The 70178-nt window shown below is 45.9% G+C and overlaps 4 protein-coding genes across 4 annotated transcripts; all 4 read right to left on the reverse strand.

Moving 5' to 3' along the window:
- Window positions 1-10411: 10411 nt before the first annotated feature.
- On the reverse strand, window positions 10412-15772 carry HOXC10 (homeobox C10). Its single transcript, XM_003772328.3, has 2 exons — window positions 14927-15772; window positions 10412-11063 (listed from the first exon to the last, which is right to left on the reverse strand). The coding sequence occupies exons 1-2, from the start codon at window positions 15675-15677 to the stop codon at window positions 10786-10788; spliced, it is 1029 nt and encodes a 342-aa protein (XP_003772376.2). The 5' UTR covers window positions 15678-15772; the 3' UTR covers window positions 10412-10785.
- Window positions 15773-26569: 10797 nt separating this feature from the next.
- Window positions 26570-29798, reverse strand: HOXC11 (homeobox C11). Its single transcript, XM_003772313.2, has 2 exons — window positions 28998-29798; window positions 26570-27613 (listed from the first exon to the last, which is right to left on the reverse strand). The coding sequence occupies exons 1-2, from the start codon at window positions 29668-29670 to the stop codon at window positions 27381-27383; spliced, it is 906 nt and encodes a 301-aa protein (XP_003772361.1). The 5' UTR covers window positions 29671-29798; the 3' UTR covers window positions 26570-27380.
- An 18395-nt stretch (window positions 29799-48193) lies between these two features.
- On the reverse strand, window positions 48194-51398 carry HOXC12 (homeobox C12). Its single transcript, XM_031937743.1, has 2 exons — window positions 50804-51398; window positions 48194-49981 (listed from the first exon to the last, which is right to left on the reverse strand). Exons 1-2 carry the CDS (start codon window positions 51396-51398, stop codon window positions 49743-49745), a joined length of 834 nt encoding a protein of 277 aa, XP_031793603.1. The 3' UTR covers window positions 48194-49742.
- A 10465-nt stretch (window positions 51399-61863) lies between these two features.
- HOXC13 (homeobox C13) lies at window positions 61864-68722 on the reverse strand. Its single transcript, XM_031937744.1, has 2 exons — window positions 67859-68722; window positions 61864-62735 (listed from the first exon to the last, which is right to left on the reverse strand). Exons 1-2 carry the CDS (start codon window positions 68640-68642, stop codon window positions 62479-62481), a joined length of 1041 nt encoding a protein of 346 aa, XP_031793604.1. The 5' UTR covers window positions 68643-68722; the 3' UTR covers window positions 61864-62478.
- Between the last annotated feature and the right edge of the window lie 1456 nt (window positions 68723-70178).

The raw sequence follows: 70178 nt of genomic DNA on the forward strand, positions 1-70178 counted from the left end.
GGTATAAACAGAAGTCCAGGAGAGGGGGTAATATGGTTGCGTGGGAAAGGTAGGCAACTTTATTTACATCCAATGGAGAAGTTGATTTTCCCCAATCCCCTTTCTTTTGTGATTTGAACTAGATGCTCATATCCACTGCCTCATGACCCTTCTGCATGCTACTTCTGTGTGTCTGTTGGTGTGTCTGTCTTTCTGTCAGCTTGTCTGTCGAGAAAAATAGGTAAGGGAACATCTAGACAAGCATAGAAAATTCGATGTGTGGGGAACCAGGGATGGAGGAAAGGGGAAGGGAGAAAAATCTAGGGTTGGAGCAATACCCTCAAGAGCAAATCGAGTCTGGCACAGAGAAAATTATATAGAACGACTTAGGAGAGAAAGGAGGGTAACATTTCAGGGTCATGGTGGAGGAGACCCAGGATCTATTGGAGGGGGGAGGGGAGGGGAGCAAAAGAGATTGAGTTTGATGAGTCTTTGAACAGAAATGGGGGAAGTGAAATTCTCAAATAAGAGTAACATCTTAGCCTGTCTCTCCTCTGTCTCCCCCAGGATAGGACCAAACAGGGGAGGGGGGGTGGTTTTCTTTTTCTTTCTTTCTTTCTTTCTTTTTCTTTCTTTTTTTTTTCTTTTTTTTTTTTTTTTTTGATGACCCTTCTGTGTTGGGAATGAAAGGGGGAAATGTGTCCTGGAGAGGAAAAGAGAAGGGGAAAAAGGAAGGGAGGAGAAGATGAGAGAGAGACAGAGAGGCAGAGACAGAGACATATAGAGAGACAGAGAGAGAGGAGGAAAAGGAGGGGGGAAGAAAGGAAAGAGGAGTGAGAAGGGGGAAGAGAGAGTGTTGAAGGAACAAGAAAGTTAGTGGGGACAAAGAAGGAGAAAGAAGACCTTAGAAGGAACCCCAGGTCTGTAGGCCCACTCTCTGCTACTCTTCCCCTTTCCTACAACTTCCCCCCAGTTCCAAGGAGTTCTCAATTTCGGTGGAACGGGGCTTGATTTTCGACGCATGGGGGGTTAGAATGAGCTCTCACACTGGCTATGCAGCCGAGTCCCTCAATCCGAGCCGCGATCTCTCGGCTCTCCTTCCCTTTCCCTTCTAGTGGGGTGAATAGAAATGAAACTCGGTAGGAGAGTGACGGTGGGGGGAGTGGAGAATCAGAAAAACCTCAGTAAGAAATATAAATATCTCTTTGGCCTTGATGGAGTGTGGTGTTTAGCTGTCAATCAAAAATATCCACCGGCTAGTTCAAGGAAAAGACCAGATCCTAGCCCCTTAGGCTGCGGCTTCCTCAAAATTCCATGCTATCCAACAACTTCGCCCTGGCGATTGTCCTCAGCCTCGGTGGGGAGCAGGTCGACAGCCCTTGCTCTGTCCCGAAAGTGGTGACAGCAATGGGATATGAAAATGTCCTTTACAATGAGAGAACTAGGAAGCAGCCACAGAGAGGGGGGCGTCTTGGGGACAGACTCGGAGACATAGGCGGGAATAAGAAGAGAGGAAACGAAAAGAGGGAAGGAAGAGAGAGGAGAAGAAAGAGAAGAAGAATGAGGAAGAAGGAAAAGAGGAAGGAGGGTAAGATAATGAGAGAGAATAAGAAAGAAAAGAAGAGAAATAGGAAAGAGTGGAGCCTGAGAAGAAAAAGGGAGGAGGAAAGAAGGATGGGCTAGGATAGCGGAAGAGCTGCTCCGAGGAGAAATGCCATTGTGCAGACAGGCATGTCCAGCCCCGCAGCCGGCAGGGACCTGGCTTGTTGGCCGCCCGGCCCAGCCCGGCCCCCTCCCCGGATGCAGGGCGTACAATTCCATCCGGATGGAAGGACACAAAGGAGGGAACGGCGGATAGGGGGCTTCCTCTCTGCTCAGGCCGAGGGGTGCCCTGCTCTAGTCTGAGCAGCTACTGCAAACCAAATTGAGGAATGGGGAGCAAGTGATTCAAATACATCCTTCCTGGAAACCTGGGGAGTCCAGCTAGGGTCCAAGCCACTTTCTATTCGTGAAATATATGGAGAAAAGGAGAAAATTCACCACCACCTCCCCCAAATCCCATTCCTCCCCACTCCTGCATCCTAGTCAGTCTCAAGTCGAGTCTACCTCAGCCCTCAGTCTCAGACTTACTGATACCCTTCCAATCAGGATTTTTCGCAAGGAAAAAGAATATCCTGAAGCTTTTTTCTTTATTGGGAAGGGGGTTATGGTGAAAGGGGGGGGGAAGAGTCTCCCTGAAATATAAAGTGTTTCTTTAAATTGTTGTCTCCTTCCTTCTTGCTACCCCCATCCCTTTTCAACTTCATACAGCTGTCTTCCGATCTCTGACTTTGCTAATTATTCCATGACAGTCCAATTCCCTTGACTTCTCTTCTGGCCTCCGGATTTCTTCAGACGCTAAATCCCCCATGAAACTGAGAGGGGATTTTCGCCTCCTTCTTTGGGGGCTTTAACTTGGGTACTTCCTCCTCTGCTTCTAATCCAAGTGTAGAAGGCAGATTCCCACTACCACCAAAACCTCAATTTTTAAATGGCATATTTAGTTCCTTAAACTCGCTGCTGAAATATCCCTTTGAGGACTGGAAGGAGAGTAGGGTGCAAATCCATTGAGTCCAAATTTTGTCTCACAGACCCTTCCACTGTGATGCCTCTTTCTTCAAGCAACTTCCCATTGATTTTGCTGCCTGCCCCTAACCTCTGAGGTCCCGTGTTTTGGGGTGGAGTAGAAGGCCTGAGAGATGGGACAGATTCTTTTGAAACAAGCTAGCCTTCAGGGACCCGAGAAGCTCAGAGTAAGAAGGGGAGAGGGTTACTTAAAAAGACTAGACCATTTTTCCTGGCTTATGCTTAGTTATTCGAATTTCCTGCCTGATTCTGCACCCCCACCCTTCCTTTCAATTTCTCGCTGAGTGAGATCTGGAGAGGACAGACAATCCGAGGCCACGGAGAATCCCCATGTAAGGAGGGGAAAACATTCACCAGTTTGTTTTATTTTTAGTTTTCGTTCGCTGGCCTTCCCTCTTCTGCCTAGGGGTCTCTCTCCCCCAATAATTCCTCTCTTGGCATATGATGCACACCCCCAGATCGCTGGAGGTCTTGGAGAAGGAGGAGACTTGATTATTCCTTACCACTCCCCCACCCAAACCGGCCTGGGCAGCTGCGACCTAGCGCTGGGGTACCGACAGAAAGGCAAGAGAGTTGTCGCCCGCCCCCCGAGTCCTGTTCTCCGCCCCCCCTCACTCCCCACTTCTTCCCTCATGCTTTGAATTTACTCCAGTTCAATCCACACCGTCAAGTTCGGATTAAAACTAAAATAGACTTTTCTCTATCGTCAGTCCCGTCGCCCCTCCCTGCCCGATTCCTCTCCCTAGCGGCGGGCGCCTTCAGCCCGTCTCCCTCATTCCACCCGGAGCTCCCCTCCCACCCACTACCCAGTCCTGACTCTCCCTTCCTGTCCTCGGTCCATCTGCTTTCATTCTCTTCTGTTCCAGATGTAGGCTCGTTTAATGTACTCGGGTACATTCTTTCCCCCTACCTTTCTCCCAATCCCTTTCATGCTCTCCCTCCACTTTCTCCCCTTATTCCTCATTTCACCCTCTTTGTTTCGAGAGGAAAGGCTCGTTCTAAAGCCTGGTTTGAAAGAAGAAACTGAGTCTGGAGCAGCAGGTCTGACTAGGGAGGGAACCCAGGCGTCCTGGCTGCATGCAAGACATTGGTTTTTCCGATTCAGGTCAGTATCTATGATCTATCAATACAAGAATTCAGATCTCCAAAGAGAAAACGGAGCAAAATGCACACCAGTACTATCAAACATCCATAAACACAACAACAACAACAACAACAATACATACACACACACACACACACACACACACACACACCCCAAAGCAGAGCAAGCTGACGAGTTGCCTTCCGATTAACAGACATTTCCCAGCCGGCCCAGGAGCCTAGGATTCTAAGGAACTTGTTCCAAGGTCCCCACGTAGGGCCTATTTTCCATGGAACGAAGCTAAGCGTGGGCTGGGGGTGGGGTGGGGGACCAGAAACAGAGGAAAATAACTGGGGAGCTGGCACCAGGGCCGGAGGTATCCGGCCGCCCCCTCCTAGTCTACAACCCTTCCATCGAGTTGTGTTACCTGCCTCTTTGTGTCGTGTTTGTGTTGCAAAGGATTTTGCAGTGACTTTGGATTCTAGACTAGGGAGTCGAGGAGGCGAGAGGAGAGACAATACAACCAACCCGAAGTACAATTAAGGAGCCTGAGCTGCTGTTCTCTCCCCCTCCCTCCCGCCTACACCTACCCCACCCCCTCCCCTGGATGGAAGCCTGCCTGCCAGCCCGAAATCTCCAGGCGACACAGGAGCCCCAAGCTCAACCGAAGACCTCCGATCACCCACGAAGGAAGAAGGGGGGAAAAAACGCCCTCAAACTTCTTATATTTAGGCTCAATCGTGAACAGTGCAAAGGAATAAAAAAAAATTTCATTTTGCATTTAAAAGATTTTACAAAGCGATTTAAAACCGACAGCGATGACTGTGTCGGTGGTGAACCTTGCATCAACAGAGACATTAAGCACCCAGACATACACACACTCATCAGTGTGTGTATAAAATCAAATACAGGTTCAACATTACATGGGGCCTTAAGACGCCGCAGGCACATTTCCCTACCTTTTCTTCTTTTTCTGTGGCCTCCCAAGCCAAGGACCGGGACGCCATGGTTCCCCTTCCATGGGCCCATTTTGCCCCTTGGAAGAGCCTTCTTTACCTGCTGGTCTGTCTCCCTGCGGCGGCCGCAGCTGCCGGGTCGGCTCCTCCAGAGGCGGCTCCCCTCCCCGCCCGCCGCCGGGGAGAGGAGAAGCCCCCAGCAAGCCGCAGCCTCCCTCCCTCCCTCCCTCCCTCCCTCCCGCTCCTCTCTGGGCCCTCCCGCGGGCGACCTGCTCTGGACTCTGTCCAGGTAGCTCCAACGAGGAGGGAGAAAAAAAAAAAACCTGGCCCTTTAAAAAAAGGGAGAAAGAAAACCCTAACTTTTATTTATTTTCCATTCTCTGGCCATTGGTCCATGTCGGTGGAACCTCCTGGAAATTACCCAGTCACCAGAGCACAAGATTTTCAGCCAGCGTTCACAAGAGAGAGAAATCTAGAGGATATGCTATGCTATATATCACATATTAAATAAGCAAAGCACACATATAAATATATATAATATATATATATATACATTAAAATGCAAAAGCACAAATATATCTACGCGTAGCTTTTTATCCCCTGATTTTCCACAGTTCACTAAATCTACCCAAAGTTCTCTTAGACAAACAGGAAGGTAGCCTTTTCTCCCCATCTCATTAAGGGGAGTCTTACCTGAGTTCAAAAGCAAAGCTCTGCTCACCTTCTCCTTCAACCACTTGTGTACCAGTAGTCCTTTGCCTTTCCTCCCCTTCAGCTACTGTTCCACTATCGGCCTCTGCCGTTCTCCCTTCCCTTTGGACAATCCTTCTAAGGACCCTAACCTCTTCCCCACAAAAAAAAAAGCACAAAGACCCCAGACCTAGTTTCTCCTTTACTCCTATTCTCACCCTCACCTCCCCCTCCCTATTACAGCCTGCACTGCCGTTTTCACCTGTTCAAGAGATCGTCTGTCAATCCCAAGAGATAGAGACGAGTCGAGGGTACCAGAGTAGGGGCCCATCAGAAGCCAGAAAGGAAGCGCCAATTTAGAAAGGAAAGGTCGGAGCAAAAGAGAGCCCACTGTGGCTGGCTGTGTGTCTCTATGACCAAGCCTCTCCCTCTCCCTCTCTCCTTGCTTCCTTCCCCCCGCAAGTCTCAAACACACACGCCGAGAGTTCAGCTCTATAAATCCTAGCTCCTCTTTCCCATATCATAATTAAAAAAAACCAGTAGGGGAGGTTTTAACTTTTATTGCGATTTCTGGAGTTGGGCTGAGGAGCATATATTAAGTTTACGCTTATGCGCTCTCGGCGGGGAGGGTCCTTTAAGAAATAAAAATCCATCTTAATATCCGCAGACGAGAGAGATAATTTTTTTCTTCCTCTTCACGCTGTTCTTTCGCAAGACTCCCTTCGAGCGAAGCGAATAAATAATAATCACCATCTTACAGAATACCTCCCGAACCAGGGCCAGAGAGTCACCAACTCAGGAGGCGAAACTTGGCCCTCGCCTGGGCTCTGGAACTTCTCCTGGCGAATTTCTAGGGATCTTGGGGGAGAGATTCCCTTAGATCACCCCCATAGCCATCCCCTCTCTAATCCCAAGAGAAGGACGGGTGAAATGGGGAGCTCCAAGGCCCGAAATCAAGCAAGTCGTTTGAGCATTTCGGTCCATCTGGGAAAATCTCATTCTCCTGCTGTCCGGGATTGGGGCCCTGCTCCAGGAAAAACCCACAGGCTCTGTTCTCTTAAAGAACTAGAAGCTGCCCAACTCCTGTCCAATTCTCAGCCCAACATCACAGCCAAACGAACAAACAGTAGGACTGGCAGAACTAGCAGAGTCAGCACGCAAAACTCTCAGGCTAGGAGAGCCCCTCGATTCCCCCCAGGCTGAGGCGGGCCTCTGTTCACTTTCCAAAATTCCTCCCTGCCCCCACTTCCTTCCTAAGGATCCATCCAAATGCCAGGGGTGATCCCCCAAATTCCAAAAAGGGAAGTGGGATTCCTGGGCAAGAAGAGGACACAGACAGACAGACAGACAGACAAGCTCAGGCTGTGAAAGGAAAGACTTTTATTTTCCTCTCCAGCTTCCATTTGGTTTCTTAGGAGTTTCATAATAGATCCCTTTGTAATTTAGCGATAAAAATAAATGTGTAGGTGCATCACAAGAAATATATGTATGTGTTTTATTAATACATTTACACGCATATACACGAAGAAGACCTATAAGATGTAAACAGCACCACACACACACACACACACACATTCCCCCACCCCCACATACAGATGTGTATATGTAGATCAATATATGAGTATCTGCATTATAAGTGTAAATTGAGGAGAAACCTAGTTTTATATCTTTTCTCTTCCTCACTGGGAAGTTTATATAGCATGTAAAAAATCAGACTAATTAATTGAGCTTCCCTTTCTTGATTTTGTCCCTATCTCTCTGGGAAAAGGGGGTTCATCAGCCTCATTTTCTCTGCCTACTCTACTGCTTGACAGGGAGTCCATCGCTTTGAGGCCTCGGAAGTGACCTAGGGGCTTCAAGCCAAACTGGGGGAGATAGAGGCGAGTGACTTGAGGAAGAGTCTTTGCAAAAGTTTTTATATCTTTCAGTGCCCTTTTCTCCACTACTTTCCATTATCTTGCCAAATAGATATGTTAACAGATGAAGAGGCATTTATTGCCTAGACATTTCTTTTAGGAAAGTGGGTCAGATGGACTCTCAGTTTCAAAGAGACAGAAGACAGCCAATTTCCAGGAAACATTGGCCCTTACTGTCCAGTAGGATTGGAGAAGGTCGCTGTTACTTCTACTTGGACTTGATGGCTTCCTTCGAATGCAGCATCCCTCAAATTAACCCACATTCTTTGATTCAGAGATCAAACAGAAAGGGGGGGGGAGTAGTTTGGCTAGAATCCAGAGCTCTCATCTCCTTTTTCCCCCGAAGTCACCCCCAACTTTCTAAAGGATCCTTCCCTGTATAATTATATCAAAATCCTTTCTTCTCTTCAAACAGATTCTTACCTAGGAACATAGATTGGGGGGAGAGACAGACAGACAGAGAGAGAGAGAGAGAGAGAGAGAGAGAGAGAGAGAGAGAGAGAGAGAGAGAGAGACTATGCAGGAGAAACTCTACTCCTTATTTCCCTATCTTATTCTCCCCCTTTGCCCCCTCCCCCCATCTGAGCTGAACTGGGCACCAGTCTCTACAATTTCATAGAAATTCAGCAAGAGTTTCTTTGTCTTGTTAGATCATATGGGGGACTGGAGACAATAGCTGGGGGGGGGGATTCATCTCCCTAAACAACTAGGATTGGGTAAGCCTGGGAAGGGACTAGTATAAAAGAGGGGTTCCCCAAGACCTCCATCTTCCGTCCTGGGCTTCTCCCCCGTTTATGCCTCGTCCTCCTCAGCTTCCACCAGCTTGAGCCCTGGTGGGTTGTTGGTATCGGGGTGAGCCCCTAGGGAAGGTAGGGGGCGGGAGTGGGGGTGGGGGCCCTCGACGAAAACCGACTGATGTAACTCAGGCAGTTTCTTGTTGCCGAGTTCAAAACTCAATCCCAACAACATGAAACTACCTAAGCCACAGATCAGCTGAGCGAGTAGGGCGGGAGACTCGGCTCTCCGGAGGAGAAGAAGGGAAGGGGGAAAAAAGGAAGAAATTCGCCCCCGGTCCCCCCTTTCCACCCCCCCATAACCTCCCTATCCTTATCCTTTTGTGAAGAAGAAAGACTAGTTTGGGAGTGGGGGGGGGGGGTCTGAGCATCCTGATATAAGACAAAACTCCCGATATAAGAAAATATCCCCGAGAAAATAATGGGGAGAAGATAGCTTCCTTTCTACCCCCAACGGCCCCCAGACACACACACTGCAGTGGAGAGATTGTTCTGTCTGTCTCTAGCTATCCATAAGAAGAGGTGGACAGTTGTCTTCTCTTCATCCACAGAACCCAGTACCTAGAGTTGTCCTGTCTAGCTGTCTGTCTGATTGTCTGATCTTCTGCTTGTCTGCTCTTCCATCTGTCTGTCCGCCTGTCTCCCTTCCCCCCACCCTCTACCTTTGGCTTCTTTTCCCCCTCTATCTTTTTTCCTTCAGGGCACACACACTGATTTGTCCTCATTTTGCTGTTCAATTGCAGGCGCGTGGGCTGGAGACCAAAGCGCCCAGGGCCGCTCCAACCCTCTAGCCACTCGGTTTCCAAACCACAGCGGCCACGGGAGTGAGGACAGAGGGAAAGGGAAAACGTCAGGAAACACCAACTCGACCAAAAGATACCCAAACACTAAATCTTAAACCGTTCTGCCACACTCTCTACTCCTTCAATCCATCCTCAACAGGCGATCAGACCCAGCAAACACCTAGACAGAGAGAATAGCGAGACAGAGGAAACCCCTCATGCCCTCGAGAAACCCGAACAATCTGTTCCCAAAGCTGTCCAGTCCTTGCCTCCTAACCCCCCATTCACTGCTCTTCCGACGAGAGGAGGAAAGGTGGAAACTCAGCTGCTCACCGTATTCCCCCTTCGCTGGGAGAAGCGGATAGAAAAGTCCTCCGATGGCGCCCTTACACAGCTCAATCGAGACACCTTAGCCTCTTCCCTTCCCACCTTGCTCCTTCACCTGGGGAGCTCGGCGATTCCCCCCACTCAGCTTCGAAAAGGAGCGAAAGAAATCTCTTCTCTTACCTTGGTGCCTTCTGCTAGTGGTGTCGAGGTGGAGGAAGGCGAGGGGGGGGGGGACTGGGTTCCTCACCCCCCTCAGGCGGTTAAGTTTATTCCTCTCCTTAGGTGGGTGGGTGCGGGGGGGTGCCTCTCCGGATCCCCCCCCAGGAGCACTGGGGAACGGCTCCCAGTCCCAGCACCCCAGGCAAGCAGATCCGTCTGCCTCTCAAGATTGCAGCTTCGTCTCTGCCTCTCTTTCCCTCCTCCAGTCACCTTTAAATGCATCTTTTACTGCGGCACCACATTATATTTGCAGATCATAAAATCCACCTCTCGCGCGTACCAAGACCGTCCTGACATTACTGTTTTATGACCTTGACTTATTGTGGTCACCTGGATAATATTTAAATCAGCGTTATGGCCTCTCACTTATATTAAACCCGCCAAGAGACGTTCTAGAAAGCCTTTAAAAGATGAGCCTAACACACAAAACACAAACACACACTCACACACACACATACAAGCTCCCTGGGAGGAGGAAAATGGAGCTGAAAATCACTTTTAAAAAATATACCCATTTGAGGAGTAAGATTCTGGAAATTTATTAGGATTTTTTTTCTCCATTAAGGAAGCTACATGCAAAAGATACAACATACAGAATATCTTTAAATAACACGACGATCAGAGCTGGACTTATTCAGTCTTGGGGAGTGGGGGGGGCAGTAATTCTATCTATACCCCTTTGCTTTTCTTCAGAATTATTCCTCTGAAGAGACTCTCTGAAATGTCATTTCTCAGAGTAGGGATGGAGATGGGGGTGTCGGGCTGGGGACTGGGAGGAGGTGGGGGACAAAAGCTTTACAAGTACAAGACATGGAGCAGATTTCTCAGCTTGACTTAGCGCTACACTCATGGGTGGGGTAGGAACTGGAGTGGGGGGAGTCGGAAGCGCTGGGTGGCTACAGCAAACACACAACACTAGTCAAACTTTCCAAAACGTCTATTACCCTAAATGTACAATGCAGAAGAAGGAGCGATACTTATCGTGCTTCTGGGGATACTAATATATATGTATACATATATATATATATATATATATATATATGTATAGATACATATATGAACACACACATATATATATGTATACACATATATATATAAAATTTGGTGGGCTTTTCTCTCTTTAAGCGATCTGAATGGATTTAACCTTAACGCTACATGGATTACAAGGATGCTAAGTGAGTGTATGCACACACATATATAGTCACAGGTATAGATATAGATCTTCTCTTGCTTATATTGAGGCTTCTTCGCTGCACCAACAAGAAGTCCCTCCGAAGGAGAGTCTGAGATCTTTTTTTTTTCTTTTTGCATACACAGTGCATTTATACTCGAAGAAAAAACTCAGCCCGCACAAAGGGGGAGGAGGGGGCGGGGACAGAGAGGGGGGCGGGAGAGGGCGGGGAGCCTGCGCGCTCAGGTGAAATTAAAATTGGAGGTCAGTTCGCGAATTCGATTCTCTCGGTTCATTTTCTTGAGTTTCATTCTGCGATTTTGAAACCAGATTTTGACTTGTCTGTCTGTAAGGTTAATCGTCTTGCTAATCTCCAGGCGGCGCTCTCGGGTCAAATACATATTGAACAGAAACTCTTTCTCCAGTTCCAACGTCTGGTGTTTAGTATAGGGGCACCTCTTCTTCCTTCCGCTCTTTGCTGTCAGCCAATTTCCTGTCGTGTTTTCTGCCTTTATATCCTCTGTTAAAAATAACATTATTGATATAAGTATCCCACTAAGACTCAAAACATCGCAGCTCACTATAGAGTTACATGGACTGCGGTGGGGAGTAGGAACTAAGAGGGGAGAGGAATTGCTCCCTACCCCCCCTCCCCCTCCCAGAGATAAGGTGTCCGTGGCTCTGACTTTAGGATTGAACAGTATCCTTAGGGTTTAGTCCCTTTTCGTGAGAGGGCAGAGGGGAAGGGGACGATTTCGAGTTTCCGGTGGGTTAATTCGTTCTCATTTTTAGGGCACCAAATCAACTAGAAGAACCCAAGAGAACTAGATTCTTCTAAATGTTCTCTTCTAAGACTGATTATGGGTCACCCCTAGCTGTGTAACTTTCCCTTGATCCTATTTCACTTGGGGAAAATTACTAAAAGAAAAAAAAAAAAGAAAAGAAAGGGGGGAAGAAAAAAAAGTCCTGTCCTGGTTTGAGCTAAGGAGGTCTGGTTTGCTAAAATCCAAGAGACAACTGCAAAGAGTTTTTGGCCTCCAGTGGCCTTTTCAGACTCTAACAAGGGAACTTGCCCGAGTACTTTCGGGTTGGTTACCTCCAGATCACTTTCCTCCACTAATCCTCCATTATCCTCCCTTTCTCCTGTGCGCCCCCCAGCAGCTTCATACAGCACCCTGAATTTCTTCAACAACACTTTCTTAACTCTTCTCCAGCTCCCCCCTCCCCACAAAGGTGTGTTGAAGGAGAAAGAGGGAATGGAGACTATTGAGTCCCACATATTAACACCTCTATGTTAAACAAGAAACATTCGTTTACAAACGTCCTTAACTGAGAGGATCTAAGGTAGAGGAAGAGGAAGATTTGGCTTAAAAGCAAGCTCAAATTTATAGTCCCAGAAACTATATATATGTATATGTGTGTATATGTATACACACATGTGTGTATGTCCATATATACAAACGGCACACACAATACACATATTAAAATGTGTGTACACATATGTGTGTATATGTATAATGTGTAAATATATATTTATGCGATATTAATACTTACAAACATACATTTTTATACATATAAACACAAAAAAATTGGTGTGTATACAACATAGATACATTAAGTTATATTTACATGAGCTATATATACGTGTATACATTAAAAGTTATATATGATATATTATGTATTTTAATTAGATTAAATGATTATATTTACATATGTTATATTTCAAAATATGCTGTGCATATTGTGTATTTAGATTAGATTAAAATGTGTGTGTATGTGGCTTCATGACAGGACAATATATATCTTTTATGAGCTTTATTTGATTCAATGAAGGGAATCTGCAGTTTAGAGAACACTATACCTTAGCCATATACATCTTAACAAAATAGATCATTACCAATCCACTATAACTGAATTTATTGAGCTTCCTCGCCAATCAAATCTCCAAATCCTTCTCCTGCATGTGTGTATAAATACAAAATATACAGGTATATGGATATGTGCATATATGCATATGTATATATGTGCATGTACATACACATGCATACACATCTTGTTCCTTAATATATTGCTTAACAAAAAGGAAGAGAAGGTTTGGGAGATTTGGTTGTGGAAAAGCTTGGCTCTTTAGCTTAGCTACTGGCAAATTCAGAAGTAGTTTTCTGGAGGAAAGGATGTCTATTACTAAGGTATCGGCTTCGATAAGTTACATGTTCTGGGCTCCCTCATTGCACCTAGTAGAGTTCATATCAGCTCTGCCATTGTTTGAAGGAATTGAGGAGAATGACTAGTCATAAGGGGGGGAAATGCAAACTTGGAATATGCAGGGGAAAGAGCCGAATACCAAAAATCATTTATCCCCTGTACTTTGCCACCTCGACCTGTTTCACGAGAAAGAGGGCCACCAAGCCCAACCAATATCCTGGCTATTTTAATTTCGATATTGGAGGGTGTTTGTTTTTGTTTTTGTTTGGGGTGGGGGAGAATGATTAAAACAAGAGAATGGTCTTTTCTGCCCTCTACCACAGTCCAGGTGAAGAAGCTGGAATAGAGGAAATGTCTACAGATGAAAAAAAAAAAAAACCAATTGATTGCAAGGAATATATCCACACAATCATGAGCTAAAAAGGAAAGGGGAGCCTTTAGAGTAGGTAGAGAAGGAGGAGGGGAGAGGGGTATTGCTTTTGATTTTGGTTTTTGTTAACCTTGACTTTGCATTGTGTAGAGTTTCGATGCATCTCCCAACAAAGTACATCTTCCAGTGTGTTCGAGTGCATGTGTGTATCTGTGAACTGTATTTAACAAGCGCGTAAATATTATATCGACTCCCCAAACCTATATATTGCGTGAATAACGCAAACACGCACAAATCCTTCACACTCTCTCCCTTTGGGGATAAGGGATGGACTCTGTAGCCTTGGAGAGTTGGGCTTTGTAAAGGCCAATTCACCAAGGTGATTTTAGAATGTCTTTGCATAGTGGGACGGGAAGGTTGAAAATCTCTTACCATAACCCTCCAAAAAAGCATATGTTTGAGGGAGTGTGTGTGTGTCTCTCTATGTGTATCTGTGTAAAACACATACGGTTCTCCAGACATACATGTATAGCTTTCATTCATATACAAAGCAACATAACCACCATGGCTCCTTGGGCACTCAATATTTCATCAGCCTTTATACCCAAATGAGTACCCCTTATATACATCCTCAAGCTCACTAGCGGCGTGGGGAGCGGGTTTATTCCTCCCTGTTGTCCTATTCCAATGCATTTCTTTCCAACTTTTCTGAGAAATTCATTTCCCCCACTCATCTATCCCCCTCCCCCTTCATTCCAGCTCCATTTCCTCCAAATCATTTCTAGGGAACCAGAGAATGATCATGATCAAAGAGATGCCGATTCCTTCAACACCAGTGAATCTTGAACCCTGCGCTCCAGCGCAAGGAAGCTTCTGGCCCTCCAACCAAAATCACAATCATACCCAGTCAAAGCCACATTCACCTCGGACAAAAAGGAAATCGCTCTCGACAAGCTACACGCCCACATAGCTCTCAAGCCCTCACTTGCAATTTATCCTAGAAGCCAAAATTCAAATAATAATAATAATTAAAAAAAAAAAACAGGAATAAGAAAGAAAAAGAAAACCTCAAACTCCAAACCAAAAGATAACCAATCTCAATTCTCAGTCCCAAATCCTAGCAGTAGCTGAACTGGAGCATCGAGGAAAGAGGGTCTGAGTGCACCTTCAGCCCATAGTAGCCTCTCTTCCCCAGAACCCTCGCAGCCCAGAAAGCCAGTACAAAAACCAGTCAGAAATATGCACAAAATATTCTAACGAAAACAACCTCGGAAACAACTTTCAATCGGGAGGACGCAACCAACTAAATTCTCGTTCTCTTCCCTAAGTGCTCTGCCGGGCCACTCACTGCCTGCAGATCGCCATTTTAAGCTATTTTCAAGCCTCTGACTTTAGGGGAGTGGGGGGAATAAATAAATAAGTAAAAAAAATAAGCTTCCACACCGGCAGCCCCGAAGAAGCGGAAACGAAAACACTGGGTAGCTAACAGTTAGCCCCCAATAGAAAGGAGCACCCCACCCCCAACCATTCTGCGGGCAGACGCCCAACCCTGCGCTTTCCAGCCTAGCCCGTTCCGGTTCCGCAATGTCCTATCCGATATTAATAATAACAAGAAGCCACATAGTCCAGTACAGTCTTATTAATATTAGTGTTGTTATTATTAATTTCGGGATGGGGGGAAGAATCCGCTTCCTGCCACAGAGTTTTTGATCCACTCCTCGTCTCTCCCCCTCCCCCCCACCAAGGTTACGAAGACCAAGTTCCTACTGGTCCCAGCCGGGACCCCTTTCCCTCTAGCCCGGGCTTACCTTTAGCTTCGTTATCAGAATTATCGGTACTTGTGTCGGTAGTCTTACTCAGCTCCTTCTCGCTTTCCGAAGGGCTAGTTTTGGGTCCCACCAGGCTCTTCTCCGTTTTGATTTCGTTGGGGCTCGGGGTCTGGCTGTCCGACTTGGGAGTCTCGGGGAAACTCACTTTCCCCCCAAGCTGAGGCGATTCCAGATGTTCACTCCGGGAATGGAGGCTGGCCCGGGGTTCGAAACTCGCCTCGAACTCGGTCGCTCCAGAGCAGTGGGGCGGTTTCTCCAGGGTGGGGTAGCTCTGGCTGGCTCTATAATAGCTGGGGACAGGGACTTCGTGCTCCCCGAGGCAGGACTCGGGTAAGGGGTTAGGGTAAAGGGCTGTCTCAGGACCATTTTTTGCCCTTTTCTCGGCGCTATACATGCAACACACATTCTCCTCCTTGACACTAGTTGGGTAGGAGCAGGACGACAGCTGTCTGCCAACAGGTTGTTCTATACGGTACGCGGTTTTGGGATCGCACCACGAGTCCAGCTGCGAAAGGTAAGACGGGTAGGTGTTGAGAGAGAGGCTGGGGCTGCCGCCCTCGTCTCTCTTGGACAGAGAGGGCACAATCCCACAGTTCCTCATCACCCCACAGTTGAAGTCACTCCCGGATTGCATGTACATCCCTGGGTTGGACGTATAGGTCTCCGCTCTGCAAGACGCAGCCAGGGGCTCCAAATACGAGTTAGGAGTTACATGGCGAGGGCATGTCATTTTCAGAGAGAGGGGTTTTTAAGGAGCAATACTACAGCCGAGGAGCTGACATCTTTTTTTTTTTTCCCCATCCGGGGGTGGGGGGTGGAGGGGGAGTGCAGGGAGCGACCAGGGAGGGAGGGGGGAGGGCCTCGGAGAAAATATCAGCTCCATAATTATCCAAGCACCCGGTCCTCACCATGTGACCGCTAGACCAATGGGATTTGAAAATGGCCTTGACGATTCAGACGGCCGTGACGTCAGCGGGGTCAAGTTGTAGGCAGAGAGAGAGCGCATCGTGGAGTAACAGCGCCACCTAGCAGTCAACGCTGGGTAAGGACGTCAGAGACCTTCACGTTGAACAAAGGAAGAGACCTGAGTACTGGTGGACCAGAGGGCGGGGGCGGGCGGGGGGGGGGGGGGGGGGGGGGGGGGGGAAGGGGAAGGATATAGGGTTGAAGGGGATGTGGGGTAGAGGGGAGAATGGATTTATTTACCAATAGTTAAAGTGTGTTTGCTGGGAAGAGGGGGAGGGAAGTGAGTGAGGGAGAAAGAGAAAGACAACTGGAAATAAAAACAAAGTCAAATTCAAATTAAAAGGTCAAGATATACTTCAGGTACTTATTTCTTTCCCTTTTTTCCTTTTCTCTTCTCCCCCAACCCCATTCTTTTTTTCAGCGTATGTGTGTATGAGGGACGGTGTCTGAGAAGCTTTGAGCCATGGGGGGACCCAAAAAGGACCTCAAAATAAATTAAACTTTTCTCCTTCCCTCCTCTTCTCTTCTAGATCTCTCCGGGTGGTAATTTGAGATTGGGACAGACTAAGAGTAATGTTTATCAGAGAGAACAGATGAGGTCAGGTTCCAGCTGGGGTTCCCATCCATTTTGGGGGGAAAGGAGAGTTACCGTAACTTGGTGGCTCCACCCGAAAGACTTTCTGATAGGAGATCAGGCACTCCCAGAACAAGAAAGTATTTTCTTCCTCTCCCCACCAATACTGTTTGAACCTCATTATTATTGCCTCTCATTCTTTTTTTTTTTTTTTTTTTTTTTTTTTTTTCCTTTTTACTTCTTTATCCTAGCCGGATGGGTTTGTGAATGTCATTCTCTAGGAGGCTCGCCTTATATCCGGGTTCGTCTCCACTTGCAAGGTGGGGAGGAAAATTCTCTATATGATTCGTGAACTTGCTCTCCCTACCCTTTCCCAAAATTTGGGAAAAAACAGGAAAATAGTACTGTTCCTGAGGAGCCAACGGCCGAGACAGAAACCCAAGGAGACAAGTCTAAGAAACAGAACCTAGTTCGGGATAGTCTAATGTATGAATTGAAACGAAGGCCTAAGGATATTTTTTAGGGGGTTCGATGTAGGGCAGTGTGGATCATTAATACAAAGGAGAGAAACAGGAGCGATTCAAGTTGGAAGTAATTATTTTTCCATTTTCCGCTTGCTTTTCTCCCAAAGCGAACTACATACAATTCTCCCCCTGCTTCTCCCCCCCCCCCCCCCCCCCCCACGCGCCCCAAAAAAACAACCCCCCCCCCCCCCCCCCCCCCCCCCCCCTTAGAAACGGGACTAAAGAATAACTGGTCATTCCGGTAGCCCCACATTTTTTCCCTGACTATCTGATCCTTTTCCTGGGTTCCTGCTTCCCCAACGGTTCACTCTTGGCCCGAACCCGCTGGGCTGGGGCAAAAGAAAGCAGTAGGACTGAACGCCATCCGCTGGTGTTTGAAGGAGCAAGCCGGGCCGGAAAGGCAGCCCGGCCCTGGCTAGCAACAGTAGTGCCCAGATCCTAGGGTCAACTAAGGAAACGTGAAGGGTGGCGAGGGTTGCGAAAATAAATTTAATTTTCAGTCCTCCAGGTCAGAAAGAAACAAGATTCGGAATGCTCTGCGGCAAAAGGCTCCGACCCAGCGGAAAACGAGGAGGGGTGACTGCTATCCCTCCTCCCCGGCCCCCAATTCCAAGAGGTGAAATTGGTTTGGAAATGGTTTGGGCCAAGACTTTTCTACAGGAGTCTCTGGACTTGCTTGGCCGAGAAAATAGCTCTGTGGCCAGCCGAGCCATGTCGCGACGTTTTCCTGGACAAGGTTAAAGGCTTTAGGCAGTAGAAGAGCCTTAGTCGGCTTCAAGCAAAGAACCATTTGTCCCCCCACCCTAAGCCTTCCCCATCCCCTCCCCCCTTCGAAAGCGACCCGACGCTTTACGGCCAGTCTGTTTGTATTATCTGCATAGTCCTTTCCCACCAGTTTGATCGAAACCGTTCGCTTTTACGAGGACCCAACGAAAATTCCCCCGTCATATTTATCAGCGGAGGATAAAAATTTAGTATGGGAACTGATATTTCCTCATTTATAGGGCGATGAAATTAAAGACCAAAGCAATTGAGAATTATATGGCTTTGGGGGGCTCTTCCTCCCCCTCTTTGGCTGAACTTTTATTTTCCTTGCTTCCGGGCCCTCTCCCCTGTCTTTATCATCCACGGCCCCCAAATTCGCCTAGGAATTTGTGTCTTACCCCCTCCATCCTAGCTCCCCAGTCCCATTATCCTTTCGGGCTTGTCTGGGGCTTGGCGGTTCCCTGGGCCTCCGAACTGAAGGGAAACTGAGCTCTTTCTGCCACTACATCCGTGAGACCCCTGAACTCTGTGGTTGTGCTGAGTCAGCAGCCACTTGGACCCAAAGCTCTCTTGGAAAAGTGTCTGGGTGGGGGGAGCAGAAGAACTGGAGAGAAAATCCAGATTCCCCCTCAAAGCCAAACAAAAACTCCATCCAGACCCAACCTGGATTTAAATAGAAAAAGCAAAGGGAATAAAGTTCCCGCTTTACAATTTTCTCCCCTCTACCCTGCCCTCCCCATAAAAATATCCATCCCTACTTCTACCCTCACCTCAGAGCTTGGGGAGGGGGGGGGGGAAGCGTTGTTCACTAAAAAGTTCTTTAGAGTCATTAAGAATACCCCTTACAAGAAGGTGGAGACTTTGTCTTTGCCTCCCACCTCCTCACCAGAACAAATAGTGTTTAAAGTTGAAATAATTAGAAGTATGATAAACACGGTCCATTAATGAAAAAAGAAATCAAATTCATCAGCTTAAGTGGGACCCCCGGTGGGACAAATGTTCTCCTCTAATTACGCAGGATAAAAGCGAACGCGGCTCTATTAAAGCAGGAGACAGCGAGCAAGGAGGACTTTAATAACTTATTGGGGGGGAGTTACAGACTTCAGGGAGGGGACATGGGTGAGGAATACGGACCTCAGAGTGCCCTGGGAATAGGAAAAGAACTAAATAACTGGGGTGAAGGGAAAAGGGAAGTGAGCCTGGAGGCATTATCTTTTTAGAGTTCGAAATTTGGAGAAAATTCAAGATTTTCCCCGGGCCTCCGCCCTCTCTTTCCTGACTCTCCCTTTCTCTAGGCCATGAGCAAAGACAGATTCCATCCTATTGTCCCGGTCCTGGCGTTCAAAGACACCCAGAAAGCGGCGGTAGCGTCCCCCGTGCCTAAGGGCTCTCGACTTAGGTCCTAGGCCCTTGTCTTGAGGGAATGGGAGTTTTCAGTCACACACTCCAACCCTTCCCCCGGGTTTCTGTCCGCTTGCTCGGTCAGTCGAACCGAGACAAATCCCTTTCCGGAATTTCAAAAGTTTACTTTGAATAAATATTCAAAGGGAGGGGGGAAGAGAAGGAATTTTACTATGGTATAATATCCCATCAATGCCCTCTACATTTTTTTCTTTTCAGAAATTGTTCTCCAATTTTTTTTTCTTTTAATTGCTACTTTACGTTCGTTCCCTGTCAAACCAGTAAAGCCAGGGATTCCCCTTCATTTGGTGCGGGTAAGGATTGGGGGGCGGGGGGGGGGGGGGAGAATCTTTCAGCTATCTAAGAGATCCATGTGCCTCATCTGGGCATAGGCCCGGCTGCTTCTTTGCACATATAACAATAATCCTTTCCAGTTTCCTGATTTATTCCGTTGTTTCCCCTTTCCCCATAAGTATAGGGCCAAAAAGAGACCTTTTTCTTGAGGTAGCCCTGGATCGTTCGCCTAAACCTTTCTCAGATTTGCTTGTTAAGAGATCCTGCTCTCCAGCTAGGAAATTCCTTATCAACGCTATATTCACTAAAACCGGACTCCACTAATTAGGAGGACTCTGCCCTATGGTGGGGAATATAGCTCTCTGTATAGGCTAGGTCTGACCATGTGGATGGAAAGAACTAGGGTCCGGAGACTGGGCCAGAGCAGTTTAAAATTCCTTAATTTTAAAGCAGGGAATGAGATGAAAAGACAGAAAAAATATATAGGATCAGGATTCCTCGAAAAGAGACTGAAGGATATTTCCATTTACTCCTTGGGGGGGAAAAAGGGGGGGCGACTTTCCACAAGGACAGGAATTCCTTTTTTTTTTTTAATTTCAGAGATAGTTTTAAAATATAATGTTATTCCGCCCCCAAACCTGCTCTTGCAAACACGTGCGTTTGTGCCTGTGGATGTGTTGGAATCGCTTCCAGCGAAAGGAAGATCGTAGGGCACAGGCGGTATCCAGGGATCTAAATTACAGTATTTTTGAGTTCCCCAAATTTTCAATCATATAAAAATCCAACTTTCTTCCCCCACCTCCTCATCCTAGGGAAAAAAAAAAAAGGTTTTGTTCGCTCAGTCCTGGGTATAGCTGCCGGCCATGAAGATCTTTCGTGAAATCTAAGGAAAACTGACTAACCCGAGAAAGACTGAATTGTAAAATAGATATTTTTGGACGCCTCAGAACATAAGTGTATACACTAATTCAGCTTTTGAAATCTATTTGGTTATGAAGAAACCCAATCACTATGTATTTAGCTGCCGTGTTTCAATATATGTAAAAATAAGCAGCAAACTTCACTACATATTTGAATATGTATATATATATATATATATATACACATTTATGTATTATATTTCGTACACACATAGGTATTTGACTATTTACAATACATATGTTTGTGTCTGATAAACACAGATGAGAACACAAATACACACAGCAAAGAAACCTTCAGGAGAGGGTAGCGATCAAAAGATCACTACACGCCGGTCCGATATTCTTCTAATGTATACAGATAAACACCCTCCGTTTCTTACTAGGTTCACAGGAACAGCAGCTCCTTCTCAGTATGAAAAGCTAATGCTGCCAATTATTTTCTTACCTCACTGGACACTTACTTGAATCCTTCCCCCCCCCCCCCAACAAAAAGCTTAGAAGAAAAACAGCAGAAAGCAAGCAATTGGGGAGGAGGGGGTGAGGACCACAAGTCACCCCAGCCCTTTGGTTTTTATGGTTTATTTCCCAAATGCCCCTGTCTCTCAATTCCTGAATTTGTTTCTCCAACCATCCCTGGCTGCTGGGAGACCTAGTTAAAGTTGAGTGGGACAGGAGAGCTGGGATTTTGGAAAGAGAAAAGTCAGAAAGTCGGGTTTTCTTTAACCTTAACAAATTCCTTTTCCAGAAATGAATCCCAAAGTTTCTTAATCCACTGCTTCTCTAGCCCAGAGCAAGAGTAATTTAGAAAATTAACTTTTTACTCTTTCCTTTCCGTTATCCTTTTCTTTTCTCTTTCCTTCATTCTTTCCCTTTCTCATTTGTTTCTTTATTTTTCTTTTCTCTTTCCTTATTTCCTCTTGCTTTTTTCTCCCTTTTTAATCATCCTTTATAATTTTCCTTGACAAAGTCAGTGTTGCAGCAGCTCTTACCTCTCCTTTCTGTCTGCTTCTCTCTAAGGGAAAAAAACTGTAGGATTTTTATGGAAGCTCTGGGGCTCCCCACCAAACACCCCAAGCCCAGTAGATTTGCTATTGACCTTCTCAGGTTGCTCCCAGAGGGCGGCGCCAGGGAAGACTGAGAGCTCTCCTTGGAAAAAAGGTAAAGGGCAGGGGTGCCATCATCCAGGCCCCAGATAAGGCCATTTAAAGTAAAGAATGTAGAAAACAAGAAAGTTTCTTCATCTTTAGAAGGGCTTTATGGATCTCCAACTCTATATTTAAATAATCTCCAAAAAAGTTGATAACTGATTCTAATACTCTCTACCAGTTCTAAATGGCTCCCCTCCTCCCAAAGGTCACACCATATTTAGTATTCTCAACCTGGTGGTCACCCTAGGACAGATATGAATTTGGGGACACTTTGCCCAAAGTCTGCAGGACTGGGAGGTGGAAAAGAAAGATTTAGCTGGCTGGGCAATAGAAGTAGGTGGCTATCTTACTATCATTTCTCCACTTTCCCTCTCGTTCTGGCATCCTGAAAGTTAGTGGCGAACTGGATCAGATAATTCACCCAAAGACCTACGGGCAGAGAGAGAGCTCCTAGGTTTGCAGTTTCAAGTCCATTTCCCAATGCTTGGAGCCTTTGTTCTCAGTTCTCCGCCGGGTCCTGAGGTCGACAACTCTCCAGAAGCGACTGCTGAGGACCCTGTGTTTCTTGATTTCTCAGTCTCTCTGTCTCTCGTCTCAAAGCCTCTTCAAAGCCATTGTTGGCCCTGCTCCCCAGCCTGGGGCTCCTGGCTGGTAAGATCTCAGTACATCGACCCTACCCAAATCGCTTCCTGGATTGGAGTCAAGGTTATGTTTCTCTTCTTCAGGGCTATGAGTGAGTGAGTGAATGAGTGAGTGATTGTGTGTGTGTGTGTGTGTGTGTGTGTGTGTGTGAGAGAGAGAGAGAGAGAGAGAGAGAGAGAGAGAGAGAGAGAGAGCGAGAATACACTGCCTAAGTGAGACCATGAGCACAATTGCTTTGTGTGGGTGTGGGTGGGTGTGGGTGAGTGTTGGGATAGGATTGTGCCACTTATATAGGTTTCTCCTCTTCGAGGTAATCCTAGAAGATGTCTTCATTTTGCAAAACTTTGAGGGAGGGTATCTTGAGAACAGAAAAAGAAAATTACATTGGACTTCTGCGTCCTGTCTGGGAACGCAGGACCAAGGTGGGAACTCTGTGATATATTCATTACAACCTCCTTCACCTTTGCTCTAGGGAGTGCTCTCGGGTTATGAGCTGAAAGGGAGTAAAATCTAGGCTCCCCCAACCAGCACTGACGCCCTATCCCTTAGGGAAACATAGGGCATGGATCCAGGTTCTAACTTTGGGCGTGGACAGAAATAAAAGGGAGGGGGAAAGAAAAAGGGGAGGGGAAAATCTTGTAAAACTTTTATGCCAAACAAAGTTTTGAAAACTTCCCCAGTGTTGCCTTTTCAAAAGGTTTATAAGAATAATAAAGAAGTGTTGTCGCGTGGACTGGTGTGGACTGATGGGAGATTGGTTAAGGGATAGGAAGATATGAGAGTGAACGGGAATATTCTCTCCAGACACCGAGAGCGACTGCCCCAAGGAAGGATACACCACTCCCCACCCCAGGCCTGACCAGGCCTAATCTTTCGGACTCTTCTCTGAGAGGGGAGGGGTTAGACGTGGCGCCCTTGACTCCCTTGAAGTTCAAAGTTCTTCCTTTCCTTGGTGAGAAAAACCCAGAACTCCCCACCTGAAAAATCACCCTTAGTCTTTCCTTCAGTCTGGGGAAGGTTATCTATATTCCGGGATTGTGCTGGCAGTGGAACCTAATAGCTACACCCTTATTGTCTCTTTCCAAAATGTCCCATTTATCTGATGCTCCCACCTCTCTCTGTGCTCTATGTTTCTTCTCCAAAAATCCGCTTTGGGAGGGATGGGAAGGATGAAGAACGAGTTCAGATTAAGCATATTTTATGAATTCTTCTGTGCCCTGGGATAGACATCCGGACTTGCAAGATTATTCCCCCCACACATACGTCCTCACTCTTTCTCTTTACACCCCCCTATATTTTCAAGCCCCCCGAGTCTCCCTTGCCCTGTCGCCCAAAAAAGGTAGGGGGAGGGATCCGGACAGGGCAAGGGGCCCAGCGGGCTCTCCCTCCTGGGCCACACCACTTAATACCCTTGTAAACTCCCACGTGCGCTATAAACTTGGATTTTACGACCAACATTCCTCTTTAGCTCCAGGAAACTTTGAACTAGGCCTCGGGTTTATTTACTGGGGGGGCTGGTGGGGGAGGGAGAGGGGGAAGAGTGAGGACAAGGTTTGGGGAGACGAAGAACTGAGAAAGGAAGGAGGCCGGGGGAAAAAAGGAAGGAAAGGGGGTTGGGGTGTGTCGATATCGGGGAGGGAAGATTCAGGAAAATTCCCTCTCAGATTTGTTTACTGTTTAGTGCGGAAGCTTTCTCCCACAGGCCAGACTGGGTCGTTAAGGCCAAAATGAAGTCGGTTTTAGAGGCGCGGGGGGCGCTTTATGGCGGCGTCTAGACTAGTATCTTTTGTTCCCGGGGAAGCGCCGCTGTTCGAGGGGATTAACCAAAGCTACAAAACTCGGGAGCGGGCTCCAGTTGGAGCAGCTCTGACTTGGTCCAGCACTTATGGAATCAAAGGTGGATTTTCTTAAAAGGTGGAGAAATAACCTTTTTCTCTCTCTTTTTTGGGGCTCAGGGAGTAAGACAGCAAAAGTAGTAAGAGCCAGTATTACGTAGTAGATCCCGACGAGGGAAGCATTAGGATTTTCAGAAAGAATTGTTTTCTTCTTTCACTGAAACTAGCAATCCCCAATGTACTCGTTTCTCGCCCCCTCCCCATCCTTGCCCCAACCCAACCAATTCTCCTACATCCAATTCCTAGGAGACTCCAATCATTTTCCTAAGGTTTCAATTGTATTTTCCCAAAGTCAGCCGAGTCTCCGCGAATCACTAGGTTTCATTTATTTTCTTTCTCTGGATTTCACATATTTGTCCCCATCTTATTTTATCGGAAACACATCACCCTTCCCAAGTCAGCCAAACATCTCTCTGCTCTCAAGACCCTACTGCACGGAAACATACAGCGCACGAGAACACACACACGCGTGCGAGCACACGCATGCACACACCACACATTCACACTCACACGAAAATGCTCTCACGACCTTTCAGCAGGGAAATACACATCCACACACACATACTCCCGCTCACATGCAAAAGCTTTCGAATACATTCTGCATAATTACAAATCTCTCATATTGACAAACTGTATATGTGTGTGCCCACATATATAAAACCAGATATATGTAGACAATTAAATAAACACACAAATCCCGGAGAAAAACCGTGCTCTTCCGCACAGATTCACCTCTCCTCCTAACCCACTCTGTTGAGAATAAACTGTATATTTCCATCTGTTCAGGATATAAGTTGGTTCCAATTTATCTAAACTAAATAAACATGGTCACCGACTTCAGAACTGGTAGCCTGATACCAGTCATTTCGCTCCTTTTCTTTTACCTAATATTCTTGTATCGAAAAATGTTTTCTGTGAATTGAACAAAAACAAGTGCGAATCCAGAGAATGCTTGAAGGAGGGACTGGTATCCTCCTAACACCCCCCACACACACACACACAATATATTAATTAAATTGAGTAGAATAGTAATATCACAAATTAGAGAGACCCTCTCCCATGAATCAGTGCATGAGAAGGTGAAAAGACACATAGGGGAAATCCACCATCTATCTTCAAGAACCCCACATGCAAATACAGTTGAGTGTTGAAACTTCTCTCCCTGCTTCACTCCAGCCATCTCCCTGGCAGCCCTAACCCCCCTCCTCACTTCGATGTCCCTCTTCATAAAACAAATTTTGTTGATTTTATACACTGGCTCAAGTAATGTTGGAGGCAGACAAGGTCTCAATGGATGGTCCGACAGCCCTAGCTCTCACTTGTTATGCTTAAAGAACCATGAGGTGTCCTTGCCTTTTATTGGGAATGGGAAGAAATGGGGAGAGGGGAAGGAGAGACAGAGTTAGAGAAGGAAGGCGAGTATACTGGCCTTTGACTTTGTATTCCAATAGTGCTTTGGATGGGAGGGGGTGCTGTGAGTAATTATTAATGTGCCTCATCTCTCCTTTCCCCCATCTCAGGGCCCCAAGACTCTTCCCTCCTCCTCTCTCCCTCCCTCTCCCAATAATCACCATATATAAAAATTCCAATACAGTCTTCTCGTGAAGGGGGTGGAGGAAATCCTGCAAATTTAAGTGCGACAGACGGAGACATCTGGAGGGAGGGCGGCGGAGCCAAGAAAATTCCTATAAATTTCAATTCGATGATGGTTACAATTAACTCCACAACAAACATGTGCTTAAAAGCACAACGTTGCTGGTAGTTTGGACCAGGCCCCAACTACACATGAGAAAGGAGAGGATTAGGAGGGAAAATGGAGTCTCCGTTTCCTCACCCTGAAGAGGAAGCTACACGCATACATTCATCCACACACGAGCACAGAGGGCATATAGTATTCCATAAGTATACAAAGATTACATGTCACATGCATCTCTCTTGTCTTCCTGTCTCCCTTGTTTCTCTCCTCTAGTTTCTACCTTCTAGAGTCTTGCTTTACTTTTCTCATCCAGAAATGTCCATATCTATCTCTAATGTCTGTCATGCCTTATATAGAATGGTTGCTACACTGAGGATTTGGAGAAGAGGAAAACCTAATGAAAAGGTTAAATGAAATAATAATTTTGAACAGAATGGAATCTTTTTATTTTCCACAAAAATTCACAGAAATCCCCCTGGAAGGATGGGGATGGATGGGAATTACACACACGTACTCACACGCACACGCACACATATGAAGAGATGAGTTCTTAGACTTTTCATTTTTTCTTTTTCCTCTCCCCGACATAGATGGGAGGGGGAGAAGGGGAGGAAAAATACTTGTGAAATGTATTTACAAAAATGGTGGGGAAAATGTGAAGAAAGTGGTAAACTTACCCTCCCCAGCCTTCCTTTTTTTTTCTTCCCTCCTACACCTCCCCATTTTTCTTTTTCTTTTTTTTTCTTAAAAAAAAAAAAAAAAAAAAAAAAAAGAAGTAACAACTGCATAGACTATAGATATATAGATGTAAAAGACCTGGGAAGGAAGAAAGGAAAGTTTGGGAGAAAATGTCAGGAATATCGCACCAGAAAAGAGGGCTCAACATCTGTACAGGAGAAGACAGCTCCATAGGTTCACAGCTGTGCACCTAGGTGCAGACGGAGGTAGGACACAGACTCTGCACACCTAACACCAAATTGAAGGTACATGAATTTCACACATGGCAGGGTCAAATTGCTGCTCCCCCCCCCCATCCCACCCTTGTTAGGAGGTGGAAAGAAATTGGGGAGGGGCTGGAGGAGGTTTGGAGGCTCTCTAGTTCTCAGACAGGGGACGTTATCAGGTTTTTTCTCACTGGAAATGGGGAAAGGCATTATTACTAGTATCAGGTTGGACTGAAACGCCCACTACCCCTTTCCTACTCCCCATCCAAATCCAACTATTAGAATAAATTGTTGTGTGGTGTGGTTTTGCTTTGCTTTTGCTTTTTAAATAAAGAGTTTTCATCTTGGCCAGAGAAGATTTCCAATGGCGATTGATCACCCCACTCCCCCATACACAAAATCCCTGACATCCACAGCGACAGTCACAGACGAAATGTGGAGACAGATAGTCCTGGGGAGAGACTGAAAGGAGGGATGGGAGAACTGGGGAACCCCAAAGCCTCCCACCAGTTGACATAGTCCAGTTTTCCACCCGCAGAGAGAAGGCGAGTTAGAAAAAATAATAAAAATAAAAATAAAATAAAATAAAATAACCTCACACCTTCCTCTCTCCCCTGACCTCCCCCTCCCAGTTCAAGGTTTACAGTAGAGCCCAGTCCAAGGTTTACAGTAGAGGGTTCCCAGAAAAATATTGCAGCCGATCTCTGCTCAGTTTTTTCTCTTTCATTCTTCTGTTCTGAAACCAAATCTTCACTTGTCGATCTGTCAGATTCAGCATCCGGGACAGCTGCAGCCGCTTCTCTTTGTTGATATAGACATTGAAGAAAAATTCTCTCTCCAGTTCCCGGATCTGGAATTTCGAATAAGGGCAGCGCTTCTTTCGGGTGCGGGGGGCGTCTGGAGGGAGGGGGGAGAAGTACAAGGAGAGGGGAAGAGACAAGTCAGAAGCCAAAGACCCCAGAAACCTGGGGAAGAGCCTCCCTCCACCCGCCCTAGCCCTGACCTCCGGCTTCTTCCTTCCATCCTGACAGGGCATCCAAGGGAAGCAGGGCAGAGGCAGCTTCCCGACCCCACTGGTTCCAGCTTATATGGACCTAGAGGCTGTGCAAGTGGATTTCCCCCAGAATTGCTCGACCTGCTTATGTTACTACCAGGGCTCATCTATATTTGCTTGCATGTCCTGAATGTGAGCTATTATTAAGAGTGGAAACAGGAAGGCACAGGCAGAGGTTAAAAGGAGGGACCGAAAGAAAACCAGTGACCATCTTTACATTTGCCTACCTATTTCTACTCCTGAGCGTTCCCCTAAATCCTCTCAACCCAAGGGCCTTCTCTAGCCGTTCAAGCTCTTCTGTGTTGCCTATTTCCTATAGACCTGTCGGGTGTTCCTTCACGCCATCCTCCTGATCAAAGGAAGTGGAACGGAAAGCGGGGAAACTGTTAGGTTCAGGAGCTCTACTCACTCCAGCGATCCAGGCCCTGGAACTGATCGGTGGGAAGCTATAATGAACTCTTTTCAATGAGGCCACCTCTTTTCAGAAGCCTGGATTTTTAGTTATTGAATTTTGCAGTTCAGTAAAGCCTTGGAGCTGCTGACAGGAGGGGTGGGGGGCCGCCATTATTTTCTCCAGACCCCGCAGAAGTGAGATAAAATACAGCCTCCTGTAACTGTCCCCTCACCACTACTTTCCACCAATGGACTGCCCTACCCCTAGCCCTAAGGACCCCCAGACATTTCGTTTCAATTTTTAAAGAAAACCTAAAAGGAGATGACGCAAATAGACCTCGATTGCTTCTCTTGTTTAATGTTCTGCTCAATTGCCTCTCTAGCCCCCCTACCCCTCTTTCCTCTGTCTCCCTCTCGCCCTCCCCTTTCTCTCCCTCCACTCCTCCCCTCCCTCCCACCCCCCTCAGTAGTCCAGCTCCCCGATCCTTCCTTCCTTAAATGCTCCTCTAAGTTCACGATCAAAGTTAATATCGCCGGCGATCGTGGCGCTTTTAAAAATTTCACAGACTAAGGGAGATAAGGGGCGGGGGTGGGGTGGGGGTTCACAGAGCATTTCCAAAGAGCCCTTTTCCCTCTCTCCCCACCCTTTCTCCATCGTAAAAAGTCGAGTCGTTGGGAGAGAGGGCTTTGTAGGTTATAATAAAATCCTTTGAATGCTTATAAAACTCCACATAAAATCAGACCGACCCAAAACACGAGTCAACACCCCCCGCCTGTTTCCCCCCTCCGCCCTTAACCTCCCCCAGTTTACTGGCTAGGAGACTCGCTACCTACTGGAACTGGTTCCCTTGCTAGCCTCTTTGCTGGCTGAGTGGGACGAGCCGGATGAGCTGGGGTTAGTGTTCTCCTCCTCGTCCTCCGGGTCTCCGCCGGACTCGGGCCGGGGAGCTAGGACCCCGGGCTGGGGGGGATCGGGTTCCCCTTTGCCTTCTCCCTTGCCCACGCACGGGGGTTCGGCCGGCCCGTCGCTCCCACAGTAGGCATTGTCGAAGAATCGGTCGAAGGCTTGGGGCAGGACGCTGTTCTTGTTGACTGACGAATAGAAGCCGGGGCCCGGGTGGGGGGCGCTGGGGTGGTGGTGGCTGCCGTAGGAGCCTTCGTTTTTCATGAGGATCTCGGTCACGGTGGAAGGAGGGAGGCATTCCCTGTGCATGAGCTCGTCCGCAGCGTAGCAGGAAGAGTAGCTGTTTCTGTGATGCCATTTCCCCGAGGTCTCCAGGCCATAGGAGACCTCCCGGACTGGGGGCACTTGGGTGGAGTAAGGGTAGGAGATCTGGCGAGAGGGGGCCTGGGGCAGGAAAGAAGAGACGGTGGAGAACTCGGGCACGTAGTAAGTGCAGCTGGGCAGATAGAGATTGGAGGTGCAGCTCCCTCTTTCGCCGAAATCAGCGCCCCTCTCTTTGCGCGACGGCGAACAGAAGTTACCCAGGTTAACCGAGTTAAACATCGTTCTCCTTTTCTGCTTGCTCTAGATGGAGGTTTTGGACCCAGTCTAGCGAGGGGGGAAAAATTTGGGAAGGCGAGATGACGCGTTATCCGTCTTAGTCTCTCTCCCCGAGCACGTGATCCAAAGTAGATATTGTCATATATCAGTTCGGAGCACTTCAGAGACGTAGGAGGGGTTCTCTCTTAGGTAAGACCGGGGAGGTTCAGGCGATTGGTTTGAGAACACCGCAGAAACATTATGAAAATCAATTGCAGATTTGTATTCCTGTTCTCTCGTCACTCCCCTCCTCTCCATTCCAGGGAGCGAGCAAAATGGGAGAGAGGGTGGGGGTGGGCTGGGGGCGGGTGGAGAGGGGGAGTTTGGGGGGCTAGTTATATTTTCTTATCCCTACCGCTTTCCCCCCCTCAGGACTGGGGGAAGGGGAGGGAAGTTCTCACATATGGGGAAGGGGTCTTGCTCCCTCTCTCTCTGTTCAGACAGGGACTAGATGTGTGTGGGGGGTAGCGGGGAGAGAGTTGACATTCATTTCTACCTCAATCCATGTGGGAAGAAGTGGATTTATTCCTCTTTCTCCCTCAGGGTTTTAATGATTTACTCTTTCACCCCCAACTACACACAGTAACCTGTTTGGCAGATTGAAAAAGAGTTTGGTAACTTCTTACTCCTGGAGATCTGGGGTCTAAAATAGGGAGAGAGTCTTATTCTTTCTCTTTGGGTGGACAGCAAGGTGAGAGAAGTTTCCAAAAGGTCCTTGAGCGGCTCTGAGCATCCTAACTTTCTCTCACTCCTTTGCTCCCTTCTCGAGGGCTTTGGGCTATGGTATTAGTCATTTATCAAAGGGGCGAGCCAACGAGTCCAGCCGGTGCCTGGCTAAGTCTGGGAAAAACCTCTTCTAATGTTGTGTTAAATATTTAGTGAGAGAGAGTGGCCCTGGTGAATATTTCATACCCGCCTTTATTGTCAATCAATGCCGAGAAAGCTAGATCCACTGTGGATTCAAACCCCCAAACCCCAAAGAAAAAGACTGCTCCAAGCCATTTATCTTATATTTCCCTCCCTCCCTCCTGCCTTTCTGAGTCTGGCTCCCACACATATCCGTTGCCAATTCCTTATCCCCTTTCTGGACCCATCGCCCATATCCAGATCGGGTTGAGGGCAAACGCTGGGGTTCTGGGAGCACTTCTTGAGTTTTAGGGTTCTCCCCTCCTCCAATTCCCTCTTCCTGGAAATGCTGGGAAATTAGAGGCTTCGAGGCCAGCCAGGAGTTGATCAGAGCTGCTGATCTAAACTGGTGGGGCCCCCAACTCCATTAGAGTAGGCGGGTCTCACGTTTAGGGAAAAATTCCATCTCCTAAGGCAAGGGTGGTGACAGCTGCAGACTCGCATCCCGTTTCCTCGGAGGAGCTGCTGGGTTGGGAAAGGTTTGGGGACAGAATAGGTTTTTTTGTTGATTTTTTTTTTTTGGTTGTTGTTGTTTATCCCCCACTCCCAGGCAGGCAGAGTTGATCCCCCACTCCCTTCTCTTTTATTTCTGGTCCTCTGGAAGGATCAACAATTTCATCGGGGTGCTATAATGGGGGACCTTCCCCTATTCCACCACTTCTTAAATCTGTCTTTTTTCTGATCACACTGAACACAACTGAGCAGGGAAAAAAAGAAGTTTATTTGAGAGAATGTCAGCAATACATTTGGCGGGGAGAAGAGAACACAGCTTGGCACTACAAGGACAAGGCAAATGACACTTTTCCAATAGTATTCTTCATTTTTCCCCCTAAAGAAAAGAGATGGCAATATCCCTAAAAATAATTCAGACTTAATTGATGGAGAGGACGTTTACTAGCTTCCTTTTCTGGTGGAAAAGCTGTCAGGGGTATCTTCGTTTCTATACGGAATTTCTATCTAGGCAACTTTTGTTTTCATTTTTATTACATTTCCCAAGGTTTTGTTTTTCTTTGCCCATCCGGGACTTATTGGAGACTCATAGTCAGAGGAATTTCTCTAGCCTCTATCTAGAGACTCCTTACCCTAGTCTCTATTCACAAACTAAATCATCTTCATATACTCTTTGGCGCCCGACTGCTGCTGCTGCTGCTGTTTGTGGGTGCTTAAAAAAAAAACTGGTATTTCATTAAAAGCAACATCTGGAGCCAGCGGTGGTCTCTGTCCCAGCCTTGCGGCTGGGCAAGCTGCTTCGGACACCAGCATTCCATTGTTTTTGTTAATATCCTAATATGCTCTCTAAGCCAGGAATAATTCAAGACCCAGAATCCCAGCTTCCATCATTCCCTTTCCCATTCCCTTACGCTCTTTTCATTATATCCCCCCCCCCTTAGTCCCTAATATAAGCTGAAAGAGAGAATTTTCATATTCAGTGTAAATATATATGCATACACATTTATGTATATATAAATTAAAATATAAAATAAAATTGGTAATGTGAGGGAGTCCTCAGAAGAAAACAGGTCAGAGATGGCTCAGAGGGAGCCAAATATTGGTTGTCTGCGTTCCCCTCTGCCCCATTTATAGGGAGATTTGAGTCAGAGTTTTTAATTATCGTATTAGAGAAGTATAGACTGTAACTTTTATAGGGTCCACTAGGACCCCACTGTATTCTTGTCTATGGGAGATCAGAAGATTCCCCATTTTGGGACAGGACTTTGGGTAGGGAAAAATATTAAAGATTCCTCTCTTTTCTAGGAATATGGAATTTAGGAGAGACAAAGGGAGTTGCTCCTATAGGTCAAGGCTATGACTCTCCTTCCTTCCCCTAGCCAAATTTCTTTCCCAATCCTAGGACCCCTAGGCTGTCGGGGTAGGGTGGGAGCGGACTGGTGTAGGTGGATGGAGGGGGGGAAGGGGGAAAGAGAGATGGGTCGAATTAAGGATCAATAGCCTAAGAAGTAAATAGCTGTGAACACCCAGTGTAAAAGTGTGTGTGTTTGGGGGGTGGGGGGAGTTGCCGCTTTCCTGTGAGGAGACAGCTGTGCAGGCTTAGCACTTGAATTTGACCACCAAAGTTTATTCCGGGGCCACCATAAAAGTAAGACCAGCGACTGGAGGGAGCTAACGGCGGCTCCATTTCCTTGAGAGAAAAGAAAGGGGGAAAAAAAGTCAAAAGAGTTTGTCCCCATGAAACTACGAGATTGCCTGAAGCAGGCGACTCAGTGCTTAGGGAGAGGGTTGCTTGCTATCTTCCCTAAAAATTAGTCCCCAAAGTTAGCTAAAATCTCCCTGTTTAAATTTAATCGTTGTTTGTTGGCAATAATGATAATAAAAAAATTAATAAAACCTTTCCTTTCATTCCAGCCCCAATCTCTCGGACTTGGGGGAAGGGAAGTGAGAAACACATGGCTAAGGCAGCCGAGGTCACTGAGGCGTTGATTGGCAAATATGCCCATGGAATGGCCTGGCCTTCTCTTTCTGGCTCGGGAGCCCCGCCTGGGAGCCTGGCCCTGGGACTGGGCCATCTGGAGAGAGACCGGAAAGTTCTTCCTATGTCCCCTCCCATCCAGTCCATAGGCAATTCCCAGTGCAGCCCCCCGGCCTGGCCGATGACCCCTCTGTGTCTGTCTCTAGTTCTGGAGCTAGGGAGTGGGGACAGCCGGAGAGTTCCAAAGTGTTCATTTATTTCAACTTCCAGAAAATTTCTGCTGGGGCCTCCTCTTCCTCTTCTTCTTCTTCCTCCTCCTCCTCCACTACTTACTCCTCCTCCTCCTCCTCCTCCTCCACCACCACCACGACAACCGAGTAAAGTTTCTCTCATATCAGAACCAGGAGTGAGACAGGCTTGGGGAATAAACCGATTTACCTTTTCCCCCCAGAGATAGAAGAGGGACAATGTTCCCAGAATCTTCTCTACCCTCCCTCTTCTTCCATTATAATGCAGGAAAACTTAAACAATGAAATAAAAAGCAAATTCTTCCCAGTCCTGGGACGGGTATTGACCCAACCCTCAGTTCCCTGTCTAAACCACACGTTCACGATGTCGACTTCTACCAGCAAATGTCAAAGCAGGCAGCTACAATTTCTTAGGTTTCCTTTGCTTAGTCTAGACTATCTCTTAACAGGTTTGTAATGTCTCAGGTTCTTCTCTTCCATCCTTGTTTTCCTGACATCTTTTATAAGAAAAGAGGGGGGAAGATCTTCTCACGATTTTTCTATGCATCCGACGTCTGAGGAAATCAGGGAGGCCATGATTTCAGGGGGCTCTTCTCGCTCTCCGAGTCCCCCTCCCCGTGGTGTTTGTTTCTCCCATATGTTGGAGAATACTTTCTTTTGCCCGAAATCATTCCCTCAGGTTCTTTAGGGATGAGAAAAACCCAGACCGGTTTCTTTAAGTAAGAAGAGTATGGGTTGGTGTGAGAATACTCTGAGCCAGCCCCAAGTATCAGAGATCGGTGTCATTGGAAGAACACTAAGCTGTAGGAACTGAGTATAATTCCAAGAGGGAAAAGGAGCCCTTTATTTCTTTCCTCAGATCTGAGCTATGAATTTAGTTTCATGTGGAGTCAATAAAGATAAAAGGAGAGAATACTCTTAGAATCACGCAGAGGAGTTGTTTTGAATATGGCAAGGACCGGTAATTTAGTTTATATTTATTTTCTTTTCCTCCTTTTGCTTTGTTTTCTTTTCTCTTTACATTGCTTTGTGGGGGCATTTTATCCTGTCTTTTCTGTTAAGGTTATATTTCTCTGTACGTGAGTTATTCGGCTTTTTGGAGAGAGTCTGCCCAGATCTAATGCAGCGGCCAGTGACTGGTGGCCGGTCGGAGACTGTCTCGGTGTCAGTTTGGGGCCCTGGGGAGCTGCAATGAACAGAGCGAGATAAAGTGGCACAGCAACCCGAGCCTACACTACTCAGACTCTTGTTTCTCCTTTAGATCATTCTGGTTCTCCCACTCCCCACTTGGGCTGAGACTTCATCCCCGTGGCCAGCAAGGAGCTAGTCTATCAGGAATTGCCCTGGACAGTTGGGGTTTGGAAAAGACGACTTCCTCTTTCAGTCTCAATGCCACATGCCTAATTGAGAGAGAGAGAGAGGGGTTGGGGTGAGGAGAGAGAGAGAGAGAGAGAGAGAGAGAGAGAGAGAGAGAGAGAGAGAGAGAGAGAGAGAATGAGAGAGAGAGAGAGAGATCAAAAAGCATGGAGCAAGTTCATATCTGCCATTTAAAAAAGCCCATTTTACAAGTTAATTTCATTGGCCCATTTGCCAAATGCCCTAAAATGAAGAAAATAAGAACATGTCGCTTAGAAAGAAGCTTTCCTGCTTTGGAAGGAAGGAATATATGATTCTTCCTCTGGCCGAATCACTTGCTGCACTGGCACGGAAAACTGACTTTCCCTTCCCCTTTTCTCCTGTGTCACCTGAATTCAGCCTGTAGCCCTTTTTAGGATCCAGAAACTCCTAATTCAAGAGGAGACTGAAGAAAATGAGGGAGAGTCCGATGAGAGATGAGGACAGACTGGGTGGAGGAGATAGAAGTGACACAGAGAGAGGAAGAAAGGGGTAGAGAGGAGACAGAGAGAGGGAGAGGTGAGTACGAAGAGGAGAGGAGGAGAGGTGAGAGAGATGGGCCGCCGGATGCCATTCCCCGCTTTTAGCACCCACTTAAGTCTCCTACGCAGTCCTCAATGATCAAAGTGAGATGGCGGCATTTTTATGAGATCAACTTCAGGGGCTCTTAACGTGTAATCAAACGCCTGGGTCGAAAATGAAAAGGGCAGAAGTAACCCCAGAAAGATGAGAAAGGTGGTGGCGGTAGGGTCACTTAGTGAGGAAAATCAGGATACTTTTCAAGAAAATTCTAGTGACCAAAAATGTTTACAAATTGTCTGTTTCTAGAAAGAAATAATCTGTTAGTCCATCCTTCCACCAATGACTCTATCTCCAAAGTGACAATTCATTTTCTTGTTCTTTGCAAAATGGCAGTGGTGGACATACTGAGATATAGCTATAAACCCTGTATTCATAGGCATGATATAGAGGTGCCAGTTGTGGTACTCAATCTCTGTGTGTGGGGGTGAGCAAGAGTGAGTGCGTGTGGAAGAGTATTGCATCCATCATATACTACTTATTGAGTCAGGCTCTTTAATTTTAGTCAACTTTTCTCTTTTGGAGCACTTTCCATTATGTCTCTTGTAACTACATTCAGAAACTCTGTATCAGGAAGATACCCCCGAGATGGATCTCCTGACCCCAAACTTTAAAAGCCTCGTTGCCATAAACGACGGTCCATTGTTTGGACTTTTAGCTTATACATTTGAGAAGCAAAGGGGACTTCTGGCTTCTTGTATGTCCGTGTGAATGTGTTGCATGTAAGTATGGGTGTGTACCTTTGTTCAGGAACGTTTGAAGTTGGTGTGAAACTAGTTATGTATATGAGTGTGTTGAGTATATGTGTTTGTGAGCATGTTTGACTTCTGTGCATGGAAGTGTGTACATGGGAGTATATGATGTGTACATGTATGCATGAATATGGCGAATAGACTTGCTTGTATGTGCACCTAATCATTTTATCATTTTGTTTTCTGCATTTATTTGTATAACTTATGCGTCTTCTAATAACATATGGATATGTTTTATGTAAATGGATAGTTTAATGTGCTTTGATGGATGTGTGTGCTTCTATTGTGTGTCTTGAATATATATTTGTGTCCATGGCCACTCGTTGCTATGGAAAATAGGATTTGAGCATGACTGTTTTTTCAATAAGTCTGAAATGGGGATATTTGTATCAGAGTGCAGGGTCTTCTTCAGGGTATTCCTATGTTTTATATCCATGTGTGCTTGTGTGTGCTTTGTATAGGTATTTGTACCCAGAAGAGATGTTATATCCTTATTTCTGGGTGTGGACTCAGTAATAAGTTTGATTTCTCTAGAAAAGTAGGTCTTAGAAGTTCCCTGATCTCTTGCTTATATGCACTTTTACACTCTGCTTTTTCCCTCAATTTTTGGTTTGAGGATGAGATATCCTGCCTTCCTGAAATATTTAAGGCTTCATTATGATATTATTGTCAGTTTAAAGAATGGGGACAGGTGAGGACTCATTAATTCTGATAGGATGCCAAAATTCCCTCACCCAGATACTCTCCTTTGTCCCAAGGCTGAAGGATGAAGAAAAGGCTTCCCCACATCCTCACCCCAACACTTGTCCTTTCTGATTGTGAAAACTACAATATGCCTACAAAAGCGTAGAGATGGGTATGGATGGAAGCCAAGAGGATGGGTGTTCTGGGTTTCTTAAGTGTAATTTGTTTTATTCAACTCTTTAGCTCTTTCAATCACACCTCCATTTAGGCAAGGGGAACTGAGACTGCTGTGGAAAGTCAGGATCTTGTTGCCTAGATGAGGCATCTTGCTTATCTTTATATCCAAGGGGTCAGGAACTTGCCTTTAAAGTCATGAGCCTTTAAGAACAACAAAGAAATATAAAATCCTTCTCCTTTGTTTTCTATGTGGTGAGCGGAGGATAAGAGGGCACTGAGGGAAATAGAGACCGAACAACAGAGATCTCAGTCTATTCCTTGGCCACTGGGGCCTGAATTTGGGATTAAGTTTCTAATCACAGCGGAAACACTAAAGTAACGAGAAAAAATGGGAGAAAGGGAGGATACCGGAGTGAGGTAAGAGTATGGGCAGAAAGTCAAATCTCAGAAGCGGAGAGAAGGGAAGGAGAAATGTCGCTGTTATTTTCAGAAAAAAGTTGGTTTCAATTCGAGGAGCCTTTCCTTACCCCCCCCCCCCCACCCTTGTTATCTCTCTTCTTTTCCTCTCCACTGTGGGTTTATTAGAATTTTTGAAAGATGTAATTTTGGATTTGAGCCCAAGAGCAGGTTGGAGATATTTGGCAAGGTGTTGGAAATATCCATGTGGAGAAAATGAAAAGAACTTCAGTTCAGAAGATCAAGAGAGGAAATCCCACTTTTCCTTCCCTTAAAACACCCATGCTTTCTTGCTCTTTACCCAGAGGACGCTTAGTCTTTTCCTTCCTTACCCTCCCTCCCAACCACCGCGGTAGCCATCACCCGACAGGCCCATTTCAAGAGCTACGATCTAATCTCTCTTGAGACTGAATCAGATTCCGATTCTCTCCTGTCTGTTCCTTCCTCACTTCTGTCTCTCAAATCCAATATCTACTCTCTCCCTGATAGCATATCAAGCCCTTCTTTATTTCTTTATCTAGGTTCGAGGAAATGGGATCCGTATATACATGGTGTTTTGACCAAGACCTTGGTTTTCTCCTTTCATCCCCATTCACCCAGTCTTCCAGCCTTTGCTAATTTCAGGTTTAAGATGCTTCTTTCTTGGTCTCATTCCCTTCTTTCCAGACTACGGAGCTAATAAATGAACAAACAAATAAATAAATCTCCTCCCTTCCATTCCCTCCCCTTCTTCCTCTCCCCCTTACCGAGTGCGCTTCATTGTTTTCTGAAGGAAATCGTAATGTTCAGACATTTAAGCTGAAAATGGACTTTTCTTTATGACGTTTAATTTCCTCTTCAACTCTTACGACCTGCTCAGCATCTTGCAGGAATAGAATGGATTTTGTAGTCGGAAGGGAGGGGGGGGAGGAAGAGAGAGGAGTAGGAAAAGAAGGAGGAGAGAAAAGAAGACGGAGGGAGGAGGGGAGGGAGGGAGGGAGGGAGAGGGAGAGGAAGAGAGAGGAGAGAGAGAGAGAGAGAGAGAGAGAGAGAGAGAGGAAGAAAGGAGCTACCGAAAGAGACAGAACAGAAGAGACACTAAGGGAAAATAGAGAAAAGTTTCCAGGCAGTCTTTCAGTCTTCTTTACCTCTGCTTTCATTTCCGCCGCTTCCGCTGAGATTAGGGGCTGCACTGCGGCGCCCCCATCCCCAATAATGGGAGGGGAGAGGCCTTAGGGGGTAAGGCCCCAAAGAGGCCAGTGTTTACACGACCAGAAATGCCACGGCCATGTCCCTGGCCCAGAGAAAGCCCTGAAAATGGAGGACTAACGCCTTCCTTATAAGGTACGGTGCTAACTTGACCTTCACTTTGTAATGGCGCCCCCTCCCCTCTTCCCCCCCCTCCCGCCCACCCAGACTGCCAGCGGGCAGCCAAAGTCGCTGGACAAAACAGGAGAGAGGAATGGGGCAACTGAGAAAGAACTACTAAGACACTCCTCCTTCTCCTCCTCCTCCTCCTCCCCCTCCTCCTCCTCCTCTTCTTCCTCCTCCTCCTCCTCTTCTTCTTCTTCTTCCTCTTCTTCCTCTTCTTCTTCTTCTTCTTCTTCTTCTTCTTCTTCTTCTTCTTCTTCTTCTTCTTCTTCTTCTTCTTCTTCTTCTTCTTCTTCCTCCTCCTCCTCCTCCGCCTCTTCCTCCTCCTCTTCCTCCTCCTCCTCCTCCTCCGCTTCTTCCTCTTCTTTTTCTCTTTGTGTCTTTTTTCTTCCTTGCTCTTTTGTTCTCTTTCTTTGTATCTCTCTCTCCCCTTGTCTATCTTTCCTCCCTGTTTATCCATGTTTATTCTGTCTTTGTCTCCACCCCACACCTTATCTCCGCCTCACTCTCTCTCCAATTTCAAAGACAAGAAGAAACATTTCCAATGCTCCTTAGAACTAATCCTTTCTCATCCCCATTTGGGGAAAGAAGTTCCCCAGAGGGCGGCTTAACTTGGGAGTCAAGTGCCAAAAAAAAAAAAAAAAAAAGATTTGAGGGAGAGGAACTTTTCTGGGAAATCAGAGGCCAGAAACCCAACTGGGGATAGATATGAACTTATCGATAATATGATCATTTTATTTCTTATCCTACACTCCTATCTTCCCTAAACTGGGAGTTCCTTCTACTCAGGCCTTGGAACCAAGAAAGAAGAGCATTTGAGGGATGTGGGGGTGGAAAGAAGCATACACAGAGAGATGAGGAAGTGGAAGCAGTTATACATGAATCCTGCCAGATCAGTAGCTTCTTAGTTTGGGGCTCGGAATTAGTTTTTCCCTTTTTCTGTTGTCACAATTTGCCCTCCCCAATTTTGGAAATGTGAGAGAAGAAATTCCAAAGCAGCTCCCTAGATGCATATTTACTCTCTTTTCCTCCTTCCCACAACTCTCAAGGATTGTGGAGAATTAGGAGTTTCTTCAGAAACCCCTCCAGAAACCACACACACACACACACACACACAGAGGGAGAGAGAGAGACAGAGAGACAGAGAGAAGGGAAAGGTTGCTATGTTTCTCTGGCTTGATTGTATAGTCTCCTCATCTTGAAGATCTCTTGCCTAATAAACTCTAATCATATCCTATGCAACTATAAAATGAGATTATCAACACCCATATAATTATGTATTATTCACTTAATTGTGATGATTAAAAAACATCAGGGGCCAGGTCTACACTGGCAAAGGCAAACCAGGGATTGAGAATAGAGCATGGAGGAAAGTGGGTTTAGAGATTACCTGGATCTCAAATCCCTCTTTTTTCTTTAAGAGATTTTGGAATTAGAAGGATTTGGATCACTGGTAGTTTTTCAGTTTGCCTCTGAATATACATTTGTATTTTGGGTTGGAAAAATTTCAAATTTTCAAAAGGTTGTATGTATATGTGTGTATATGTATACACACATATAAATTCATACACATAGATATTAATATCTTCCTTAGCTCCTTCCTCTCTCTCCGCAAATACCCAAGAAATGATCAGACCATAGGAATAAAAACATTTTCTCTACACACATATGCAGACATCAATATCCAGGTAATTGTCTGAATTCTACATTTTACAAAATTATGTAGATACCCCAGGATGTAACCAGGAAACTCTAGAGTGTGTGTTTTTTGGGGGGAAGGGAAGAGGAAGAATGTATTTCAAATGGGAGACACTGAACAAGATTTTCAACCTTACATTCTCAGACTTTAAAATTCTATTACAGTTACAGTATTACAGTTTCTTCAGACCAGGATTTTTGTTTTCCTTTAGTCATATTTTTTCTCTCACTCTCACTCTCCCTCCCCCTTCCCCCCCTCCTTTTTGGTCTTTTAAAAGAGACTCAGATCATCTCCTGCTCTTAATAGATGACTATAAAAATAAAATTAATTTCCCCCCTGCCCTTTAATATCAATATCTCTCCATTAGGTGTGATCATGGGCAAGAATAAACAGAGAATTAAGTGCTTTAGTCCAATGCTGAAATTACACCTACTTAAAAAAAAAATTCTTTTCATTGAACCAGGTTTATCTGAGGGTATTCACTTTACAATGGGAGGGGGGGTGATTTTTTTTTTACAAGCTCTTTGGACCTGAGCCAGTGCCTAGCTCTGAGAGAAAACTTAAAACCAAGACCGAAAGAAAGAGGTGAACAAAAACAACATGAAAAGAGAATCAGAGAGGGTAACTGAAAGAGAAAAAAATGAGCTTCAGAAAGAGATAGGGATATACAGAAAGAAGGGAATATACACAAATAGAAGAGAAAGCAAATGGAGCTAGAAAGACATCTAATTATATGTAGATATACATATGAGTATATATATTTATTAATCTCATTTTTTACATTTTGAATTTTTGAGTCATCAGAAAGGAGAGGAAATAATGAGAAGAGACTTTACCAAACAAAACTTTAACAAAATTAGTAGGAAAAAATCAGAAGAGGAAGGGGGAAAAACCTACCAAAATCTCCAACTAATATTTCTGTTCCCAGGCAAGTAGACTTTGGAGTCCTGCTCCCTGATTTCCCTCCCAGCAAAAGAGATTCATCCCATCCTCCCTTGTCCCCCAATCATTGCTGGGGACCCGTTAAACTTCCCTCCCAATCGCTCAGTCTCTCCCTGTCTCCCTTATCCTTTCCATCTTTATGATGAGGCTTGTTAACAAGACCATCGAGCGGGCTATATATATCTCTGCTGAGCCTGCTCAGGCGTGGAGCTGACGGCTGTAGGTAACTACCAATGCACTAATTAATTGATTCCCTCAGATAGTAAAATACCATCATGTCTACATAGAAAGTCACCAACTCATAAAAATATCTTTACACACATATCACCAGAATATGCATATATGTATATAAGTGCTTAATAAATACTTCTTATATTTAATAAATACTTTATAAATTTAATGATTATGAAATATATGTCCCCACATTGGTTTTACTTATGTAATATTATATATGTATATAATAAGATTGGTTATAACACCATACATAATCTCTCTATATGTGTATATATAGATATATGCATATATGGGTATATATGCACATATTTTATATATTCTCAATTTTTAATTGCTTCAAGAGAATGTATAACTGGGATAATTGGGGGGATTCAAATAAAATGATTTATTTAAAAATTTACTGCATATCTAATTAAATCCTGTAATAAAAGAAAAATCACCGTTGGAAGCGGGTTTGGAGTAGGAGTGAATTATTTTTGTAGATTCCCTCCCCCCCCTCCCCCCCCCCCCCCCCCCCCCCCCCCCCGCAAGGAGCTAACCCGAAGTCTGAGAAAAACTGGGGCTGCTTGATTCCCATGTGCAAGAATGGAAACCTATCAATCTGCTGCTTTTGGAATAGGATTGTAAAAGACTTTGGATGCCTGGCCTGAAACATTCCGCAGATCTGCTTAAGCTTTTTCTTCTCCTCTTCTAACACTGGAAACCCCTTCGGCATTTCCTGATCTATGAGAACATTGTGGGATCGTGCAGTATTTGTTAAAACAGTGAGTGACACCGAGCCAAGATTTGCCTCCTGTTGAGAAAAATGGCTGAAAGAATCTGGGGCTGTTCCTTTGCTCTCTCTGTTTTTCGTGGCTTTCCATAATTCTTGGGCCTAGACAAGAATGTTGTGATGATGAATATACAAGCAGAATATAATTATATGTAATACACTTGCCCACATAATTATACATTTTGACACCTGCAAACAAGATTTAGAAAAAACAAAGACAGAAGATAAAGGCACTAAGCATAGAAACAAAGATAGTGTGTGTAAAAGACATAGTAACTGCAGATAAGAATTATGGCAATCAAAAGAGATGTAAGATACAGAAATAAGACTCAGATATGCTAATAGTTTAGATAGATCACTGGTCATCCTTACTCCCAACTTTATAAATACAGAGAAATGCATGTTGCATCCATCCATGTATATGACATTTAATTAGAGATGTAAGGTAGAGTATCTTATTTAACTTGTGGAGATGCATGGAATTTCAGTACTTTAATGTAAAATGGAAGATTATCCCTGAGATTGCCCCTTTCTCCTCTGTCACCCCCTTGTTTTGTTTTTTTTTTTTTCTCAGCAGAAAAAAGAGGCTAACTTTCTTACCAGTCCCTCTTGTTGGTGAGGGCTAGGGTAACTTAAGTAGGACAGAGTGCCTTACTCATGGTCATTCTTGGGTTCTTCTTCTAAGCTTCTGTCAGAGACAGAGAGCGGGAAAATCTTATATGACTGTAGATAGAAATAACATATCACAGAGACCCAAGGCTTTTTTCTTCCTTTATGGACTGCTAGAATCTGGCGTCAGGAAAATGATTTCTACTCTTCCAAAATATATTGGAAACATTCTTACACATCTCCCTTCTCAAAAACCCAGTGCTGGCAACCTAGGAGTCCTGGGATTTGTGATACCATTGATACTCTGAATTCTGGGACTCCCTGGCAGAGCCTAGGGACTGGTCTTTGGAATTAGAAGGAAAAGAGTATCTGGATGGTGAAAAATGCAGGCAGAGAGAAATAATTATCAATCCTATTTGAGTACACTTGGAACTGGGGCAAATTGGGTTTGGCTAAAGCCTGCAAGGTAATTTCCTAGTCTGGGAAGGGTGACTAGTGATTGAGAGTTTTGGACCAATAACCTTCTCCGGGTCATTAGAAGCTTTAAAGCTGAGCTCAGGTTAGGATTTGATTGCAAATTCCTGTGATATAATCAGAAATCTGAAATCTCCCATCTACAGAGCTCTAGGAAAATAAGATGAATTTATCAATGGCCTAGATATCCACTCTTATTAGTTAATATAGGTCCTCCCAGCCCTCCTTCTGACTTCAAGAGGTGCTCCCTCAAGGCCAGCCCAAAAAGGTACTCTCCCCTTCTCTCTCTCTCTCTCTCTCTCTCTCTCTCTCTCTCTCTCTCTCTCTCTCTTTCTCTCTCGAAGATTAAAACTCAGTTTTTCTACAAAGTTCCGGTGTCTTTCTCTTTGGAGTCCATACCTACGCTATCATATTACATCCTATCAATTTGCATTGTGATGCATTACACTGCGAATAAATAAATTGTGATTAGTTCTTAAGTTCCACACCATTTTAAGCATGTGTCAAATTAAATTACCTGACAGCCTGGTAGAAAACAGAGAACCAGACTGACTGCCGAGGTAGAGAACAGAGAGCCAGGGTCCCGCACCTTCGGCTACCTTATAGCCTTTTGGCCTCTCAAAGAACCGTGCTGGGCAACACACCCGCCTCGATGGAGTTGCTACTGTCTGAATCTCTGGGACTGAAATCTAAATAGCTGCTGGGGCGAGAGCAGCTCTCAACGTCCTCTGGGTGCCCCATCCATCACCGGCCCCAACACTTCCTTTGTCTGGAAGAAGCTGCCACTTGAGTGGGTAGGGCGCCGGCGGGCGGCACTGTGGAGCCCCTGGGGCGTCTTGGAAAGAGAGTTTAGGGGATCAGAAAATCGACTGGGCAAGGGTATAGCAAGATTCCCGAGAATGACAAAACCTACATTCGTAGGATTTATGTCTTCAGATTACGCGGAAATTTATCTACTTATCTGCATACACACCTCGAAAGGCTTGCGTACGTATTCTAGCACTCTTATAGCCCAGAAACACATTCATATATAGATAGACATACGAACACGGAAACATTTCCAGACAGACAAGCCTATTGACAGTTTTTTTTTGTTGGGGTGTGGAGTGAAGGAGTGCGTTTTCTAATACACAATCTAACATACTCTAATCTAAGTTTAGTTCATACTGGAATCTGCAGTGGGGAGTGAAGATAAAACAGACACGAGAGAACTTTCTTTTGTTGCGTGCATGAAGACCCCAAGTAGCAGCTCCTGGAAGCCGGATCAGTAAGGATCGATTGTCGGGCTCCGCTTCGAGCGGGAAGCCGTGTGTTTTAGCATCGGTTGGGCGCGGTGGAGCCGCCGGGGCCTGTCTGTGGCGGGTCAATACTAGGTTCCTTAAATAGCTCAGAGGCCAATGCTGTTCACACAGACAAAGATGAGCAATTGTGAGAATTATTAACTTCAAAGTCTGATCGTTTCATCAGAATCATTTACATCTAAAGTGTGATTCTCTCTCTCCCTCCCCTGTCTCTTATCTCTCCCTCCCCACCGCCACTCATAGAATTATTTTTACACCGAATATTCTGAATAATTTTCCTCTTTACTTCCTTGACTTCCAAGGCTTAACTCTATCCCGAACAAAGATTTTTACTTTTTTTTTTCTGCAGTAAATGTAATATTTTCTGAAGAGGAGGAGACGAGAATAGAAGCAATTTTCAGAATGAGTCCCGGAAAGAAATCTGTTTGGGGCCAGAATAATAATTTTCCTCTCTCATCAGGATGCTCATGGGGGAATCTTATTTCTGAGCCTGGTGTGGGGAGGAAACAAAAGTCTGTACCCTTTCCTGATATTCTGCAATGTCTCTCCAAGGGAGCCCAAACCTATGGAGAGAGCCTAGCTATTTGAGTTGTAAATCCCCATTATTCCTTCCACCTGGTTCCCCAGAACTAGGCGACAATGTTATCAAATAACTCAAGGATAGGGACAATAAGTCAGATATTTTAAACAAAGAAGGGAAATGGTCTTAAATCTCCAAAAGAATTAGAACAAAGTATTATTTTAATTATCAAAATAATGACATTTGCTCAGAGCTTTGGAGGTAAGGAGAAGGTCTTGCATCCTCCTGTTGAAGGCAAAGATCCATAAATAAACACTTTCCATTTTCCTGCCCCATACCTCCTCCTCTCTAATCTCCCCTGTACGATGGACTTTCCCCAACCAGGCCTGAACTCTACCGGCTGTTTTTCCAAATGTCTCTTGCTTACAATAAAAGAACCACCCAAACGATTTGACCATTGCAGGTTGAGGGCAGTAGAGAGATTTCTCCCTCCACACTCACCCCTGACTTTACATACACACAGACACACACTGAGGCGACCATACACGTATAGGAGAATTTTTGTAAAATAGTTATTCCTACCAGCAGGCCATGTCCTAGCCTCGAACAGATGGTTTTTGCTTTAGGAATAGGGTAGTAGGAAAGTGGACACCTCTCTAGTGGTGGGATAAGGAAGGAAAATCAAAGAACCTAGAGCTCAGGAAGAAAGGACAGCAGGAAACCCAGAGGCAGTCCAAAGGAAACTGGAGAAAGAGGCCCGTTGCTTTGGGAAGCTAATTGTGAGCATTAGTCCTGTAAGGAATTAAACTCCAGCCTTCAGTTTTCGCTCTTCCCGGGTGAAGGCTATAAAGAAGGCTATAAAGTGTATTTAACAAACTCACAGGTGTGTGTTTTTAAAATATGTGGATCCTGTAAATAAAAGTTTCTTCAACTACCAACGGCAATTTCTCCTCTTTTTCAAGAGTCATTCTATTATACACATCGAACTGTTCCCAACTTGCCCTTTACAATTCCCCCTTTTTCCGACGAAACCCCCACCTTAGGGCGTTCCGGCGGGTGATAGATTTCTTTGGATCTCTACAGGCTCTGACTTCACTTTCCAGTTTAGCATATGCTCCTTCTTGCCTGGACACTTTCCTAATTCTATTTTCTGTCTTCCCTTCCCTCCACTACTTTTATCGCCACCATCCTTCCCTTAGGACACACGAGTTTACCGCTCCTATCTTATCTCTGCCTTTAATTATTTGGGGCCAAAAGATGACAGACGCTTCAACAGATCTAACCTGCTTGCTCTGTCTTTCTGTTGTTGATGCTGCCGTTATTTTTTTATTATTCGTTATTTTTTATTTATTTGCCTGGTCAGAAAGAGGTGGAAATAAGAAGCGGACCCGGGAGGCGAGTTTTCTGGCTTCCCCCCTCCCTGATGAGAGGCAACGGGGCGAGAGGAGCCGGTGACTTTTATTGTTCTCAGAAAATCACATCGTCATACATTCATGGTTTAATTATTATTAATATTAACATTGTGAAGCGACTTTGTACAAGGACTATATAAAGCTGAAACGTGCTAGAGACAGACATTTGCATAGGGATCCTACAGAGAACTAGCGAGAATTGGAGGGGAAACAGGGAGCGCAATAACAACAGCGAGAAAACTAGACGAAGTACACGCGGGAATAGGGGTGACAGACACGGGAACAGAGACACAGACTGACAGAACCTCACTGAAGAGTAGTATTTAAAGCAATGGGAAGAGGATATTGCATATCTTTGTCGTCCTTCCCACCAGCACGCCGCCCCTTCCCCACAATTTCCACAATTGGGGAATTGTGTTTCTTGGAAAAATTTAGTTTTGAGATTCAATTTCAGATGATAAGTTTTGATTTTTGAGAGGTGATTAACTGCAAAGAGCCGTATGTGGGTGCAGGGGGTGAATGTACTAGTGCAAGTGTATGTGAGAATGTGATTGTGTGTATAAATAAATGTGTATATTCTCCATGTGTTTCTGTATGTAAATGAATGTGTATAAAGAAGTGTGTGTTTATCTGTATGCAATAAGGAGAAAGAACAGGTTTAAGAAAGGTTGTGTGTGTGTGTGTGTGTGTGTGTGTGTGTGTGTGTGTTTGGCTTTTCTGTGAATATATATATCTAAAGGTGAGTGCATCTGAAGGTGAGTCCATATGAATGCATTCGTGTCTATTTGGAGGCATATGTAAGTCTGTAGAAGGTTGTCAGACATACCAGTGTGGATGTTACTGCCTGGCCCGGAAAAAAAAAAAAAAACTGATAGAGGTATGGATGGAGACCCCAGATGAGAAAAAAATGTCTTTTTCTCTGGAAAGGGGACAGTTGTTTGGGTATGTCTCTTAGTTATTCTCCTTTCCTCCTCTCTGCCTGTTGATTTACACTTCCCTAAAGTTTGGTATTCCCATGCCCATGCAAGAAACCTGAACCATTGACTTGTTCCTTGAACTACGGAGTTTTATTTAAAAAACAAAACAAAACAAAACAAAACACCTCATCCAACCCAGGAATGGGAAACTTTTTCGAGCCAATCTAAGATCTCACTCATTCTGACCTTACGCTGGGGCTCTGGGTTTGTTTGTTTACAGGGAATTTTTTCTAATGGAATCAAAATGGCATTCTAACAGAAATCTTTCAAAGAGGAAATTATATGAAATCTTTCCTAGTTTCTTCAAGTACATCTTTTCTTTCAGGTTCTCTCCCTTACTTGATCTTGTCTATCATTACTCCATCACGTTCACTTAGGGAGAGGGCGGAGGCAAAGAGAAATGGAGACAAAGGGCAGCGCTCAAGGGCCAGAGGTTGTGGGGAGAGAGAAGAGGGACAGAATAGAATATGGAGAGAGAAAAAAAGAAAGAAGAAAGGAGGGGGGGAAGGGAGGAAAGAGAGAGAGAGAGAGAGAGAGAGAGAGACAGAGAGAGAGAGAGAGAAGGGGTGGGGGGATAGTGCAAAGCCAGAGGAAGGGGAGGAAGAAAAGTGGTAAGTAAAGAGGAGGAGGAGAGGAGGAGGGCGCTAGGGCCCCCAGTTCATTGTCACAAGCCTGGGAAATTAGGGCTGAGAGGAGGCAGGCTCCAGTATCTCGGTAGCTCCCTTAAGAACAATCCTCCCAGCCTCATAAATTACAAAGTTCTAGCCTACGGCCATGACCATGAACGCCAGAAGCAAAGCCAGACTGGACTGCCTCCATAATTGGGAAATCCCGCCTCAAATTCTTTCTCCTCCCTCCCCAGTCCCAGCTACATCGCCAGGTTCTTCCTCCTAAACCCTATAGCTACACGTCTTCACTTTTTGCTACTAAATTTAAGCTTCGGTATCTACTTTTCTTCCACTTCTCAGCCCACTCTCATCTGCAGAGCTTTTGATCTTCAAAGTACTCCCTCCACCCATCGACCCCCCCATAACATACCTCAGTAGAAATAGGAAGAGTAGGGGAAGGAGGGGGTTCTTGCTCTCACCTAACAAACTCAAGACGTCCTAAACTCTGCTTTGTTCAAAGGTCTAGATTGGAAACTGGAGATAGATAGAATGCAATCTAAGTATGCACTGGTAAGTATGTCATCCAATCGGAAACCAGATTTTCCCATCCCTCCGATTAAGCCTGCCTTGCCCATGTCTTTGAGAAATGGGGTGGGGGTGGGGGGAGACTAGGGTGTGTGTGTGTGTGTGTGTGTGTGTGTGTGTTGTTGGTAGTGTTGGTGTTGTTTTACTGAAGCCAAAAGCAGTTGTCACCCCTACCCAAAGAAAGGAGAAGGCCTTGACTGAGAAGATATGGGAGTTGAAGCCTGATCCAAGTCTCTCCTTATCTTTCAAACACACCTAGGATCTATCTCCCCCATTTTTCTCATCCTCCCCATTCCCCTTTCTTGCTGAAGTGGCCTCACCCTTTGACCTTCAGTCTAAGAATTTGAGGAAACTCTAGTAGCCTCCTTGTTTCAGAGGTTTCCTAACAATCCACTGGTTCCTCACCTAAGTATCACCAAAGAAGAACCAGGGACAAGGGATTTCTAGTTGGTGTCCAGCAGGACAGAAGGTAGTGGAAGAAGGAAGGGGGTCAAAACCTGATATCTAGGGCATATATCTTCACTTCATTCAGGCATCAGATTGAGTAGTACATGAAAAGGTTCCCACCCTCACCTCCATACATAGGAACAACAACTGAAAATCAGCAATCTGGAAATAGGTTTGACTTCTTCCTTCCACCCCACCAGAAGCCATCGGCTTCCTATTTTTTTTTTTTCCCTCTCTCTGTTTCTCTCTCACTTGGCCTGGCAAAAATGATGCATGGCATGTGTAGAAAAAGAACTGATTATCAAAACAGACAATAACAAAAATACCCGGATGGGGCAGAGCCCCGGGCCTCTCGTTATAAGCGGGTGACAACAATGTCTGATGCAGGCGGTCAAGTGGCCAGGCGGCCAGGGAGTGAGGCTCTCCCCCTCTCTTCACCAGGGACTCGGCTTGAGTCTGATGTCTCCTCCTTCTGATCCCCCTAAAAGAAGGAGAGGGCCTGCTCTCTGAGCAGAAGTCTTTTCTTTTTCATCCTCCGGTTTTGAAACCAGATCTTGACCTGCTGGTCACTAAGATTCAAGCGGTCCGAGAGTTCTCTCCTCCTCTGGCGGGTGATGAACTCGTTCACCATGAACTCTCCCTCCAGCTCCGCGAGCTGCAGCTTTGAGTAGGGTTTGCGCTTCTTCCGGGACCGGGTGTGCATGGGATACCAAGGGGCGCCTGGGGAGGAGGGAGTGGGCACAGGATAGTTGGCTTTGGAAGGTGAGGAGTTGACAATACAGAAAAGGAAAAAAAAAATACAAAACCTCAGTCCTTCCTCAATCTCCCCTGTCTCCTTCCCTATGTCTCTTATTTCCTTTCTTTACTGCTCCCCAACACTCTCCACAGTATTGCCCCTCCTTTTCTTAACCCTTCATTCTTTTGCTCCTCTTTCCCAACCATACTTTCTGTCCTCCCCATTTCCCATTCCTTCTTCTCCCAAACCCTTCCCTTTTTCTCTTCTCTTCAATTCTCTCCTGCTCTCCTTTCCTGGGGAACCCTCTCAGGGAACCTTGGGCAGGATGGACTTGCATGGATCAATAGAAAAAATAAATAGTATCCACTTGCTTTCTGAGACAGAGAGAAAGGAGGAAAGAAAAAAAGAAATGAAGGAAGGAAGAAAAAAAGGAGAAGAAACATTTAGGGTGCAAGAGTGGTGTGGATAGGGTGAAAGAGGACAGATTGGGAGGAAGGAAATGGACCCTTAACTCCGACCCCCTGGAGCTTCCTGGCCTTCAACCCTCTGGCAGGCGGAAAGGGAATTTCTCATTTTATTTTATAGGGATATTTACATGTTTATAGGCCTCCCCCCTCCCCTTTTCTTTTCTTTTTTTGAAAGAAGCGCTCACTAATGAAACATTCTGCCACCCCAAACCTCTCGGAATACACCCAGTTCCTGAATTCCGCCAGTTGTACTTCCCACGCGCCAACCCCCTTGTCGCGACAGAATGCCCGCTCGTTGCAATAGAGGTTCTTGGCTGAAATGGAAGGTGTGATCCTTACCACTGGTAGAGAGCCCGTTCCCCTGGCCTAGGGGCGACACCAGGCTGGCCCCATCGCCCGCGCCGCCGCCCTTGTTTCCTTCGTTGAGCAAGGACGAGCTGGAATCGGACTCGAGTGACTGGCAGGAGGGGGGATCGTGGGGGGGTCCCGCGGCGCCGTCCCCCCCGCCACCGCCGCCGCCGCCGCCTGCAGCGTAGTCGTACTTGAAGCCCATAGACGGCGGCCCCGACGGCTCGAGCTGCAGCAGCCCGCCCCCCTCCCGCCCTCGCTCCTCGCGCTTCAGCCCACCGCCCTCGGCGCACGCCTCGCGATAGTAGCATTTGCTCTCCTCCACCCGGGCCAGCTCGCATGTCCGGCCGAAGGATGGGTTAAGCGACACCGGGCTGCCGAGGTAGGGCTGGGGATAGCCATTGCAAGGCTCCGCAGACGGCCAAGGTAGGGAGCAGACGTTGTCACGCCGGGGGTAGGACAGGGAAGGCAGGCCGGGCAGCTGCCCCCCCGAGGCGCGGAAGTTGGGGAAATAGAAGGTGTCCCCCGTGTGGATATTCACCAACGGCCCCACAAACCCGGGATTAAGGAGATTATGTTCGCCCATTTCCGCGGGGCCCGACCGAGAGCTTCTACTTTATTGCTATCTGACATTAAACATAGTTAAACCTGCGGACGCGTCCCATTGGCCGCTGGACGGTCACATGGGTTCCTGCTGGAGGAGGGGTAGGAGGAGGAGGGGGTGGGGAATGAAGAGACACCCCCACCCCCCCTACACTCAGACAGCCAACACCAACTTCTCTTCCCCTTTTTTCTCTTTTTTTTTGGGGGGGGGGTGGACTCTACGTTGTGGAGGGGGCTAATTCGTTAGATTCTAGTTGTTAAAAAAGAAAAATCACACAAAATCCAACCCAAGGAGCGCAGCAGTAACTCAATCTGGGGCGAGGAAGGAATAGGAAAAGAACACACAAAAATCATACACACACCAATAACACATGCACACCCCCACACTCTCTCCACCCACCCCCCCCCCCCCCCCCCCCCCCCCCCCCGTGTATCCTTTCGCCAACAGCTGGCCGAACGCAGCCCGTCCTTCTTTAATTAGCTCCTTTATTAACTAAAACCGTTGGAATTTACAATATCTCCCCAATAAATTACTATTAGATATTGTGTCATATAAAGTTTACTGGCTGTTTAAGGAGACGGATGAGCCCTTTGGCTACAGGGTTTATTTACAGTAGAGAGAAGTAGGGGTAAGAACATGTTTCTCTCTGGGTTCTCCTTTCCATTCTGCCTCCGGGACCTGTTCTCGCTCCTTTTCCATTGGTTTCACTCCAAGAGTTGGGAGAGGGCACCACAGACTCTTGGGGAGGGGAGTTCCTCCCACTCAATAACCTATCCGGAGGGGAAATGATGCCTCAAGACCTCTTTTCCTCTCCCTTCTTCAACAACACACCTTTTCCTTCTACCTCCACTCCTTGTATCGTAGGACGAATGCGGAAGGCAGGAAGGAAAGGGACACCCGGCTCCACACTCTTCCCTCTACCCGAAACTGAGTAGGGTCCGCTCCCTAAAAGATTGCTTGCAACAGATTACCTTCTTTCCTCACGACTTGCTCTGAGGAGAAACGAGGAGGAAGGCTTGCGAGCAACAAGAAGATCCCAAAGAATCGAGGCAATTGGATGCCCAAGAAGGAACCAGTCCAGTAGAGGACGCGGCTTCGGCTGGAGCTCAGGGTTTAGCTGGGAGACCAAGATTCGTACGGATCTAGGGCTGAAGGGTAGTACCGAATTCAATCCTAGCCCAGACCAATCCATACCAATAACTACCATTGTGCACCCTCGAGTGAAAGTGGGGGTAAAAATAAAAATCTGTACAAGTCTCTATCTCCAAAAGGGTATTCATAGTTTCAATTAAACACCTAGCTGACTGCAAATAAGGACATATGCTCCCGCTTTAACCTAATGGAAATTAAATGCCGAACAGGAAATCAGATATATTTTGACCTTATTTACGGGGCACTGAAACTCCAGATTAAAAATAATCATAATAAAAATCTGGATATTTCATAATATCTTAGACCTGAGAATCGATGTATACCAAGTATTTGGATACTTTAGGCTAAATATTTCAAGCAGCATTGAAATTCTTAGCATACTGTAGACCCAAGTTATTAAGGGACAAAAGGCAGAATGGAAGTGAGAAAAAAAGAGTGGCCCAGAAGAATCTAGAGACACTGAGCATATCGATAAAGAAAAATCTGTGCTGTGTGTGTGTGTGTGTGTGTGTGTGTGTGTGCTCGCGCGTATACACACCAATTGATAACTAGATAATTAGCAAAAGAAAAAGGAGACCCATATGTAAATATTCTCCTTGCCGTCTATCTGCTAAAGGGACGAAATGGGCGAAAAAAAAAAAAATCCAGATTCCTCAAATTCCACCGTTCCCTGGACGGTTTCGTATCCTAAAACCGTCGCCTCTGAGACAGACAGAAATACGTGCTCCTCCCCTGCCCCAAATTCCGCCCGTCTGTCCACTAGATCAGACGAACTCTCCGACTCTTTACCATTTCTATCCCACTCTTTTCTTTATACATGTCCTTCTATGGCTAGTGATGGGGTGTTGGGCGAGTTCGGTTGCCCAACCTCACCTTCCATCCCCGGTTAAATCCTCGTTTTGGCGCTGAGATTGCAGAAGTCCTCAGATCGAAGCGCTTTGGGAAGAAGTCTGGTCCATGGAAAGATTGTATTTCAATATTAGTCCTTTCCGATTGCCAACAGCGTTTTTCTAGCCTAAGGAAAAAGAGACTAGAATAGGGGACAAGTCTTTGTCTTTTTACTAACTAGAGGCGAGTCCGCATGACAACCAATTTCACATCTAGTCTGCCATTTCCAATTATCATTGTGGTTAGCTGTTCCTGCTATAACAATTAATATCATTATTTTAAAAGTAGCATTCTCCTTTCAAGAGATACTGCTGTCAATCTTTTAAATGGCGCTTCTTATTTTAAGATTTTTTGGTAAGGTGAGCAATATATTGTTATTTTTATTTTTATCAGAAGACTCCGGTGCAAATTCACACTGACATACAGGGCCTTGTTAGGCAATATTCCTAGCAGTAAGCTTTTGTTTCTGATAATATCATTGTAGAAATTAGTTATAAGTGTAATCATATTGCAGTTTCTATATAGGGAATAGATTCTTCCTTCCCTTCTTTTCTCTTCCCTTCCTTTTCTCCATCGAGGTAGAGAAAAAGGGTTCTTTGCCTCTGAGTAAGCAGTTGGAAAGCCTCCCCCCCTTCTCCTGATCTACCAGAGCCCAATCAAAGGAGAAAACTGGATAAATTGTTGATAGATTAAAACAGATTATGGGGTTGGGGGGCGAAGGAGGGGAAGGATTTTTTTTTCCTACCCAGGGATCTATTTTTTCCTCCTGGGTTGGCTTAACAAGAATACAATTATTATTGGTGGAGTCAAAATGTACCATATCTCCCAAGTCATCAGCGATCCAGAAGGAGAAAAAAATCTCCATCTACATTGGAGAATGTCCCCTCCTTTTTTCTTCGTTCTTCCTCTTCAGAAAGCAGAATGAGCCTAAGGACGTAGTGTAGGGAATACCATACCCCTTCCCCACCCCCTAACCTCGTCTGGGTTCAATTCACGCCTGCCTCCTCAGCTCTTCCCTCATCTTCTTCCTTTTATGTCAGAAAATTGAATATTTCATTGTGTGGAAATTACGGATCTAAGCAACCCAAATCACCCAATCTCCGCAAAGTTCCCTCCCCCCCCCCCAACCTATTTTGCTTTGCTCCGACCCAGGTTCAATCTATGTTAACCCGAGACGCCTTTGATAATCTACCCCCCCAACCTGCCCAGAACCCAAGCAGCACTCCCTTTATACGACTCAAATTCCCGGGTTTGCCCATCCTATCGTGGTGACAGACGCAGAGAAGCCACGGATTCGGGGCATCACCAAAGACGCCCGCAGAGCAGCACATTCCGGAGAAGCTACAGCGAGGACACACATAGGCTAGGTCCCTAGCCGAAAACCCGAGAGACACAATATCATTCTTCTACCTCAGCCAATTCCGCGATGCAGGATTAAAGCGTAAAACAAAAGCCATTCAGCCTTAAAGATGGATAAACAGCCTTGGACAGAGAACATGAACCCTACAGGACTTATTGACTGATGCCGACTGATACAAAGAGATATTAATCAATAAAAGGCAGAAACAAAAATCATCTTCTCAACCTTGCTCACCTAAATTCAGCAATTCCCTCACTAATTAATTCCTGGATTAATTAAAATAGATGAAATGGATTCTTGCTGATAAATCTTTTTTTTTTTTTTAATCTTGATTATACACCTTCCTGACGACCTACTCAAGGGACACACACACAGAGCCTCTCTCCATGACCACACCTTTTGTTTCTGTTTCCATTCACAGCCCTAAATCGGTGTGAGGCGAATTTTCTAGACTCAGCTTGCAGTCACACTAGCACTTGGCCCCACTGGACTCTCCAGAAGGTGTTTCATTCACCATTAGGAGCAGACTTATGCCTCCCCTACATTGGTAAAGGGGATTCCCAGACACAGCTTGCTCACTACCGCATCTTTACTGTGGCTGGGTTTCAGTTTGGAATCACTGGGGGTGCTATGTTTTTTGCTTCCTGGACGGCTCAGTTCAAGGTCACTGTCTAGTTTGCAGAGGGGAAAGAAAAAAAAAAGGTCTGCCATTTATGCAAATGGATCTACTTACTTAGACCCCCCGGAGGGAAGTTAGTTAGGGAGGAAAGGGAGGAGGGTGGAAGAGGAAGGGGACTTGGGATGAGGGATGGAAAATGGAGATGACCCTCCTGAACTGAACCTCCTCAGTCTCCATCCTTCTCTGGTTCTGCCAGGTTAGGATATTTGGAACTGGGGAAATAGCATTTGCTTTTGAGATATGGATATTGGAGGGGTGTGTGCTGTGAGGGTAAGGGGGGGGTAGGAGAAAAGAAATCTTCTAAGGAGCCTCACCTGGGATATCATTTGTTTTTTCTAGAGCTGGGGATCAGGGATCCCCTTTCTCTTTCCTCTCAGTTCTCCTACATTTGAAAAAATCGGTTTGAAAATCAAGTGGGTGACTCTGAGAGTACAATTGAAGAATGGCAGAGAACTCATGGCGCCAATCATTTGATGGGTTCACTCATCTCTACAGGTTTAGATTGATAAAGACGGGAATGGAGATGGAATGGAGAGATAGAGACTTTCCTAAATGGGAGAAAGACCAGGGAGGGCTGAGACAGCGTGGACTTGACTTTAGGGCCTAGGAGTCTACCCTCACCTTCAACAAATCAACTGACTTTGTCTTAGTCTCTCCCTAATCCAGAGGCACACCTCGAAATTCTGGATTACAGTTCAGAGAATGATAGTAAAGGAAAGAAGGGGGGGGTATGTTGGGGGGTGAGAATCTTCACAGTCCAAGAGATTACAAGGGTCACCTCTCAGTAGAGAGGAATCGAAAAGAAATTATCCGATCCCCCTCCCCCCTTCTCATGCCAGAGAGAAATGGGAGTCCTAGAGCAGGCTTCCTAGAGAAGCAGGATTGGCAAGCTAACAGTTAAATTTTTTCGTTGTATTACATTTTTCCCTCCATCGCCAGTAGAGGATCTCCTCCGCCCAGTGAATTAGTGTCAGGGACGCCCGAGACTCCACAAAGGTGCAGGGATCAGGTTTAAAAAAAAAAAAAATCTCCAGAACACCACACCCACACACCATCACAGACGGCCCCATAAGAGACTAGTGCTTCCTAGAGTTCTCCATCCTCGAGTCTCTGCCCCCTTCCCTGATAGCCACACTGCCACTGGCACTTTCTTTCCCTCCCCTCTGCCCTTTGCTCTCTTCTTCCCCATTGCCTTCTGAATGAAGGTGGTGGGGTGAGGTGATGGTGGTAGTATTGATAGTGGAAGAGGATTGGCCCTATACACCACTGTCTCAGCAGACTGGCCGTGACCGTGGCTTATGGTAAAGCGTCCAAACACCCGCTCTTTTCTTGCCCAGCTTTCAGGTTTCGGCTGATTTCGGAACCCCTGGAATGGTGGACTCTCAAGTCTTCTCCCCTTCCCTCCAATCGAAGGAGTAGACTTTCTCCTTTCTTTTTCTGGGAAAGTTGAGAGGTGGGGTGAAAGCTGACGGCGGGATGGAAATGGGGAAGAGAGATCAAGACCCGCAGAGACAACCCAAATTGCGCTCTGACTAGTAAATGGACAGTTACCCTGGAGTGTGGCCCGGATCTAGCGCGGCGAGAACTTACCTCTGTGATTAACGCCGAGGGGGAGGGGTGGTGGTGCTGTTAGCGTCACGAAGTTCTCTTTTCTCTTCACCCGTCCCCCCAACCCAACCCCAATTGGAAAGTTAAAGCCGGGATGGCTGAGGAGGATGGGGGAGGAAGGGCCCGGACCAAAGGCTGAAGAATAGGAAGAAGACTTAGGGACAGTTTCTCTCCTCCTTTTATTGGTGTTATTAGCTTCCCTGTCTAGACTGAAGACGACACCTCCTCTATCTGTAAACAGAAGCGGGCGGGTTCCCTGGCAGGGTGGGGGGAAAGGAGGAGGGGATGGAAGAGCAAAGGGGGACGGCGAGTCGGCCCTCCCCCTCTCTGGCCACCGGAAGATCAAGGCTTTCTCCCCTTCCCCCCGCCCTCCTCCTTTCCATCACTCACCGATCCCTGTGATGTCAAGGTCAGAAAGACCTAGTCACGGTCAAGGCTAAAAGAGGAAAAGACCTGGTTGGTTGCCGGTTCTCTCCCTCCATAATTCCCCCTTCTCATCAGTTCCTTCACTTCTGAAGCCTCCAGTCCTCCCTCCCAAGTGTCTCCAAGTGCCTAGACATTGTGGTCAACAGACACATCTGTCTGAACTTTGCTCTATGTGGTGAGGGGAGAGGGAGGAGCTCAGTACTAAACTAGGGATGTGGGGCGGGGTCCTGGACAATAATATTGGGGGTCTGTCGCCTTTCTCTCCCTAACTTCCTCTTTCACAGAGTTTAGGAATGAATTTCACACAGGACCTGACCCTTGGGCAGAGAAGACAGCCCAATAAATAGGGGAAGGCTGGGAAGATTACTGTGAGCCTCAGACGCAGGCTGTGCTCCCTTTGAATTGAATGAGCACTGAAGTCTTCCTTCCCCACCCTTGAACCTGCCTTTAGCAGCAATAGATCATCAAAATGGCCACCGTAGGGTGGAGGAGAGAGTGACAAAGAAGGGAACCAACTCATGGAAAATATTGTGGACTTGATCGACTCAAGGTGTGTTCGTCTATTTCCCTTTGCAGGAGATCTCTGGGCACTCTGCCCTAAATCCCGCATCGTGCGGCGGAGTGAGGGATGCCAGACTTTTCCAGGAATGCCCCTTTCTTTGTCCTGGAATCATTCTCAAGGAGGCTAATCATAGAGGATAAAGGAAGGCTCTCAGATATGAGGAGAGCAAGATTTAGAGGCCAAAGCTGAGAGCACCTGGAATTTGAAGAGTTAGGAATTTACAAAGAAAAAAGGAGGGGATGAATAGGATCCCAATTTTCTAGAAAGATTTTCCCCTACCTTGATATTTTTATGTGACTACATACATTGCATTTTTTCAGATACAGTCTTCTTTATTTCACATATTCACAGCCACACCTTTAGTAGACTCTTGAGCACACTTACCCACACCAAATATTTACTTCTATATAGCCACACCGTCATACACAAAAGCATAGCACAAATTTGGAAACTTTCTGAAAGAGGGAAAAGTACTTGTGGATATAATTTAGAAGAAAATATAAGTATTCGTTCATACAATCACTTCAGGCACACCGGAAATTTACATGTCTACATGGCACTCAGGTATGAATCAAATGAAGAAAGAATACTGGTTTAGTGATACACACTCCTCATAGTCACGTAAGAACATTTGTATGAATTTACACTTGGATATATGTAAATTGTCCAACAATAACACATACACTTGTCGGAGGAGAGACCCCTAACATAAGTTATCGAGGAAGCAAGTGTTTTTCTACTTCCTCTCACAACACTATGCAGTTCTAAACAAACATTTTTTTTTTTTTCACAAAACACCAGTCCCTACGTGTCTTGGTCTGTTTCTCTTCCAGTCATATATACGTTCACACATCTACTTCGTAAATTACCCATTGTACCTTTTGGGAGGAAAGTTATAGTGCAAAATCATCCAAATTTAGGAGCCAAATAAGATTTTTCCATTGCCTTCCTGCCTTCTCCCCATACATTCCTATTAATACACATTTTTGGAGACAGGGGACACAGCCTCTTTGAATATCTACAAACTCCAATGAACCGGTCTGTTTCTTCCAAACTAAAAGTCTCAAGTTTGTGGTTCCCTAGCCGTCAGCAAGGGCTACAGGATGGGCTCTGGCTATACTTGTGTTTCATGGAACGATAACTCTTCTACTGGAACTAGGGACTGACTACTTGTTCCACAGATTCTCAATTTGCTGGTTTGCTGTTCTACCCTCTCACAAATCACTCTAATTTGTCTTCAATACTTTTTATGATAAAGAAAATGAGAGCGCTCTCGGAGTATTGAAGAGTCTCATCGAATGCTCTCTTCCAGGGCTTAAGACCTCACAAGCCTCTCCAACTCCCCATTGGACTAACTTGCTCCTTTCCCCCAACTATCTCTACCTTCAAAGTAGAACAAAATGATTTCTGGATGAAGAGATAGGCTGGTGGACACAGTACAGTAAGAATAAACTCTCTCCCTGGGGGAGCGTGCTTTTAGTTCTATAATTCCTCAGTTCATTTAGACGGAAAGAGCTAGTTCCGAATCCTCCGGAAAGTTGAGACTACTTAGACAACGCCGACCGGATGGGGGGGGAAAGGAACGTGCTGGAAGTAAAAAGGAGAAAAATAATTCTGTTGGTCTTTCGGATGTCTGGTTTGGGGTTGAGGCTGGGGATAAAAGAATTTTGTTACCCCCGACACGTTTATTTAAATTGAATTGGAAAAAGCTTGAGGCACCCGGCAATCAATGAGGAGTCAAGTCAACTTCTCCGATTTCCAACCCGTTGCCTCAGGTCTTTCTGCGTCTCAGGAGAAAAGAAAATATTATATATAAATAAAAATTGCCGCAATAAAGATTTAATCTGAGATAACATTGTTTTAGGCTATATTGCTTTTTAAAAGTCTCTTAACTTGACAACTTAACGATCTCATTAACTCTGCTAGATAGGGAGATAGGACCTGAACGAGACCAGAGAAACAAATTAGCAGCCACGTCTACACAGGTAAAAGAGGAGTGGGTTGATTCTTCCGTTTGGTCCCCCGATTCCTCTCCCCTCAAGATTCTACAGGGAAAAAATGGGATAGAGTTTACTAGCTTTTGAGTTCTAAAGGAGTCCAATGGCTAGGGAACTCCAAAGTCCTCTCACTGCTGTTAATTCCACTTAGTTTTGGCGGTGTGGACTTGAAGGGGAGATCTCTGATATTTCCAGAAAGAAATCCGGCTCTGTTTGTCAGACACTGGCCTCCTCCCTACCCTCTTTGGAGCTATACTCAATTGAAAGAGAAAACGTGTAGAAATGGGGATTGCCGATAATTTCATGAACTCAGTTGACTATGATTGTCTTCTGACAGCCATATAATCCCGAACGGAATATTTGCCTTCTCCTTCACCCTGGAGAAGACCTCTATCCGAACTAGTTTAGTTTCCCCACCTACATGCAAATTGAAATGTTCTTTTCATAACTACTCACTTGAACATTTAAGATTCCTGGCTTTTATCATGCCACAAAGCCACCATATTGTACTCAAAACTGCTTCAACACATATCATGCCCCCCTGATATTTTTTCCCTAACTTACTCTCCAATTTCTAATCTCAGAAACTGTGTCTACATAGCCACAGTAACCTAGATTATTGTTCGTAAAGGAAATACAGGTTTAGGCCTATTCAGTCAGATGTGCTGCCAACTGGGTTCCAATGAAATAAGTCTTCTGTCTTTGTACTGTGTGGATGTTGCAGTGATAGGGAAGAGCCTTCAGTGACATTAATGAGACATCACAGGATTTTTAAGGAATCTGAGAAATGAGGTCAAGGCCAAAAAAAAAAAAAAGATATTTTATTTTAAAAACAGGTTTGTTGTTATTTTTTCTTTTCTTTTCTTTTCTTTTTTTTTTTTTGCATTCAGTACATTGTCATTCAGACACCACGATACTATATACAGATACAAGACATTTTTTTTTTAAAAAAGAGAGAGAAAGAGATTTTAGAGTGACATTTCCAAAGAACACTGTTTTGTGAGGTGCTAGTGAGGGGTGGGAGAAAAGTGGGAAAAATTCTGGAACCCCAACAGCCCAGAGCTGATCATTATAGAAGGGATTATTAAGACATGTCTACTTTGTCCCATAAAGCAGGGTTAATTCAACCCCCCTCCAAGAAAACTGATTTTGCTTGAAGAATCTGGACCTTGGAGGAGGTCAAGGAAAGTGTAGGGGGCCAAAATGATTTGGATCAGAAATGGTTTTCTTGGGGGTGGAGGAAAGTAAACCTCTGGTGCATGAAATTCTTTCTTGTTTACTTTTAAGTGAAATTTTAATTTTTTTCCTTTAAGATGAAATGAATTCCTAGGCTCTTCCCCACCCCCACCTCCCCCATTCTCAATGAGAAATAAACATATTAGCAGCTTGGGTATCTTTGTGTTTTTCTTGAACTTCTAGCAGAGTGAGGAGAGAATGCATTGGGTGTAGCCTAACACAGGCTCAGGACAAGAGCTCTATAGGGTGATCCAGGGCTGGGGTCTTAACATCTGAAGGTCTTACAGATTAGGACTTTTGAGGGAGCCACAGAAGCAGGATGAGGCCACAAGGGAGTAGGGTTTGAAACTTGGGAAGGAAGAATATAGTACATAGATACAAAAGACAGATCCAGGCACTGGGTCTTGGACTCCCCCTACTTCCCAGGCCAATTCATAATTATTATTAATGTTAATATGACTTTTAAAATACACACACAACTTATTGGGATACCTTTCTAAACAATCACCCAACAGGAAGTGATGAAGATCCAAGAGGGGAAAGTTAGCCCTCTACATCCTACCCCACAAGCCTTCATTAGGGGGAGTTTATATTGCTCCCAGAAATATGGGGGCAGAGTCAAAAACCTGGATTTTACTGGAATGATACTATAAACTTCATCTCTACCTTCCATATATTTTGCTGGGGTCTGGAAGTGAGGGTCTATTTATGAATGGCTGGGAAGGAAGACGCAGTGAGGAAAAGGAGGACAATGGAGGTTCAACCTTCTTGAAGATTGTACCTAAACTGCTCCCCAGCCACTGACTGGAATCCAGCCCCCAAAACCTATACGAGCCCAAATATTTCTGGATTCAAAGCTCTGCTTTTCACCTGGAACAGTAGTGAGGTGGAGAAAGAAGAATGTGTACATCCCCTCTCTGCACCCACTGCCAGGGTCCGTCCATCCTTCCTTCCTTCCTTCCTTCCTTCCTTCCTTCCTTCCTTCCTTCCTTCCTTCCTTCCTTCCTTCCCCTCTTTCTCCACATTAATATTACTTATTAGTATTAATATTAAATAATCGGTTCACCGGCGAAGTGTCCATCGGTGGGCTCTTTTTATGGTACAAAGCGGGATATAAATAGGTGGGGAGGCACAGGGGGCTCAGAGCTCCAAGGTCAGGTAGAGTGGAGATGGGGTGCCTTAGCTTTGCTGACCACCTTCTTCTCTTTGACTCTGCGGTTTTGGAACCAGATGGTGACTTGGCGTTCTGAGAGGTTGGTGGTGGCTGAGATCCTCCGCCTCTTCTCTTTGGTAATGAACTTGCTGGCCGCATACTCCTTCTCGAGTTCCTTCAGCTGAACCTTGGTATAGGGCACGCGCTTCTTTCGGCCCCTTCGGTAGCTGCTGACCTCGGGTTGCAAGGGGACTACGTCTGGAGAGAAACACGGGAGAGAATCTGTAAGATGAAGTCAACACCCGAGACTTACCTCCACCCCGGTGGGAAATGGCTGAGGTATAGGAGGCAGGAACTTGAGGATTGGGACAAAGTCCCTCCAAAGATGTAGCTCTCTTAATGATGGGGTAATTCACACAGGGCTTTCCCCTTCCCTAATTTTGGTTTAAGTGATCTAAGTAATTCAGCTGCTCTCTCCTAACCCATTGCACCTCAATTATTTGAATAATTCAAACCCCCCAATTCACTTTAGCTTTTATTATGTGGGTAATTCAAGAATCATTAATTTATCTCAAGGAGCTAGAAAATTCATGTCTCAAACCTGACACATTTTTGCCTCATTCTGACAAATAAAATAGAAGAAGTCTTGATGCTTTCTTTGATTTTGTGGGGGGTGGAAGGGAGGACAAAGGAAAAGGTAAAAGCTGGGGGGAAGAAAGAAAGGGGAAACTCCATTATTGCATTGCCCCTTCTAGATTAGACTTCCTACTCCTGCCTTAAAACTCTGAAATAATGAAAATTCACTTTTGCCTTCTCTTCCTGGTCTTGGGTATTTTTTATTAAACAGGTACAGTTAGCAAGAGGAAATAAAGCAAACCATTGAAGAAGAACACAATCATTCCATAAATGGTCTTAGGTAAGAAAGTCCCAGCTGTGGCATCCATGAGTGGCCTTCTTTGAGTAGGTTTCCTGGGGCATAGACATGCTCTCCCCACTCACCACGTGTCTTCAGTGGCTTTCCTGAGTCAGAAGAAGCTCCCTAACCCATCCTGTTGGGTAAGACAGAGGAACAGCTCTTTCTTCAAGTTTTTGCTTCTTAAAGATCCAAACTTTGTTTCTAACTCCCTACAGACCATTAAAGAAGTGCTGGCTTCTTTTTAAGGCACCCTAACTCAATCTCCTTCTCTTTCCCAGTTTGAGAGACTCCATGTCCACACACACACACACACACACACACACACACACACACACACCCCTTTTCCATTCTCCCAATATTCCCTTTCTTCAAGCCCACAAAACCAAATTACCCCACCCCACCCACACCCCACAGCCCTTCAACAAGCCTTAAAGATCTTCCAACAAGAAATGGAAAATCGGGACAATCATTCAGATCCTCTAATTCCCCCCCCCCAATAATCAAAAACAACCCTCCAATTTTTGCATTCAATTTTGTGGATATTTCAGGATGAATTGTGTTGTGAAATAGATAAGTCAGGAAGGGAAGATACCTCCACTCTCTCTATTACCCATGTAGAGAGATCTCAGGAATGTAGGCAAAAATTCTGGTAAGAAGAACAGGACATGAAAAGTTCCACAGGAGAGCAGGCTCTTACTCTTCTCACTAAGGCATATTCCCAGTCCCACAAGCCCTTGTCTATAGTTACTTAAGCCCTATGTATTACAGGGACTAGATGGTTACTGTAGGGTTACTATCTAAAATATTAAGAAAAATAATCCCTGGAAAGAAAAGAATGGGAAAGAGTAGACTATCAAAAGGACACGACTTGGCTGTCTACATAACTCCAATTTTAGCACATTGCTGCACAGCTTGGAAAACATACATCCGACATATCTTTTTCCTTGCATCAGCTGGCTTGTTTAATTTAATGAATTTTTTTCCCTATGAATAACTATCTCCATCCTGAGATTCACAACGTTAGTATTGCTGACTCTATGTTTGCAAAACTGGCGTAGGAACTCGTCTACATATTGCTAGGTTAAGGAAGGGGAACATTTTGTGTGTGTAGATTAGCTAAATAATTATTCACAAATAATTGCAACAAAGTTTCTGCTTAGCTTGGAGCAGCCCATTCCTTTATGTGTTATAGCTACCCTTTGAGAGATTTTTGTGAAAGAAGCAGTTTGATGGAAGGTTGTCTTATTTAAACACAAATGGATTGTTTTGGTCTCCACAGAAAACAGCCCCTTCTCCCCACCCCCATCCCCGCTTCCTGTAAAAAGCTCCTTCTTCATTTCAACTGGGCTCTTTAGAAACTAGGATGAGTTTGCAGATGGAGAAATGGTGGGGGGGGGGGGACGTCTGGTATGGGAACCCCAGAGTTGTGTCTCCTCGCCACAGAGCAAAAAGTCGGCAAATCTGGCATCACTCCAGTTAATTCTAAGACCAAGCCAAAGTATTCATGCCCTCCTCCAAAATCCACTTGGCAGCCTGGACTATGCGGTTTGTGGATCAAATGAGAGAATTCTCCAATTTTCACTGAACTCAACGCTAAAAACAAAAGCTGTTCATATCTTTGTGTACCCTCATCCCACATCCCCAACATTCTCAGTTCACCAAAATACAGTACAGTCCCAGGCACACGTATCTCATTCTGGACATGTTTTGCCCCTTTTCCCACATGCTCAGTGCCAACAGGACTTTGGTCACTAGAGACCGAAGTATTTGTCAGTGGGATATTTCTCAAGTACATCCAGAGTTCAGCATTTCCACTTTCCTCTGTCTCTCCTCTCTTCCCTCCCTTTATAGCTTCTCTTTCCCATTCTCTCCCCTCTCTTCTTTTTTCTTTTTCACTTTCCCCCCTTTCTTCAGTGTCTTCTCTCCTTCCCCCATTTCCCTCTTTTCTTCTGCTTCTTCTCTTTTTACCCCTCCTCTTCTTTTCCTTCTCTTTCCACTTCCTTCCTCTCTTCCTTTTCCACTCCTCTCTTGCCTCTCTTTCCCTCTGGATCTCTCAGTAAACGTTGTCTTTCTACACAGGTAGAGAATTTTTTTAATCACTAGGAAATGTACCCTCCCCTCAATTATGTCTTTTTTTTTTTTTTTAACTAATCGTCTACTGTTCTCTATCTCATTCTATGTACGGAGATCAATTTCCATTCACTCAGAGATACACAAGAGAGACAATCTTGTATATACCTGAATATAGGTTAAACAAACAACACTCTCCATTAGTAACTTTTAAATCCTGGTTCTTCTAAAGAATTTTAAAAGTCTAAACACCTGAGGGAAAAGATGGAGACACATTTAAAGATAAAAATGCATTTGAATTTAATCTACTTTATCTCCTTTTGTACTAATTCACCACCAGTTCAGTTATTTATACGTACGAACGCACTACGTATACATATATGCTGATATATACACATATACACAAAACATGAACATACATGTATGTATATATGGCATGTGTGCATAATATATGGCTATATAGATGTAGCTGCTGAGATACTGAATTTTACATTATGTTATACATCAAACATTTAGTAAATCTCCCAGTATTGTCTTCATTTTGCTTAGTTTTTTTTTTTTATTTTAAAGCTTTATTTTTCAGAGCTTTTCATCTGCAAAGATTACTTTGTCTCCCCGCAACTCCAAAATGCTACATCGCCTTAGGCCCCCTAGTCCCCTAAGCTGTCTCTAACTCCTTTGCTTTACCAATGCCTATCTTCTGCCTGCTGTCTAGACATTGGGACAGAATGGCACAGTGCCCCTTATTCTGGCCTGTTCCTAGAGTGCTCAAGGAGTTCCCCCTCTATCCATTCCTTGTTAGGAGCTACTGATTTCCAAATAAGCTCCACTGGATTAGATAGATGATGGAAGGAGCAGGGGCTGCAGATGCAGGATTATTGAGACACATCTAAATGTATGTATGTATGTAGAAACGGATGCTGAGTGTAGCCTATCCAGGAAGACATATCCATTATAGAATATGTATCCTGTAATAGAACTAAAAATGAAATTTATTCGGTATGATAAATGTGCAGTCTGATTTAGGTCTCTACAATATTGAGCTCACTTTTTTAGTCCAATCCCATGTACCGAAGATTCTCAGGCCCAACCCTGGACAGGACTTTTATTCTTTATTCTGTATCTCTAGCATGGGAGATTATAAGCAGTGATCCCAGAGAGAGAATGGTTGTACCCTGCTCTGAGTTGGCACCCCCTTCCCCCCCTTCAGTAAGGGTTTATAGTGATTCTATAGCTCTTTCATGCCAGTTGCTCAGATTTCTCTTTCTAGGCATAAGAGAAGCTAAGAGGATTAAGGAAGACAAGTTCTCTCATCCACCCTTGATGTCCCCAGATCTGCCTTTCACTCTTTACGATAGGGCAGAATCTCCTCTATTAGGAGGCACACACTTCATCCCATCCCATCTTTCCTCTCGATTTTTCTTCCTATGGGGTGGGTGATAGTTACTACCGAATGATTCCCTCCTCTAGGAACATCGCTTTTGGTTCGCCCCAGGTGGAAAATGAACGCATCCAAAAGCACAATGAAAAAGGTGGCAGAAGACCCATGTCTTTTCATCTTCTCTCCTCCCCTATACAAGCCTGCACATTATTTTTGTCTTTTCCCTCCACCCTCAGCTTAGGAATTTGTTCTTCTAGTTCTATGCCTCTCGATGCTATGGGTACCCTCCCCAAAACTCTCTCCATGTTCCTTGAATCAAGAGGTCCAGGGATGCTCCCTCTGTTTTTTTGTTTTTTTTTTTTTTTTTTTTTTTTTTTTTTTTTTTTTTGTTCATTTTGGGAAGAAAAAGTTAATCAGATTTAAGCTTCAAAAATTAGAAAAAGGACAAGCAAGGGCGTTACAGTTACAAGGTTCCCAACAATTAGAATAATTAAGAAAAAAAGAGTCCTATGGCTAAAATGTAATCAAACCATCTGACTAATTCAGGGTCTTTAAAGAACCTGAGTGATGCCCGAAATACCTGGGCAATTCAGTCGGAGGAGGATATTTTAAAATCCTGCGTAGTATTTTCTCTTTTTTTGTTGTTTGTTTTGGATTTTGGCTTTATAAGTCGGGCCAATTGTGTGTCTGGGCCTGGGAGTGTGAAGGGCGCCGAAGCCGGTATTCCCTGGGCGCTGGAAGCCCGGGGAGCCAGGCGCTCGGGCGCCTGCTATTGCTTCACTTTCGGCGGGGCAGCTCAAGGGAACGTGTCGGAGCAGATTTCCTTCAGCGGCGCATTCCTCAACCCAGCTCGCCCGGCCGGCTCCCTCAGCAGCCGGGCGCGCCGGGGCCAGACAGCGGGGGTGGCTGGGGTGCGGAGCCCCAGGGTGTGTGTGAAGGGGGGGTTGAGGGATGGGAGGCGGGAAATGGCGATGAGGATGGGGGTGTGAGTGTCGCTCCAGAAAAGCCCCTTACCTGGAAAAGGAGACTTCCAGAGGTGGGCTGACTGCGACTGCTCCTTGGAGCAATACACCTGACTGTCCCAGCCGTTGGAGAGCGCCCAATGCTGGTAACCCTCGACGGGGATGAGGGCGTCGTGGCGGGGCTCAGGATGCCCGCTGATGCCCGGCACTACGGACACGTCCAAGTAGCCGGGCATTGCTTGGTAGGAGCTGGCAAAACTGGGATAAAAAGCGAACTCCTTGGCCCTGGAGGATAAATCGTCGCCCGGCAAGGCCCCCGACGGCTCGGGATACTTGTCCCCGGGGTGGTAGGCGCAGGGCTTCTGCTGCAAGTTCACGTTGTGGGATAGGCGGCAGCCGTAGTAGCTGCCCCCGAAAGGGTAGCCGTAGCCTAGGGTAGCGCTGGACGAGGTGGGGGGCGCCGGTGGCGGGGGGCATTGGCGGGCCGCCTCTGGGGCGGGGATGTCCGTGTAGACGGCGCCCTGTGGGGCGCCCAGGGAAGCCGGGGGCCGGCCCAGAACCGGGTGGGTGAGCAGGTCCCGGCAGTGGCTGGAGGGGCAGCTGCCGCCCAGTCCGTCCATGATCGGGGCTTTGCCGGGGCTGGCTCCGCTGCAGCTTCCCCCGCCTCCTCCTCCGCTTCCTCCTCCTCCGCCGCCGCCGCCGCCGCCTCCTCCGCCTCCCTCGCCTCCTCCGCCGCCGGCGCCGCCTCCTCCTCCGCTGCTCTCAGCCGAACTGTCCTCATAGACGTACATAAGGCTTTCCGGCCAGCGCGGGTGCAGGAGCAGCGAAGTCGTCATGACATGATCTGCTCGAGCTTTTTAAAAACTCCACTTGCCAGAGGGAGAGAGCGAGGGAGAGAGCGAGGGAGACACCTCGCTCCCCTTTTTTCCCCTCCCCCCTCCTTTCTCCTCCCTCCTCTCTCCTCCCCCTCCTCCTCCTCTCCTCCTTCCTCCCCCCCCTCAACTAGGTCCTGGCGCATGCGCCTCACTCTCTTTCCCCGCTTCATTAAGAAATACACTCGCACGAAATAACTCCTCTTCTCCTCCCTGCCTGCTACCACGTGACTTTGTCCTCGCACGTGATACCCAGTCCAGGTCTCCTGGGTTCTCCGCCCCATTCGAGGGGTGGGGGGGAGGAAAGGTGCAGCCCGGTGCCGATTGGCTCGTTGGAAGGGGGGGGTGGGGAGATTTAAATAGCTGAGGCTACGCCCCTTGGAGGGCCTGGAAAAAGGGGGGGCACGATGGGGGGCGGAGGGGAGCGGGCACAATTTGGTAGACGCTAAGGGGAAGGAGGGGCTGATTTCCGTGGCTCCCCCTGGGGAGTTCAAGAATGGGTAGTGTGGGTATGGGGGCGATTTACATCTCTTCCACTCATTTCCCTCCCCCCCCCATCTCCTTCCTTCCCCGGTAAATGGAGGCTACAGAGCCTGCAGAAGTCACAGATTAAGTGTTAGGGTCTGTGGAAGAAAAGAGAATTTTAAAAATTGGTCAAACAGAATAAAAGAGTGGGGTGTTGGAATGTGTGCTTGTGCGCGTGTGAGGGAAGAGGTAGCGTTTCAGCTTCCAACCAAGGAGAGCTAGCTCCCCCGTAGCTCCCAGCTGGAAGGAGACTCTGATCGGAGAGGCTTTGATGATAGAGCTATTTCCATTACAGACCATCTCCCTGAGTCTTCTGCAGACGAACCTCTCATCCTTACGAGGCCGCCCCTAAGAGAGGGGATCATTCTCCTGGCCATTGGCCATTGCTTGCCTCCTGTCCAGGCTTTTCCACGCCAAGGGATGGGGGCTCCGGGGAGAAAGAGACGAGAGTCCCCTATATTCCGTCTCTCCTCAACAGCATTCCCGACCAAAAAAAAAAAAAAGCCACAGTGATTCTAAAAATGAAAGAAAATAAAAGAAGCAGACAGAAAGACTAGAAATCGAGACGATTTAAGCAAAACGGGAATAAGAGAATTAGAAACGGAATTTAAAGTAGGAATAGAACTAAATTGGGATGCAGAAATAGAGATGAGAGGTAACAATCGGTGTTAGAAATATCAGGATCCTAGCCTGTATTAGGCTTCGACTCGGGTATGCTCGCACCAAAGGGATGAGGGTGAAACAGGGTGAGGAAAAGATGCGAATAGATTTTTGCTTTACTTCTTTCGCGTTCCTTTTTGTCTAGTGCTCTGGCATTAACCTCGGTCTGTCCGCTCCGCCGGTTCGCTCCTAGAAGGCAAATGCCTCCCACCTTTACCCTCTCCTTTTTCGTTTCCCTCTGTCCCAGGGGTGCTTAGGACCCCTCCCGAGGGGCTTCCACCCCCTGGTGGAAGCGCTGAGCTGGGGAACAGAACA

The sequence above is a fragment of the Sarcophilus harrisii genome, chromosome 5, assembly GCF_902635505.1.
Source record: "Sarcophilus harrisii chromosome 5, mSarHar1.11, whole genome shotgun sequence".
Classification (NCBI taxonomy): Eukaryota; Metazoa; Chordata; class Mammalia; order Dasyuromorphia; family Dasyuridae; genus Sarcophilus; species Sarcophilus harrisii.

Coding starts and splice junctions, on each gene's coding strand:
- HOXC12 (XM_031937743.1), bottom strand. CDS start 51,398: ATGGGCGAACATAATCTCCTTAATCCCGGGTTTGTGGGGCCGTTGGTG. Junction 49,982..50,803: donor GAACGGGCTCTCTACCAGTG/GTAAGGATCACA, acceptor CCTCCTCCCCAG/GCGCCCCTTGGTATCCCATG.
- HOXC13 (XM_031937744.1), bottom strand. CDS start 68,642: ATGACGACTTCGCTGCTCCTGCACCCGCGCTGGCCGGAAAGCCTTATG. Junction 62,736..67,858: donor CTGGAAGTCTCCTTTTCCAG/GTAAGGGGCTTT, acceptor GTTTCTCTCCAG/ACGTAGTCCCCTTGCAACCC.
- HOXC11 (XM_003772313.2), bottom strand. CDS start 29,670: ATGTTTAACTCGGTTAACCTGGGTAACTTCTGTTCGCCGTCGCGCAAA. Junction 27,614..28,997: donor TAGCAAGGGAACCAGTTCCA/GTAGGTAGCGAG, acceptor CCCTCCCTCCAG/ACGCCCCCCGCACCCGAAAG.
- HOXC10 (XM_003772328.3), bottom strand. CDS start 15,677: ATGACATGCCCTCGCCATGTAACTCCTAACTCGTATTTGGAGCCCCTG. Junction 11,064..14,926: donor TTCTGATAACGAAGCTAAAG/GTAAGCCCGGGC, acceptor TATTTTTAACAG/AGGATATAAAGGCAGAAAAC.